A 72089-nucleotide genomic window follows, 5' to 3' on the forward strand; every position below is an offset into this window, starting at 1 on the left:
GATATCTGCTTGCTAGTCTTTATTGCAGGATATTCAATTTTTCACTGTAGGCTTCAATGGGCCCAAAATGTCCCTTAGTAGGTTCTTTTTTTTTTTTTTTTTTTTTTTTTTTTTTGAGATGGAGTCTCGCTCTGTCACCCAGGTTGGAGTGCAGAGTGCAGAGGCATGATCTAGGCTCACAGCATGCTCAGCCTCCCAGGTTCACACCATTCTCCTGCTTCATCCTCCCAAGTAGCTGGGACTGCAGACGCCCACCACCACACCTGGCTACTTTTGTTATTTTTGTATTTTTAGTAAAGATGGGTTTTCACCATGTTAGCCAGGATGGTCTCAAGCTCCTGACCTGGTTATCCACTCTTCTCTGCATCCCAAAGTGCTGGAACTATAGGTGAGAGCTACCATGCCTGGCTGTCCCTTAATAGATTCTAAAAAAAGAGGGTTTCCAACCTGCTGAATCAAAGAAAGGCTTACCTCTGTTAGATGAACTCACACATTGCCAAGTGGTTTCCCACATAAGTTGTTTCTAGTTTTTACCATGTGATATTCTGTTTTTCACTATAGTCCTTGATGAGCTCAGAAATGTCCTTTGTGCATTCCACAAGAGGAGTGTTTGCAGAATCAAAATAAGTTTTTAACTCTGTAACATAAATCCACACATAACAAAGAAGTTTTACAGATATCTTGTTTCTAGTTCTTGTCATGGGATATTCAGTTTTTCACTGTATGCCTTAATGGTCTCCAAAATATCCCATTGTAGATTATAGAAAGAGAGTGTTTCCAATATGTTGAATCAAAAGTAAGTTTTAACTCTGTGCAATACTAGCATACATCATAAAACAATTCAACAGAAAGCTTGTTTCTATTTTTTGTCACAGAATATTTGGTTTTTCACTATAGGCCTCATTGGGAATTGAAATGTCCCTTTGCAGATTCTACACAATGAGGGTTTCCAACCAGCTGAATCAAAGGAAAGGTTTAACTCTGTGAGCTGAATCCACACACCACAAAGTGGTTTCACAGATAGCTTCTTTCTATTTTTTATAGCGGGATATTCCGTTTTTCACTATACGCCTTATGGGCTCCAATATATTCTTTCACTGATTCTACAAAAAGAGTGTTTCCACTCAGTTGAATCAGAGGAAAGTTCAACTCTGTGAGCTAAATCCACACAAACAATGCAGTTTCACAAATAGCTTCTTTATAGTTTTTATCACAGGATATTTGGTATTTCACTATAGCCTCATAAAGCTCTTGAAATGTCCATTCATAAATTTTATACATAGACTGGTTTCAACCTGCTGAAACAAAATATGTTTATCGTGGTGAAATGAATCTTCACATCACAGTTGGATTCTTTCTAGTTTTTTTTTTGAAGGATATTCCATTTCTCTCTACAGGACTCAATGGGAAACAAAATGTCCCTTTGTAGTTTCTTCAAAAAGAGGGTTTCCAATATGCTGAATCAAAGGAAAGGTTTAGTTTTTTAAGATGAATTCACACATCACAAAGTGGAGAGCTTCTTCCTAGTTTTTATCGTGGGATATTCGGGATTTCAATACAGGCATCAGTGGGCTCTGAAATGTTCCTTTGAAGATTCTAGAATGAATGTTTTCAACATGCTGAATCAAAAGAAATGTTCAACTTTTTGAATCCACACTTTTCAAAGTGGTTTAACAGATAACAAAATTCTAGTTTTCATGGCAACATATTTCGTTTTTCTTAAATTAATTAATTAATTAATTCATTATTATTATACTTTAGGTTTTAGGGTACATGTGCGCAATGTGCAGGTTAGTTACATATGTATACATATGCCATGCTGGTGTGCTGCACCCACTAACTCGTCATCTAGCATTAGGTATATCTCCCAATGTTATCCCTCCCCCCTCCCCCCTCCGCACAACAGTCCCCGAAGTGTGATGTTCCCCTTCCTGTGTCCAAGTGTTCTCATTGTTCAATTCCCACCTATGAGTGAGAATATGCGGTGTTTGGTTTTTTGTTCTTGCGATAGTTTACTGAGAATGATGATTTCCAATTTCATCCATGTCCCTACAAAGTACATGAAGTCATCATTTTTTATGGCTGCATAGTATTCCATGGTGTATATGTGCCACATTTTCTTAATCCAGTCTATCATTGTTGGACATTTGGGTTGGTTCCAAGTATGTGCTATTGTGAATAATGCCACAATAAACATACATGTGCATGTGTCTTTATAGCAGCATGATTTATAATCCTTTGGGTATATATCCAGTAATGGGATGGCTGGATCGAACAGAATTTATAGTTCCAGATCCCTGAGGAATCGCCACACTGACTTCCACAAGGCTTGATCTAGTTTACAGTCCCAACAACAGTGGAAAAGTGTTCCTAATTCTCCACATCCTCTCCAGCACCTGTTGTTTCCTGACTTTTTAATGATTTCCATTCTAACTGTTGTGAGATGGTATCTCATTGTGGTTTTGATTTGCATTTCTCCAATGGCAACTGACGGTGAGCATTTTTTCATGTGTTTTTTGACTGCATAAATGTCTTCTTTTGAGAAGTGTCTGTTCATGTCCTTTGCCCACTTTTTGATGGGGTTGTTTGTTTTTTCTGGTAAATTTGTTGGAGTTCATTGTAGATTCTGGATATTAGCCTTTTGTCAGATGAGTAGGTTGTGAAAATATTCTCCCATTCTGTAGGTTGCCTGTTAACTCTGATGGTAATTTCTTTTACTGTGCAGAAGCTTTTTAGTTTAATTAGATCCCATTTGTCAATTTTGGCTTTTGCTGCCATTGCTTTTGATGTTTTAGACATGAAGTCCTTGCCAATGCCTATGTCCTGAATGGTAATGCCTAGGTTTTCTTCTAGGGTTTTGATGGTTTTAGGTCTAATGTTTAAGTCTTTAATCCATCTTGAATTGATTTTGGTATAAGGTGTAAGGAAGGGATCCAGTTTCAGCTTTCTACATATGGCTAGCCAGTTTTTCCAGCACCATTTATTAAATAGGGGATCCTTCCCCCATTGCTTTTTTTCCCTCAGGTTTGTCAAAGACCAGATAGCTGTAGTTATGTGGTGTTATTTCTGAGGACTCTGTTCTGTTCCATTGATCTATATCTCTGTTTTGGTACCAGTACCATGCTGTTTTGGTTACTGTAGCCTTGTAGTATAGTTTGAAGTCAGGTAGTGTGATGCCTCCAGCTTTGTTCTTTTGGCTTAGGATTGACTTGGCAATGCAGGCTGTTTTTTGGTTCCATATGAACTTTAAAGTATTTTTTCCTGTTCTGTGAAGAAAGTCATTGGTAGCTTGATGGGGATGGCATTGAATCTATAAATTAAATTGGGTAGTATGGCCATTTTCATGACATTGATTCTTCCTACCCATGAGCATGGAATGTTCTTCCATTTGTTTGCACCCTCTTTTATTTCCTTGAGCAGTGGTTTGTAGTTCTCCTTGAAGAGGTCCTTCACGTCTCTTTTTAATTGGATTCCTAAGTATTTTATTCTCTTTGAAGCAATTCTGAATGGGAGTTCACTCCTGATTTGGCTGTTTGTTTGTCTGTTGTTTGTGTATAAGAATGCTTGTGATTTTTGTACATTGATTTTGTATCCTGAGAATTTGCTGAACTTGCTTATCAGCTTAAGGAGATTTTGGGCTGAGACAATGGAATTTTCTAGATATACATCATGTCATCTGCAAAGAGGGACAATTTGACTTCCTCTTTCCCTAATTGAATACCCTTTATTTCCTTTTCCTGACTAATTGCCCTGGCCAGAACTTCCAACACTATGTTGAATAGGAGTGGTGAGAGAGGGCATCCCTGTCTTGTGCCAGTTTTCAAAGGGAATGCTTCCAGTTTTTGCCCATTCACTATGATTTTGATTGTGGGTTTGTCATAGAGGGCTCTTAATAGTTTGAGATACTTCCCATCTATACCTAATTTATTGAAAAATTTTGGCCTGAAGGGTTATTGAATTTTGTCAAAGGACTTTTCTGCATTTATTGAGATAATCATGTTGTTTTTGCCTTTGGTTCTGTTTATATGCTGGATTACATTTATTGATTTGCATATATTGAACCATCCTTGCATCCCAGGGATGAAGCCCATTTGATCATGATGGATAAGCTTTTTGATGTGCTGCTGGATTCAGTTTGCCAATATTTTATTGAGGATTTTTGTATCAGTGTTCGTCAAAGATATTGGTCTAAAATTCTATTTTTTTGTTGTGTTTCTGCCCGGCTTTGCTATCAGGATGATGCTGGCCTCATAAAATGAGTTAGGGAGGATTCCCTCTTTTTCTATTGATTGGAATATTTTCAGAAGGAATGGTACCTGTTCTCTTTGTACCTCTGGTAGAATTCGGCTGTGAATCCATCTGGTCCTGGACTCTTTTTGATTGGTATGTTATTGATGATTGCCACAATTTCAGCTGCTGTTATTGGTCTATTCAGCGATTCAACTTCTTCCCAGTTTAATCTTGGGAGAGTGTACATGTCAAGGAATTTTTCCATTTCTTCTATATTTTCTAGTTTATTTGCGTAGAGGTGTTTTTAGTATTCTCTGATGGTAGTTTGTATTTCTGTGGGATCGGTGGTGAAATCCCCTTTATTATATTTTATTGCATCTATTTGATTCTTCTCTCTTTTTTTCTTTATTAATCTTGTTAGCAGTCTATCAATTTTGTTGATCCTTTCAAAAAACCAGCTCCGGGATTCCTTAATTTTTTGAAGGATTTTTTTGTGTCTCATTTCCTTCAGTTCTGCTCTGATTTTAGTTATTTCTTGCCTTCTGCTAGCTTTTGAATGTGTTTGCTTTTGTTTTTCTAGTTCTTTTAATTGTGGTGTTAGGGTGTCAATGTTGGATCTTTCCTGCTTTCTCTTGTGGGCATTTAGTGCTATAAATTTCCCTCCACACACTGCTTTGAATGCATCTCAGAGATTCTGGTATGTTGTGTGTTGGTTCTCATTGGTTTCAAAGAACATCTTTATTTCTGCCTTCATTTCGTTATGTACCCAGTAGTCTTTCAGGAGCAGGTTGTTCAGTTTCCATGTAGTTGAGCGGTTTTGAGTGAGATTCTTAATCCTGAGTTCTAGCTTGATTTCACTAGAACTTGATCTGAGAGACAGTTTGTTACAATTTGTTATATCTTGATCTGAGAGATAGTTTGTTATAATTTCTGTTCTTTTACATTTACTAAGAAGAGCTTTACTTCAAACTATGTGGTCAATTTTGGAATAGGTGTGGTGTAGTGCTGAGAAAGATGTATATTCTCTTGATTTGTGTTGGAGAGTTCTGTCGATGTCTATTAGGTCCGCTTGGTGCAGAGCTGAGTTCAATTCCTGGGTATCCTTGTTAACTTTCTGTCTCGTTGATCTGTCTAATGTTGACAGTGGGGTGTTAAAGTCTCCCACTATTATTTTGTGGGAGTCTAAGTCTCTTTGCAGGTCACTCAGGACTTGCTTTATGAATCTGGTTGCTGCTGTATTGGGTGCATATATATTTAGGATAGTTAGCTCTTCCTGTTGAATTGACCCCTTTACCATTATGTAATGGCCTTTTTTGTCTCTTTTGATCTTTGTTGGTTTAAAGTCTGTTTTATCAGAGACTAGGTTTGCAACCCCTGTCTTTTTTTGTTTTCCATTTGCTTGGTAGGTCCTCCTCCATCCTTTTATTTTGAGCCTATGTGTGTCTCTGAATATGAGATGGGTTTCTTGAATACAGCACACTGATGGGTCTTGACTCTTTATCCAATTTGTCAGTCTGTGACTTTTAATTGGAGCATTTAGTCCATTTACATTTAAAGTTAATATAGTTATGTGTGAATTTGATCCTGACATTATGATGTTAGCTGGTTGTTTTGCTCATTAGTTGATGCAGTCTCTTCCTAGTCTCGATGGTCTTTACATTTTGGCATGATTTTTCAGTGATTGTTAAAGGTTGTGCCTTTCCATGTTTAGTGCTTCCTCCAGGAGCTCTTTTAGGTCAGTCCTGGTGGTGACAAAGTCTCTCAGCATTTGCTTGTCTGTAAAGTATTTTATTTCTCCTTCACTTATGAAGCTTAGTTTCGCTGGATATGAAATTCTGGGTTGAAAATTATTTTCTTTAAACTGTTGAATATTGGCCCACTCTCTCTTCTCGCTTGTAGAGTTTCTGCCAAGAGATCCTCTGTTAGTCTGATGGGCCTCATTTTGAGGGTAACCAGACCATTCTCTCTGGCTGCCCTTAACATTTTTTCCTTCATTTCATCTTTGGTGAGTCTGACAATTATGTGTCTTGGAATTGCTCTTCTCGAGGAGTATCTTTGTGGTATTCTCTGTATTTCCTGAATCTGAATGTTGGCCTGCCTTGCTAGATTGGGGAATTTCTCCTGGAGAATATCCTGCAGAGTGGTTTCCAACTGGGTTCCATTCTCCCTGTCACTTTCAGGTACACCAATCAGAAGTAGATTTCATCTTTTCACATAGTCCCATATTTCTTGGAGGCTTTGATCGTTTCTTTTTATTCTCTTTTCTCTAAACTTCCCTTCTCCCTTCATTTCATTCATTTCATCTGTCATCCCTGATACCCTTTCTTCCGTTTGATCACATCGGCTCCTAAGGCTTCTGCATTCTTCACATAGTTCTTGAGCCTTAGTTTTCAGCTCCATCAGCTCCTTTAAGAATTTCTCTGTATTGGTTATTCTAGTTATACATTCTTCTAAATTTTTTTTAAAACTTTCAACTTCTTTGCCTTTGGTTTGAATATCCTCCTGTAGCTCAGAGTAATTTGATCATCTGAAGCCTTCTTCTCTCATCTCGTCAAAGTCATTCTCCATCCAGCTTTGTTCCATTGCCGGTGAGGAACTGCATTCCTTTGGAGGGGGAGAGGCACTCTGCTTTTTAGAATTTCCAGTTTTTCTGCTCTGTTTTTACCCATCTTTTTGGTTGTATCTACTTTTGATCTTTGATGATGGTGATGTACAGATGGGTTTTTGGTTTGGATGTCCTTTCTGTTTGTTAGTTTTCCTTCTAACAGACAGGACCCTCAGTTGCAGGTCTGTTGGAGTACCTGGCTGTGTGAGGTGTCAGGCTGCCGCTACTGGGGGGTGCCTCCCAGTTAGGCTGCTCAGTGGTCTGGGGTCAGAAACCCACTTGAGGAGGCAGTCTGCCTGTTCTAAGATCTCCAGCTGCATGCTGGGAGAACCACTGCTTTCTTCAAAGCAGTCAGACAGACATTTAAGTCTGCAGAGGTTACTGCTGTCTTTTTGTTTGCCTGTGCCCTGCCCCCAGAGCTGGAACTTACGGAGGCATGCATCCTTGGGCTGTGGTGTGCTCCACCCAGTTCGAGCTTCCTGGCCTCTTTGTTTACCTAAGCAAACCTGGGCAATGGCTGGCGCCCCTCCCCCAGTGTTGCTGCCGCCTTTCAGTTTTATCTCAGACTGCTGTGCAGGCAATCAGTGAGACTCCATGGGTGTAGGACCCTCTTAGCCAGGTGCGGGATATAATCTCCTGGTGCACCGTTATTTAAGCCCATCAGAAAAGTGCAATATTCGGAGGGGAGTGACCCAATTTTCCAGGTGCCATCTGTCACCCCTTTCTTTGACTAGGAAAGGGAACTCCCTGTCCCCTTGGGCTTCCTGAGTCAGGCAATGCCTTGCCCTTCTTCAGCTCACACACAGTCCATGCACCCACTGACTTGCACCCACTGTCTGGCACTCCCTAGTGAGATGAACCCAGTACCTCAGATGGAAATGCAGAAATAACCCATCTTCTGCATAGCTCATGCTGGGAGCTGTAGACCAGAACTGTTCCTGTTCAGCCATCTTGGCTCCTCCCCCCTGGTTTTTTAATATAGGCCTCAGTGGGCTGCAAAATGGCTCTCATAGACTCTATAAAAAGAATATTATAGAGCTCCTGAACCAAAAGCAGGATTTCACTCTTGGAGATGAACTCACACATTGCATAGTAGTATCACAGATAGCTTCTTTCTAGTTTGTATCACAAGATAATCAATTTTTCATTATAGGCCTTACTGCACTTTGAAATATCTCTGCAAATACTATAAAAATAGTGTTTACAAACTGCTGATTCAAAAGAAAGGTTTAACTCCCTGAGCTGAAACCACACATTACAAAGCAGTTTCACAGATAGTTTTTTTCTAGATTTATTGCAAGATATTCGGTTTTTCACTATAAGTCTCAAGGCCCTCCGAAGTGTCCCTTTGCAGATTCTACAAAACAAGTGTTTCAAAACGGCTGAATGAAAAGTAAGGTGTAATTCAGTGAGCAGAATACACACTTCACAAAGCATTATCACAGATAACTTCTTTCTAGGTTTTATGGTGGGATATTCGAGTTTTTACTTTAGGCCTCAATGTGGTGTGAAATGCCACTTCACAGATTCTACAATAAAAGTATTTCTACCCTGCTGAATCAAAAGATAAGTTTTACTTTGTCAGCTGATTCCACATCTCCCAAAGTGGATTCACAGATCCTATCTTTCCCATCATTATGGCTGGACATTTGATGTTTTACTATAAGTCTCAGTGGGTTGAGAAATGTCCCTTCACAGATTCTACAAAAATGTTTCAACCTGGTGACTCAAAAGAAAGGTTTAATTATGTGAGCTGAATCCAGAAATCACAAAACAATTTCACAAATAATTCTTTCTACTTTTTGTGACTGAATATTGGGTTTTGCACTATAAGCCTCACTGTGCTCAAAATGTCCCTTCATATATTCTACAAAAAGAGTATTTGTGAACTGCTGATTCAAAAGTAAAGTTTAACTCTGTGAGCTGTTTGCACATATGACAAAGCGTTTTCACAGATAGCCTCTTTCTAGTTTTTATCTAGAAAATTTCAGTGTTTCACCACAGGCCTTACTGTACTGGGAAATGTCCCTTTGCCAATTCTACATAAACAGTGTTTCCAAACTGCTGAATCAAAAGAAACGTTCAAATCTGTGAGGTGAACCCACACATCACAAAGCAGTCTCACATATAGCTTCTTTCTAGTTTTTAACCAAGAAATATTCAGTTTTTCACTATAGGTCAAAATGACCTTTGAAATGCAGCTTTGTGGATCCTACAAAAGAGTGTTTTCAAACTCCTGAAGCAGAAGAAAGATTTAAGCCTGTGAGCTGAATGCCCACATCACAAGGCAATTTCACAGATCAGATGTTTCTTGCTAGTTTTTATCAAGGGATATTCTATTTTTCACCATGGGTCTTAATGACCTACAAAATGCCACTTCACAAATTCTACAAAAAGAGTATTTCCAATCCGCTTAATGAAAAGAAAGATTTCATCCTGTGAGATGAATCCGCACATCACAAAGCAGTTCTACAGATACATTTTTTCCAGTTTTTCATGTGAGATATTCAGATTTTCACTGTAGGCCTCAATGTGTTCCGAAATGTCCCTTTGTATATTTTTCAAACAGTCTGTTTCCAAACAGGGGAATCAAAAGTAAGGTTAGCACTGTGAGCTGAATACACACAGAGCAAAGAAGCTTCAAGATAGCTTCTTTCTAATTTTTACTATGTGATATTTAGTTTTTCCCTGTAGACCTCAGTTAGCTTTGTAATGTCCCTTTACAGATTCTATGAAAAGAGTTTCCAACCTGCAGAAGCAAAAGAAAGATGAATGGACCCATCACAAAGCAGTTTCATGATAGATTTTTCTAGTTTTTATCATGGGATATGCATTTTTTCACCATAGGCCTCACTGCACTGTGACATATCCCTTTGCTGATTGTACAAAAAGAGTGTTTCTAAACTGCTTAATCAAAAGAAAAATTTAAATCTGTGAGATGAATGTACACTTCATAAAGCAGTTTCCCAGATAGCTTTTTTCTATTTTTTATCACAGGATATTAGGTTATTCATTAAAGGCCTCAGGGCTTCTGAAATGTTTCTTCACAGATTCTACATAAAGAGTGCTTCAAAACTACTGAATCAAATAAAAAGTTTTACTGCGTGAGGTGAATCCACACATCACAAAGCTGTTTCACAGATAGCTTCTTTCTAAATTGTATTGCGAGATATTAGACATTTCACTATAGGTCTCAGTGAGGTGTGAAATATCCCTTGGTTGATTCCTGAAAAAATTGTTTCTAACCTGCTGAATCAAAGATAGGTTTAATTTTATCAGCTGAATTCACACCTCAGAAAGTGGATTCACAGACATCTTTCCCATTTTTATGGCTTGATATTCTGTGTTTTACTATAGGCCTCAGTGGTTTGAGAAAAGTTCCTTTGCAGATTCTACAAAAATAGTTGTTTACAACCTGCCTAATCAAAAGAAAGGTTTCACTCTGTGAGCTGAATCCACCCATCACAAAGCAGTTTCCTATATAGATTCTTTTTATTCTTTATCAAAGGATATTCTGTTTTTTACTATAGGCCTCAATGCCCTTTAAAGTGTTCTGATGCACAATCTACAAAAAGAATGTTTCCAAACTGCTGAATCAAAAGTAAGGTTTAGCTCTGTATGCTGAATGCACACATCACAAAACAGTTTCACAAGCAGTTTCTTTCTAGTTTTTATTTCAAGATATTCAGTTTTTCACTATAGGTCTCTGTGGGCTCAGAAATCTCCCTTTGTAGATTCTACAAAAAGAGAGTTTCCAAACTGTTAAATCCAAAGTAAGGTTTAACTGTGAAGTGCATGCACACATCACAAAATGGGTTCACAAATAGCTCCTTTCTTGTTTTTATTTCGGAATATTCTGTTTTTCACTTAATCCCTCAATGGGTTTTAAATTCTCCCTTTGGAGATTCTGCAAAAAGAGTGTTTTTAAACTGCTGAATCAAAAGAAAGGATTAACTCTGTAAGCTGAATGCAGACATCACAATGCAGCTTCACAGATAGCTTCTTTCTAGCATTTATCATGAGATATGTCCAAACTGATGAATCAAAAGAAAAGTTTCACTCTGTGAGCTGAATCCATACATTACAAAGCAGTTTCACATATAGCTTCTTTCTAGTTTTTATCATGAGATATTTGGTTTTTTACTATATGCCTCCATGCCCTCCAAATTTCCATTTTGCATATTCTACAAAAAGAGCCTTTCCAATATTCACTATATGTTTCAGTGGACTGAAATTTTCCCTGGCTGATTCCACAAAAAGGATGTTTCCAAATTGCTTAATCAAAAGAAAGGTTCAACCCTGAAAGCTGAATCCACACATGAGAAAGCAGTTTCACAGATAGACTCTCATTTTTATTTTAGGACATACATTTTTTCACTATAGGCCTCAGTGCACACACAAATGTTTCTTTGCAGATACTATAAGAGGAATATTTTCAAACTGTTGAATCAAATGTTACATTGAACAATGTGAGCTGAATGTGTATGTCACAAAGCAGTTTCACCAATAGCTTCTTTCTAGATTTTATTTCAGAATATTCAGTTTTTCACTGTAGGCCTCACTGGGGTCTGCAATGTCACTTTGCAGATTCTACAAAAAGAGTGTTTCCAAAATTCTGAATCAAAATAAGGTTGAAATCTTTGACATTAATGTACATATCACAAAGCAGTTTCACAAACAGCTTCTTGCTAGTTTTTCTTTTGTGATCTGTGTTTCACTGTAGGCCTTATGGTACCCCAAAATGTCCCTTTGTAGATTCTAGAAAAAGTGTTTCCAATCTGCTGAATCAAAAGAAAGGTTTCACTCTGTGAACTGAATGCACACTTCACAAAGCAGTTTGGCAGGTAGATTCTTTCTAGGATGTTTTATTTTGGGATGTTTGGTTTTTCACTTTTAGGTCTCAGAGGGCTCAGAAATGTCCCTTTGCATATTCTTCAAAAAGAGTGTTTTGAAACTGCTGAATCAAAAGTAAGATTTAACTCTGTGAAGTGCATGCACACATCACAAAATAGGTTCACAAATAGCTTCTTTCTTGTTTTTATTTCAGGATATTTGGTTTTTCACTACAGGGCTCTGTGGTCTCTAATCTCTTTGCAGACTCCATAAAGAAACCATTTAAAAACATCTGATTCAAAAGTAAGATTCAACTTTGTGAACTGAATGCACACATCAGGAGCAGTTTCACAAATATCTTCTTTCTAGGTTTTATCTAGAGATATTCAGATTTTCACTATATGCCTCAAAGAGCTCCGAAACGCCCTTTGCAGATTCTGCAAAAAGTGTGTTTCCAATCTGCTAAATCAAACAAAACCTTTCACTCTATGAGCTGAATGCATGCATCACAACGCAGTTTCAGAGATACTTTCTTCTAGGTTTTTATCGTGCTATATTCAGTTTTTCATGATAGGCCTCAATGCCCTCCAAAATGTCCCTCTGCAAATACTACGAAAAGAATGTTTCCAACTTGCTGAATCAAAGGACAGGTTTAGCTCTGTGAGCCCAATCACACATCACAAAGTAGTTTGATAGATAGCTTTTTTGTAGTTTTTTGTCTTGGGATATTCAGTTTTTCACTATACGCCTCAGTGCATTCCCAAATGTCCCCTTGCAGATTCTACATAATAAGGGTTTCCAAACTGCTGAATTAAAAGAAAGGTTTAACTCTGTGAGATGAATCCACACATCACAAAGCAGTTTCACAAATAGTTGCTTTCTACTTTTTATCAGAAGATTTTTCATTTTTCACTGTAGGCCTCAATACCCTCATAAATGTACCTTCTCAGATTCTACAAAAAGAGTGTTTCCAAACAGCTGAATTTAAAAAAAGAAAGGTTTAACTCTATGAATTTAATGCACACATCACAAAGAAGTTTCATTGAAAGCTTCTTTCCAGTTTTTATCATGGGATATAGTGTTTTTCAGTACAAGCCTTCTGGTTCTTATAATATCCTTTCGCAGATCCTACAAAAAATGTGTTTTCAAATTGTCGAACCAAATGTAATGCTGTACAACAAGAATTGAAAGCACACAACACAAAGCAGTTTCACAGATAGCTTCTTTCTAGTTTTTATTTCAGGATATTTGGTTTTTCACTATTTGCCTCAGTGGACTCCTAAATACTGCTTCACAGATTCTACCAAAAGAGTGTTTCCAAACTGCTGAATCAGAAGTAAGCTTTAACTCTCTGAGCTGAATGTATGCATCACAAGCAGTTTCACAAATTGCTTCTTACTAGCTATTTTGGGATATTCTGTTTTTCACTATAAGCCTCACTATTCCCCAAAATGTCACTTTATAGTTAGTGTAAACAGAGTTTTTCCAATCTGCTGAATCAAAATAAAGGTTTCACTCTGTGAGCTGAATGCACACATCACAAAGCAATTTCACAGATAGATTCTTTCTAGATTTTTTTTTTTGAGATGGAGTCTCACTCTGTCACCCATGCTGGGGTTTCAGAGGATTGATCTTGGCACACAGCAACCTCTGCCACCCTAGTTCATTGATTCTCTGACCTCAACCTACCAAGTAGCTGAGATTTAGGCTCCTGTCACTGTGCCTGCCTAATTTTTGTTTTTATACAAGCAACAGGGTTTCACCATCTTGGCCAGGCTAGTCCTGAACTCCTGACCTCATGATCCACCCACTCAGGCATCCCAGAATGCTAGGACTACAGGCAAAAGCCACCATGTCCAGCCGATTATTTTTCTAGTTTTAATAGTGGCATATTCATTTTTTCAGTATAGACCTCAATGCCTTTTGAAATATCCCTTCACAGATTCTAGAAAAAGAGTGTTCCCAAACTGTTGAATCAAAAGTTAAATTTAATTCTTTGAGCTGGATGCACACATCACAAAGCAGTTTCACAAAGAACTTCTTAGTAGTTTGTATTTTGAGATATTCTGTTTTTCACTGCAGGCCTTACTGTGCCCCAAAATATCACTTTGTAGATTCTACAAAAAAGAATGTTTCCAATGTGCTGAATCAAAACAAAGTCTTAACTCTGTGAGCTAAATGCACACATCACAAAGCAGTTTCACAGATAGCTTCTTACTAGTTTTTAACCTGGGCTTTTCAGTTTTCCACTGCAGACCTCAATACACTCCAAAATATCTCTTGGTAGAGTCTAAAAAAAAATGTTTCCCAACTGCTGAATGAAAACAATTGTTTTTTTTTTTTTTTCCTTTTTTTTTTAATTATACTTTAAGTTTTAGGGTACATGTGCACAACGTGCAGATTTGTTACATATGTATACATGTGCCATGCTGGTGTGCTGCACCCATTAACTCGTCACTTAACATTAGGTATATCTCCTAATGCTATCCCTCCCCCCTCCCACCACCCCATGACAGGCCCCAGTGTGTGATGTTCCCCTTCCTGTGTCCACGTGTTCTCATTGTTCACTTCCCACCTATGAGTGAGAACATGCAGTGTTTGGTTTTATGTCCTTGTGATAGTTTGCTGAGAATGATGGTTTCCAGCTTCACCCATGTCCCTACAAAGGACATGAACTCATCATTTCTTATGGCTGCATAGTATTCCATGGTGTATATGTGCCACATTTTCTTAATCCAGCCTATGGTTGTTGGACATTTGGGTTGGTTCCAAGTCTTTGTTGCTGTGAGTAGTGCTGCAATAAATATACGTGTGCATGTGCCTTTATAGCAGCATGATTTATTTTCCTTTGGGTATATACCCAGTAATGGGATGGCTGGGTCAAATGGTATTTCTAGTTCTAAATCCTTGAGTAATCGCCCCACTGACTTCCACAATGGTTGAACTAGTTTACAGTCCCACCAACAGTGTAAAAGTGTTCCTATTTCTCCACATCCTCTCCAGCACCTGTTGTTTCCTGACATTTTAATGATCGCCATTCTAACTGGTATGAGATGGTATCTCATTGTGCTTTTGATTTGCATTTCTCTGATGGCCAGTGATGATGAGCATTTTCTCATGTGTCTGTTGGCTGCATAAATGTCTTCTTTTGAGAAGTGTCTGTTCATATCCTTCGCCACTTGTTGATGGGGTTGTTTTTTTCTTGTAAATATTGGGAGATATACCTAATGCTAGATGATGAGTTGGTGGGTGCAGCGCACCAGCATGGCACATGTATACATATGTAACTTACCTGCACATTGCGCACATGTACCATAAAACCTAAAGTATAATAATAATAATAATAATAATAATAATAAAAGAAAAAAAAAGAATGAAAAAAAAAATAAAAATAAAATAAAAACAAATGGAAGAACATTCCATGCTCATGGGTAGGAAGAATCAATATCGTGAAAATGGCCATACTGCCCAAGGTAATTTATAGATTCAATGCCATCCCCATCAAGCTACCAATGACTTTCTTCACAGAATTGGAAAAAACTACTTTAAAGTTCATATGGAACCAAAAAAGAGCTCACATTGCCAAGTCAATCCTAAGCCAAAAGAACAAAGCTGGAGGCATCACGCTACCTGACTTCAAACTATGCTATAAGGCTACAGTAACCAAAACAGCATGGCACTGGTACCAAAACAGAGATATAGATCAATGGAACAGAACAGATCCCTCAGAAATAATGCCACATATATACAACTATCTGATCTTTGACAAACCTGACAAAAACAAGAAATGGGGAAAGGATTCCCTATTTAATAAATGGTGCTGGGAAAACTGGCTAGCCATATGTAGAAAGCTGAAACTGGATCCCTTCCTTACACCTTATACAAAAATCAATTCAAGATGGATTAAAGACTTAAACGTTAGACCTAAAACCATAAAAACCCTAGAAGAAAATCTAGGCATTACCATTCAGGACATAGGCATGGGCAAGGACTTCATGTCTAAAACACCAAAAGCAATGGCAACAAAAGCCAAAATTGACAAATGGGATCTCATTAAACTAAAGAGCTTCTGCACAGCAAAAGAAACTACCATCAGAGTGAACAGGCAACCTACAGAATGGGAGAAAATGTTTGCAATCTACCCATCTGACAAAGGGCTAATATCCAGAATCTACAAAGAACTCAAACAAATTTACAAGAAAACAATTGTTTAGCTCTGTGAGCTGAATGCACATATCACAAATCAGATTCAGAAATAACTTCTTTATACTTTTTATTGTGGGATAATCAGTTTTTCACTATAGGCTTTACTGCATTCTGAAATGTCTCCCACAGATTCTACAAAAAGAGTGTTTCCAAACTGCTGAGTGAAAACAAAAGTTTAAATCTGTAAACTGAATCCAAACCTCACAAAGCAGTTTTACAGAGAGTTTCTTTCAATTGTTTATCAAGGAATATTCAATGTTTCACTATAGGCTTCAATGCCCTCCCAAATATCCCTTTGCTAAATCCACAAAAGGAGTGTTTCCAAACTGCTGAATCAACAGTAAGGTTTAACTCTGTAAGCTAAATGCACACACCAGAAATAAGTTCTATGATAACTTCTTTCTACTTTTTTTTCAGGGATATTCGTTTTTTCACTATAGGCCTTAATGCACTTTGAAATGTACCTTTGCAGATTCTACAGAAAGAGTGTTTCCAAATAGCTGAATCAAAAGAAAGGTTTAACTCTGAGCTGAATGCATACATCAAAAAGCAGTTTCACAGAAAACTTCTTTTTAGTTTTCTATCTAGGGATATTTGGTTTTTCAATATGGGTCTTTCTGCTCTCTGAAATATCACTCAGATCCCACAAAAACAGTGTTTCCAACCTGCTGAATCAAAAGATAGATTTAACTCTGTGAGTTGAATGCACACATCACAAAACGATTACACAGATTTCTTCTTTCTAGCTTTTATCATGGAATAATTGGCTTTTCACTGTAGGCATTACTGTGCACTGAAATGTCCCTTCACTGATTCTACAAAAAGAGTGTTTCAAAACTGCTGAATCAGAAAAAACAGTTTAATTTTGTGAGCTGAATCCACACTTCATAATTCAGTTTTGCAGACAGCTACTTTCTAGATTTTATCACTAGATATTCATTTTTTTCCTATTGGCATGGTGGGCTCTGAAATGTCTCTTCTAGATCCTTCAAAAAGAGTGTTTCCCAACTGTGGAATAAAAAGAAAGGTTTAATTCTGTGAGCTGAATGTAGACACCACAAAGCAGTTTCCCAGTTAGCTTCTTTCTGTTTTTATTTTGGGATATTCAGTTTTTGACTATAGGCCTAATGGCCTCTGAAATGTGCCTTCACAGATTCTAGAAAAAGAGTACTTCCAAGTGTTCAGTCAAAAGAAAGGCTTACACCTGTGATCTGAATGCAGACATCACAAAGCAGTTTCACAGATAGATTCTTCCTAATTTTTATCATGGGATATTGGGTTTTTCATTATATGCCTTAATGTGCTCTGAAACGTCCCTTAGCAGATTCTACAAATAGAGTGTTTCCAGGCTGGTGAATTAAAAGACAGGTTTAACTCTGGAAGCAGAATCCACACATTTCAAGGAAGTTTCACAGATAGTTTCTTGTTAGTTTTTATCACAGGCTATTTCCTTTTTCACTATAGGACTCTGTGTCCTATGAAATATGCCTTTGTAGATTGTACAAGAGATGAATCCACACACCATGAAGCAGTTTCACAGATAGCTTCCTTCTAGAATTTATCATGGGACATTCGGTTTTTCACTATAAGCCTGATTGCCCTCCAAAATGTCCCTTCACAGATTCTATAAAAAGAGTGTTTCCAAATGGCTGCATCAAAAGTAAGTTTTAATTCTGTGAGCTGAATGCGCATATCACAAAGCAGTTTCACAGAGAGCTTCTTTCTAGTTTTTATCTAGGGATATTCGATTTTTCACTATAGGACTTACTGCACTCCAAAATGCCCTTTTGCAGATTTTACAAAAGAGTGTTTCCAAACTGCTGAATGAAAGGAACAATTTAACTTTGTAAGCTGAATCCACACATCACAAAGCAGTTTCTCAGCTAGCTTCTTTCAATATTTTATCACAAGATATTTGATTTTTCACTATAGGCTTAGTGGCCTCAGAAATGCCCCTCACAGATTCTACAAAAAGAGTATTTCCAAAATTCTGAATCAAAGGAAAGTTTTAACACTGACCTGAATGCACACAACAAAAAGTATTTTAACAGATTGCTTCTTTCTTGTTTTTATCACAGTATATTCAGTTTTACACTATAGGCCTTAGTGTGCTCAGAAAAGTCCCTTAGCTGATTCTACAAAAATCATACATAGCATCTTTTTAATTTTTCAAACGTAGCATCTTTTTAATTTTTATCTCAAGTTATTTGGTTTTGCACTATCAGCTATACTATGCTTTGAAATATCCATTTGTGTATTCTACAAAGAGTGTTTCTAAACTTTTGAATCAAAAGACAGGTTTAATTCTGGGAGCAGAATCCACACATCACAAAGCAGTTTCACAGATAGCTTGTTTCCAGGTTTTAATGGCAAGATATTCGGTTTTTCAATATAGGCCTTTGTGCACTCTGAAATGTCCCTTAGGCGATGCTACAAAAGGGGTTTTTCCAAACTCCTCTGTCAAAACAAAAATACAACTCTGTGATCTGATTCCACACATCACAAAGCAGTTTCACAGATAGCTTCTTTGTAGTTTTTTTGTGAGATATTATGTTTTTTCACTATATACCTCACCGTGCTCTGTAATATTTTCTTGCATATTCCACAAAAATAGTGTTTCCAATCTGCTAAACCAGAAGAAAGATTTAACTCTGTAAGCTGAGTCCTTTCATAACTAAGCAGTTTCACACAGTGCTTCTTTCTAGTTTCTAATCAAAAGATACTCAGTTTTTCACTACAAACCTCAATGTGCTCTAAAACATCTCTTCCACAAAAAAAAGTATCTCCAAAGGAAGGTGCAGTGGCTCATGCATGTAACTCCAGCTCTTTGGGAGGCTGAGGCAGGCAGATCACCTGAAGGCAGGAGTTCAAAACCAGCCTGACCAACATGGAGAAATGCCATCTCTACTAAAATTACAAAATTAGCCAGGCATGGTGGCATATGCTTGTAATCCCAGCTACTAGGGAGGCTGAGGCAGGAGAATCACTTGAGTCTGGGAGACAGAAGTTGCAGTGAGCCGAGATCACACCATGGCAGTCCAGCCTGGGTGACAGAGTGAAACTCCATCTAAAAAAAAAAAATGTGTTTCCAATCTGCTAAATCAAAATATTTACCTTTGTGAGGTAAATGCAGATGCCACATAGTAGTTTCACATAAATTCTTTCTGGTTTTTATCTAGGGATATTCAGTATTTTACCACAGGCCTTATTGCCCTCTGAAATGTCCTTTCACAATTTCTACAAATACAGTGTTTTCAACCTGCTGAATCAAAAGAAAAGTTTAACTCATCCAAATACACATATCATAAAGCAGTTTCACAGATAACGACTTTCTAGTTTTTATCACAGGATATTTGGATTTTCACTATAGACTTATTAGGCTCCAAAATGTCGCTTGTAGATTCTCCAAAAAAAAAAAAAAAAAAAATCCAATTCCAAACTACTGAATCAAAAGAAAACTTCAACTTTCTGACGTAAATGCAGACATTACAAAGAAGTTTCACAGAGAGCTTCTTTCTAGTTTTCAACACGAGATGATGGTTTTTTCACAATATGCCTCAATAAACTCTGAAATGTCTCTGCAGCTTCTACAAAAAGTGTGTTTCAAAACTGGTGAGTCAAAAGAAGGGGTTGGCTGTATAAGGTGAATGCAGACATCACAAAGCAGTTTCTCAGAAAACTTGTTTTTTTTTTTCAGTTTTTACAAGCAATATTCAGTTTTTCACAAAAGACCTTAATGTGTTCTGAAATGTCTCTTCTCAGATTCTCCAAAGAAGTGTTTCAAGCCTGCTGAATCAAAATAAAAATTTAACACTGTGAGCTGAATCCAACATCACAAAGCAGTTTCACAGATACTTTCTTTCTAGATATTAATGTAAGATGTTTGGTTTTCCACTATAGGCCAAGTTGTCTCTGAAATATCCCTTTGCAGATTTTAGAAAAAGAGTGTTCCCAAACTGCTGAATCAAAAGAAAGGTTTAATTTTGTGAGTTGAATGCAGATATCACAAAGCAGTTTCACAGATAATATCTTTTTAGATTCTGTCTTGGGATATTCTGCTGTTCACGATACATCTTACTGTACTCTGAAATATCTTTTAGCGTATTTCACAAAAGGGGTGCTTCCAATATCTGAATCAAAAGAAAGATTTAACTCTGTGAGCTGAATTGAGATATTCCAAAAGAAGTTTCACAGATGGTTTCTTTAAGATTTTATGATGAAATACTCTGTTTTACACTATCAGCCTGGTTGTCTCTGAAATATCCCTTTGCAGATTTTTCAAAAAGTGTGTTTCCAAACTGCTGAATCAACAGAAAGGTTTAACTCTGTCAGCTGAATGACATCACAAAGCAGTTGCACATATAGCTTCTTTTTGTTTTTATTGCAAGATCTTCTGTTTTTTACTATTGGCCTTCCTGTGCTCTGAAGTGTCCCTTCACATATTCTAGAAAAAGAGTGTTTCCACTGAACTGAATCAAATGAAAGGTTTAACATTGTGAGCTGAATACACACATCACAAAGCATTTTCACAGACAGCTTTTTACTAGTTTTCATTGTGGGCTACTAGGTTTTTTACTGTAGGCCTCAATGTCCACCAAAATGTCCCTTTGCAGCTTCTAAAAAAAGTGTTTCCAAACTGCTGAATGAAAAGAAAGGTTTACTTCTGAGAGCTGAATCCAGACATCATGAAGCAGTTTCACAGGTAACTTCTTTTAGTTTTTATCGTGGGATGTTCAATTTTTTACTACAGGCCTCAATACCTTCCAAATTATACAAAATCAAAACCAAAAGAAAAATTTCACTGTGTGAGCTGAAAGCACACATCAGAAAGCAATTTCACAGATAACTTTTTCCAGTTTTTGTCTAGAGATACTTGTTTTTTCATTGTAGGCCTTATTATGCTCCAAAATTTCCCTTCTCTGGTTCTACAAAAAGAGTGTTTAAAACTGCTAAATCAAAGGAGTGGTTTAACATTGTGTGATGAATCCACATTTCACAAAGCAGGTTAACAGATAGATTATTTCTGGATTTTATCATGGGATATTCTGTATTTCACTATAGGCCTACTGTATTCCAAAATGTCCCTTTACAGATTCTACAAAAAAAGTGTTTCCAAACACTGAATCAAATGAAAATTTTAACACTGTGAGCTGAATGGAGACTTCACAAAGCAGTTTCACAGATAGCTTCTTTCTAGTTTTTAAATAGGCTATTCAGTTTTTTTCTTACTGCACTCTGAAATGTCCCTTAGTGGATGCTACAAAAATAGTGTTTTGAAACCACCAAATCAAAGGTAATTTTAACTTTGAGAACTGAATCCACACATCACAAAGCAGTTTTGTAGATGGCTGCTTTTTAGTTTCTATCGTGGGACTTTCTGTTTTTCACTACAGGTTTTACTTTTCTCTGAAATATCTCTTTGTTTATTCTACAAGAAGAGAGTTACCAACCTACTGAATCAAAAGAGAGGCTAAACTCTATGAGCTGAATTGACACATGACAAAGAAGTTTCACAGATAGCTTCTTACTAATTTTTATCATGGGCTATTCACTTTTTCACTATAGGCCTCAATGTCCTCAGAAATATCCATTCACAGATTCTGCAAAAAGAGTTTTTCCAAACTGCTGAATGAAAAGAAAGGTTTAACTTTGTGAGCTGAGTGCACACATCACAAAGCAGACTGACAACTATTCTTCCTTCTAATTTTTATTGTGGGATAATTTGTTTTTCACTACAGTCTTTACTGTGCTCAGAAATGTCTCTACATATCCTACAAAAATGGTGTTTCCAAACTGCTGAATCAAAAGACCAGTTTAATTCTGTGAACTGAATGCACACTTCACAAAGCAGTTTCAAAGATTGCTTCTTTCTGGTTTTTAATCATGGAATATTCACTTTATCTTTATGGGGCTCACTGTGCTCCAAAATTTCTCTTTGCAGATTCTACAAAAAGAGTGTTTTCTAACTGATGAATCAAAATAAGGTTTAAATCTGTGAGCTGAATGCACAGGAAGCAGTTTCACAGACAATCTCCTTCTAGTTTTTATCTAGGAATATTCTGTTTCTCACTGTAGGCCAGATGGTACCCTGAAATGTCCCTTCACAGATTCTACAAAAAAAAGTGTTTCCAAATTGCAGAGCCAAAAAAAACAGTTTAACTTTTTGAACTGAATCCTCAAATAGCAAAATAGTTTCTCATGTAGCTTCTTTCTAGATTTCATCATGAGATGTTCACTTTTTCACTGTAGGCCTAGTGGTCTCAAAATGTGCCTTCACAGATCCTACACAAAGAGCTTTTGCAAACTGCTGAATAAAAAGAATGGTTTAACCTTGTGAGCTGAATGGAGACTTGGCAAACATTTTCACAGACAGTTTCTTTCTAGATTTTATCATGGGATTTTTGATTTTTCACTATAGGCCTTATTGTGCTCTGAAATATTCCTTCACAGATTCTGCAAAAAGACTTTCCAAACCACTGAATTAAAAAACGGTTTAACTTTGTGAGCTGAATCCACACATCACAGTTTTAGTTTTTATTGTGGGATATTCGGTTTTTCACTATGGGCCTTACTATGCTCTGAAATGTCCCTTTGCAGATTCTACAAAAGCACTTTTTCCAAACTTCTGAATCAGAACAAAGTTTAAATTCTGTTAGCTGTATCCACACATCACTAGGCAGTTTCACAGATACCTTCTTTCTAGATATTATTGTGGGATATTCTGCTTTTCTCTATAAGCAAAATGGGATTTGAAATGCTCTTTTGCAGATTCTCCAAACAAAAGTGTTTCCAAGCAGGTGAATGAAAATAAACGTTTAAGTGTATGAGCTGAGTCCACACGTAACAAAGCAGCTTCACAGATAGATTCTTTCTAGTTTTTTAGTGGGATATACAATTTTCAATTTAGGACTTACTGCACTCTGAAATGTCCCTTCACAGATTTTACATAAACAGTGTTTCTATCCTGCTGAAAAAAAGGAAAATTTTAACTCTAGGAGCCTAAGCCACACAGCATAAAGCCATTTCATGGATAGCTTCCTTCTGGTTTTTATCACAGGGCATTCAGATTTCCACTATAGGCCTCAATGTCCCTTCATAGATTCTACAAAAAGAGTTTCCAAACTGTTGATTCAAAAGTATGGTTTAACTCTTTGAGCTGAATTCACACATCATAGAGCAGTTTTCACAGATAACTTTCTAGTTTTTATCATGGCATATTCAGTTTTGTTAATATTGGCCTTACTCCACTCCAAAATGTACCTTCACAGAATCTATAAAGACAGTGTTTCCAAACTGCTGAATCAAAAGAGAAAAATTTAACCCTGTGAGCTGAATCCACACAAAACAAAGCAGTTTCACAGATAGATTCTTTCTAGTTTTTAATATAGGATGTTAGGTTTTTCACTGTAGGTCTTAGTGTGTTCCAAATTGTTCATTAGCAAATTCTACAAAAAGAGTATTTCCAAACTGCTGAATCCAAAGAAAGGTTTAACTCTGTGAGCTGAATCTGTATATCACAAAGCAGTTTCACAGATAGCTTCTTTCTAAATTTCATCATGGATGCTTCTGTTTTCGCTATATGCCTGGTAGGCTCTGAAATGTCCCTTCAGAGATTCTACAAAAAAGAGTTTCCAAACTACAGAATGAAAAAGAAAAGTTAAATCTGTGAGCTGAATGCAGACCTAAGAATAATGTTTCAGATATAGTTTCTTTTTAGTTATTCTCATGGAATATTGATTTTTCACTATAGGCCTTACTGTGCTCCAAAATCTTCCTTAGCAGATTGTACAAAAAGTGTGTCTCCAACATGCTGGAAGGAAAGAGATGTTTAATTCTGTGAGCTGAATCTACACATCATCAATCAGTTTCACAAATAACTTCTTTCTAATTTTTACAAAGGGCTATGTGATTTTCCACTATAGACCTTACTGTCCTCTGAACTGTCCCTTCACAGATTCTACAAAAGAGTGTTTCCAAACTACCAAATGAAAAGAATGGTTTAACTTGTGAGCTGAATCCACATATCACAAGACAGTTTCTCATACAGCTTCTTTCAAGATTTTATCATGGGATATTCAACTTTTCTCTATAGGTCTCACTATTCTCCAAAATGTTCCTCAGCAGATTGTACAAAAAGGGTGTTTCCAACATGCTGAATCAAAAGAAAAGTTTAACTCTGTGAGGTGAATCAACACATCACAGAGCAGTTTCAGAGTTTCTCTTTAGTTTTTATCATGAAATATTCAGTTTTTTACGTATGCATTACTGTGATCTGAAATGTCCCTTCACATATTCTACAAAAAGTGTTTCACACCTGCTGAATCAAAATAAAAATGTAAGTCTGTGAGCTGAAAGCATTAATTGCAAAGAAATTTCACAGATAGATTATTTTGAAATTTTATCATGAGATATTCTGTTTTTCTCTATAGGCATAATGGGCTCCAGGACGTCCCTTTGCAGATTCTACAAAAAGAGGGTCTCCAACCTGCTGAATTAAAACAATGGTTTAACTCTGTGAATTGTATCCACATATGACAAAGCAGTTCCACAGATAGCTTCTTTACACATTTTATCACAAGATATTCAGTTTTTCACTGTAGGTCTCAAGGTCCTTCTAAGTGTCCCTTTACAGAATCTACAATATGAGTTTTTCCAAACTGCTGAATCAAAAAAAAAGTTTAACTCTGTGAGCTGAATGGAGACAAAGCACTTTCACAGAAAACATGTTTCTTTGCTTCTAGGTATATTTGGTTTTTCACTATTGGCCTTACTGCACTCCAAAATGACTCTTTGTATATTCTAAATGACCCTTTGTAGATTCTAAAATAGGAGTTTCTGATCTGTGGAATCAAAACACAGGTTTACTCTGTGCTGAAATCAAACGTCACAAAGCAGTTTCACAGAAAGCTTCTTACAAATTTTTATTGCGGGATATTTGGTTTTTCATCATAGGCCTTAATGCGCTCCAAAATGTCCCTTCACAGATTCTACAAAAGAAGCATTTCCAAACTGCTGAATTAAAAGAATGGTATAACCCTGTGAACTGAATCCACACACCACAAAGCTGTTTCACAGATAACTTCTTTCTCGTTTTTATCTGAGGATACACTGTTTTGTACCATCAGCCTCAATGGGCTCCTAAATGCCAGTTTGTAGATTCTCCAAAAAGAGTGTTTCCAACATTCTAAATGAATAGAAAGGTTTAAATCTATAAGGTGAATTTTCACATTACAAAGCAGTTTCACCAATGGCTTCTTTCTAATTTTTATCTGGGAATGTTCAGTTTTTCCCCATAGGCCAGAAAGGGCTCAAAAATGTCCCATCGCAGATTCTCCAAAAAAAAGTATCCAACCTGCTGAATCAATAGAAAAGTTTAACTCTGTGAGGTGAATCCACACATCACAAAGCAATTTCACAAATAGTTTCTTTCTAGTTTTTATATGGGGATATTCTGGTTTTCTTCATAGGCCCTAATAGACACCCACATGTGAGATTTTCCAAAAAGTGTTTCCAACCTCCCCAATAAGAAGAAAGTTTTAACTCTATGGGATGAATCCACACATCACATAGCAGTTTCAAAGATAGCTTCTGTCTGGTTTTTGTCTTGGGGTATTCAGTTTTTCCCCATGGGCCACAGTGGGCTTCCAAATTCCCCATTGCACTTTCTTCAAAAACAGTGTTTCCAACCTGCTGAAACAAAAGAAACATTTACGACTGAGAGATAAATTCACACATCACAAAGCAGTTTCACAGAGAGATTCTTTCCAGTTTTTATCTCAGGATATTTGACTTCTCCCCGTAGGCCTGAATGGGATACTAAATGTCCCTTAGCGGATTCCTCAAAATGTGCATTTTCTAACTGCTGAATCAAAAGAAATTTTTATCCCTGTGAGATTAATTCAAACATCACACAGCAGTTTCACAGATAGCTACTTTCTACTTTTTCTGAGGATATTCTGATTTTCCCCTTAGGTCTCAATGGACTGCCAAATGTCCAATTGTAGATTCTCCACAAAGAGCGTTTCCAACCTGCTGAATCCACATAAAGTTTTAAATTTGTGAGTTGAATACACACATCACAAAGTTGTTACACAGGTAGCTTCTTTCTTGTTTTTATCTAGGGATATTCAGTTTTCCCAAAAGGCCTAAGTGGGCTTACAAAAGTCCCTTTGCAGATTCTCCAAGGAGATTGTTTCCAACTTGCTGAACCATGAGCATGAAATGTTCTTCCATTTGTTTGTGTCCTCTTTCATTTTGTTGAGCAGTACTTTGTTGTTCTCCTTGAAGAGGTCATTCACATCCCTTTTAAGTTGGATTCCTAGGTATTTTATCCTCTTTGAAGCAATTGTGAATGGGAGTTCACTCATGATTTGGCTCTCTGTTTGTCTGTTATTGGTGTATAGGTATGCTTGTGATTTTTGCCCATTGATCTTGTATTCTGAGACTTTGCTGAAGTTGTTTATCAGCTTAAGGAGATTTTGGGCTGAGACAATGGAGTTTTCTAAGTGTACAATCATGTGATCTGCAAACAGGGACAATTTGACTTCCTCATTTCCTAATTGAATAACCTTTATTTCTTTCTCCTGCCTGATTACACTGGACAGAACTTCCAACAATATGTTGAATAGGAGTGGTAAGAGGGCATCCCTGTGCCAGTTTTCAAAGTGAATGCTTCCAGGTTTTGCCATTCAATATGATATTAGCTGTGGGTTTGTCATAAGTAGCTCTTATTATTTTGAGATATATCCCATCCATACCTAGTTGATTGATAATTTTTAGCATGTAGGGCTGTTGAAATTTGTCAACGGTCTGTTCTGCATATGAGACAATCATGTGGATTTTGTCTTTGGTTCTGCTTATATGATGGATTACGTTTATTGATTTGCATATGTTGAACCAGGCTTGCATCCCAGGGATGAAGCCAACTGGATTGTGCAGGATAAGCTTTTTGATGTGCTGCTGGATTCGGTTTGCCCGTATTTTATTGAGGATTGTTGCTTCAAAGTTCATCAGGGATATTCGTCCAAAATTTTATTTTTTTGTTGTGTCTGTGCCAGGTTTTAGTATCAGGATGATGCTGGCCTCATAAAATGAGTTCGGGAGGATTCCCTCTTTTTCTGTTGATTGAAATAGTTTCAGAAGGAATGGTGTCAGCTCCTCTTTGTACCTTTGGTAGAATTCAGCTGTGAATCTGGTCTGGACCTGCATTTTCTTTGGTTTGTAGGCTACTAATTATTATCTCCATTTCTGAGCCTGTTAATCATCTATTCAGGGATTCAACATCTCCCTGGATTAGTCTTGTGAAGGTGTATTGCATCTATTCAATTCTTCTCTCTTTTCTCCTTTATTAGTCTTGCTAGTAGTCTATCAATTTTGCTGATCTTTCCAAAAAACCAGATCCTGGATTCATTTATTTTTTGAAGGGTTTTTTTTTTTTTTAATATCTCTATCTCCTTCAGTTCTGCTCTGGTCTTAGTTATTTCTTGCCTTCTGCTAGCTTTTGAATGTATTTGTTCTTGATTCTCTAGCTCTATTAATTGTGATGTTAGCCTGTCAATTTTACATCTTTCCTGCTTTCTCTTGTGGGCATTTGGTGCTATCCGTTTCCCTCTGCACACTGCTTTAAATGTGTCCCAGCGATTCTGGTATGTCTAGTCTTTGTTCTCCTTGGTGTCAAAGAACATCTTTATCTCTGCCTTCATTTCGTTATTTACCCAGTAGCCATTCAGGAGCAGGTTGTTCAATTTCTATGTAGTTGTGCGGTTTTGAGTGCATTTCTTAACCGTGAGTTCTAATTTGATTGCACTTTCATCACAAAGACAGTTTGTTATAATTTCTATTGTTTTAAATTTGCTGAGGAGTGCTTTAATTCCAAATCTGTGGTCAATTTTGGAATAAGTGTGATGTGGTGCTGAGAAGAATGTATATTCTGTTGATTTCTGGTGGAGAGTTCTGTAGATATCTGCTAGGTCCACTTGGTCCACAGCTGAGTTCAAGTCCTGGTTATCCTTGTTAACATTCTGTCTTGTTGCTCTGTCTGATGATGACAGTGGGGTGTTACAGTCTCCCATTATTATTGTGTGTGATTCTAAGTCTCTTTGTAGGTCTGTAAGAACTTGCCTCATGAATCTAGGTGCTTCTGTATTGGGTGCATATATATTTAGGATAGTTAGCTCTTCTTGTTGAATTGATCTCTTTACCATTATGTAATGGCCTTCTTTGTCTCTTTTGATCTTTCATGGTTTAAAGTCTGTTTTATCAGAGACTAGGATTGCAAAACCTGCTTTTCATTTCTTTGTTTGTCTGTTTTCCATTTGGTCTGTAGGTCTTCCTCCATCCCTTTATTTTGAGCCAATGTGTGTCTCTGCATATGAAATGGGTCTCCTGAATACAGCACAGTTGGGTCCTGACACTATCCAATTTGCCAGTCTGTCTTTTAATGGGGGCATTTAGCCCATTTACACTGAAAGTTAATATCATTATGTCTGATTTTGATCCTGTCATTAATATGTTAGCTGGTTATTTTCCTCGTTAGTTGATGCAGTTTCTTCCTAGCAGTTATGGTGTTTGCAGTTTGGCATGCTTTTGCAGTGGCTGGTACCAGTTGTTCCTTTCCATTTTTGGTGCTTCCTTCAGGAGCTCTTGTAGGGCAGGCCTGCTGGTGACAAAATCTTTGAGCATTTTCTTGTCTGTAAGGTATTTTATTTCTCCTTCACTTATGAAGCTTAGTTTGGCTGGATATGAAATTCTGGGTTGAAAATTCTTTTGTTTAAGAATGTTGAATATGGGCTTCCACTCTCTTTGGCTTGTAGAATTTCTGCCAAGAGATCATCTGTTAGTCTGCTGGACTTCCCTTTTTAGGATACCCAAGTTTTCTCTCTGGCTTCCCTTAACATTTTTTCCTTCATTTCAACCTTGGTGAATCTGACAATTATGTGTCTCGGGTTTGATTTTCTTGAGGAATATCTTTGAGGCATTCTCCATATTTCCTGAATTTGAATGTTGGCCTGCACTGCTAGGTTGGAGAAGTTTTCGTGGATAATTTCATGAAGGGTCTTTTCCAGCTTGGTTCCATTCTCCCTGTCACTTTAAGGTACACCAATCAGACGTAGATTTCTTTTTTTTTCATAGTCCCGTATTCCTTGTAGGCTTTGTTTGTTTGTTTTTACTCTATTTTTCTGTAAACTTCTCTTCCTGCACCATTTCATTCATTTTATCTTCTTTTACTGATATCTTTTCTTCCACTTGATTGAATCAGCTACTGAAGCTTGTGCATGCATCACATACTTCTCGTGCCATGGTTTTCAGCTCCATCAGGTCATTTAAGGTCTTCTCTATGCTGTTTATTCTAGTTAGCCAATTGGCTAATCTTTATTCAAGGTTTTTAACTTCTTTGCAATGGGTTCAAACATCCTTCTTTAGCTCGGAGAAATTTGTTATTACCAATTATCTGAAGCCCACTTCTGTCAACTCATCAAAGTCTTTCTCCCTCCAACTTTCTTCTGTTGCTGGGGAGGAGCTTGCATTCCTTTGGAGGAGGAAAGATGGTCTGAGTTTTAGAATTTTCAGCTTTTCTGCTCTAGTTTCTCCCCATCTTTGTGGTTTTATCTACTTTGGTTTTTGATAATGGTGACCTTCAGAAGGGGGTTTGGTATGGATGTTCTTTTTGTTGATGTCGATGCTATTCCTTTCTGTTTTTTAGTTTTCCTTCTAAAATCCAGGGCCCTCAGCTTCAGCTCTGTTGGCCTTTGCTGGAAGTCCACTTCAGGCCCTGTTTTCCTGGGTATCACCAGCGGCAGCTGTAGAAGAGCAAATACTGCACAACAGGAAACATTGCTGCCTGATCCTTCATCTGGAAGCTTTGTCTCAGAGGTGGACCCAGCTGTATGAGACTTCAGTCACTCCCTACTTGAAGGTGTCTCCCAGTTAGGCTACTCAGGGTTCAGGGACCCACTTGAGGAGATAGTCTGTCCATTCTCAGATCTCAAACTCCATGATGGGAGAATGACTACTCTTTTCAGAGCTGTCACACAGGGACTTTTATGTCTGCAGAAGTTTCTGCCTCCTGTTATTCAGCTATACCATGCCCCCAGAGGTGGAGTCTACAGTAGCAGGGAGGCCTCATTGAGCTGCAAAGGGCTCCACACAGTTTGAAGTTCCCAGCTGCTTTGTTTACCTACTTAAGCCTCAGCAATGGTGGACGCCCTTCTCCCAGCCTTGCAATTGCCTTGCAGCTTGATCTTGGACTGCTTCTCTAGCAGTGAGCAAGGCTCTGTGGGTGTTGGACCCCCTGAGCCAGGCACAGAATGTAATCTCCTGGTGTGCCATTTGCTAAGACTGTTGGAAAAGTGCAGTACTAGGATGAGAGTGTCCTGATTTTCCAGGTACCATCTGTCATGTCTTCCCTTGGCTAGGAAAGGGAATTTCCTGACCCCCTATGCTTCTCAGGTGAGGCAATGTCCCTCCCTACTTTGGCTCACACTCCATGGTCTGCAACCACTGTCCAACAAGTCCCAAAGAGATAAACCCAGTTCCTCAGGTGGAGATGCAAATATCACCTGTCTTCTGTGTCACTCTGGGAACTGTAGACTGAACCAGTTCTTATTCGGCCATCTTGGATCAGTCCCTCACTTCTTTCTAGTTTTTAAATGGAGATATTTGGTTTTTCACCATAGGCCTCAATGGGCTCCCAAAGGTTTTATTGCAGATTCTCCTAAAATAATGTTTTCAACCTGCTGAATCAACAGAAAGCTTTAACTCTGTGGAATAAATCTGCAACTCACAAAGCAGTTTCACAAATAGCTTCTTTCTATTTTTTATCTCTTGAAATTTTGGTTTTCTGCATAAAGCTCAAAGGGCTCCCAAATATGACTTCACAGATTCGCCAAAAAGAATGTTTCCAACCTGCTGAATAAAAAGAAAATTTTAATTCTGTGACATGAATCCACATATCACAAAGCAGTTTCACAGATAGCTTCTTTATGGTTTTCACCTGAGGATATTCAGTTTGTCTCCAAGGACTCAATGGGCTCGAAAATTCCCTTTGGAGATTCTTTAAAAAGAGTTTTCCCAACTTACTGAATTAAAAGAAAGGTTTAACTCTTTGAGGTGAATCCAAATATTACAAAAGAGTTTCACAGATAGCTTCTTTCTAGTTTCTATCTGGGGATAGTTTGTTTTTCAGCATATGTTTCAGTGAGCTCCAATATGTGACTTTGCAGATTCCACAAAAACAGTGTTTACAACCTGCTGAATGAAAAGAAAGGTTTAACTCTATTAGATGAATCTACACATCAAAAGTAATTTCACAGAGAGATTCTAATTTTTTCTGAAGATACTTGTTTTTTTCCCAGAGGCCTCAATGGCCTTCCAAATGACTTTATGTGGATTCTCCAAAAATACTGTTTGTAACTTCTGAATCAAAAGACAATTTTAACCCTGTGAGATGAACCCCCATATCACAAAGTAGTTTTTCAGATAGCTACTTTCTAGTTTTTATCTGAAGATATTCAGTTTTTCCTCGTACACCTCAATGCACACTCAAATGTTTCATGACAGATTCACCAAAAAGAGTGTTTCTAACCTGCTGAATCAAAAGAAAGTTTTATCTCTGTGAGATGAATCCACACATCAGCAAACAGTTCCACAGATAGCTTGTTCATAGTTTTTACCTGTGAATATAAGGTTTTTCCCCATAGATTTCAATGGGCTCCAAAATGTTCCTTCATGAATCACTTTCCTTGCATGATAATCCAAAATGGCTTTTGGAGCCGTGTCTTGCAAATGGGTGACAAAATCTGGATAAGGCTCCCTTGGAACCTGTGGAACTGAGTAAAAAGAAGGGTAAGTAGTACCAGGGTTATGAATTTTTTCCCAGGCTCTTAGGTATATAGTTCTTAGCTGATCAACAGGTTCAACACCCATTACCATCAGTTGATTTCCAGTACCTCATGCCTCTCCAAATCCAAGCAACAGATCAGATGTGATATTAATGGGAGGTTGTGCTTGAGCATTTCTGCATGCCTAATTTATTGTTTCATCCATCCACCAAGTTTCAAATTAGAGAAATTGAGAGGGAGACAGGGTGGATCAGGCTAATAACTGATAATAATCCATAGATATTAAATGTTGGTTATAAGCCACAGATTGTAATAAGGAATGAACATAAGGATAATTTGGCCCATATTGTCCAATTGCTTGCCTTAAGTCTTTTAATATTTTAAAATAAAATAGCTCCCACTGTGCTTGAGTATGTTCTCTGACCTTTTCAGCTGGCAAAATAATTAGTAAAAACTGCCAAGCATCCAAATCCCCCATTTCTTGTGTCGGGAGAAGGGTTGCCTGGATTACCCCTGAGTCATAATTAGTATCTGGGCTAGCTCACACAATTCCTTTACCATAATTAACAGGTGTACAAGCCTGGATCATTCCCTACTGTAATTGGCTGTTGGGCAAGCGTGCAGCTTCCTTTCACCATAGTCAATGGTGGGGCATGCAACATTGGGAGTGGCAAGATGCATCTCAGGCTTCCTTTCTAGAAATTCATAAGGCTGAGGAAGGGGTGACCATTCCAGGCCTTCCCCTAAAGGCACAGTAGGTGGTAATATTTCTGCAGTAGGTGGAACTGTTCCTTTCATAAGTTTTTGGAGATTAGTATGTATACCTTCCCATTTCTCCCCCTTTTTAAACCTAGACTGTGATGGTTCCCTTTGCTCATCATCAGACTTCTGATTATTAAAATTTTCTGTGTCATCCTGAAACTCCTGTTCCTTCCTCCTCAGTGGGGAAGCACTTCAGTGCTGTTTTAATTACCAACCACAATGACCAAGTTGAGAAAGGAATATTGTGGCTCTCTCATGCTAATTTTAAGTCTGATCCAACCTTATACCAATCTTTTACATGCCTGGTTCCATATTCCATGAACCAAGGAGAATACTCTTCTATGAGATGGAACAAAGATGTGAGATTTCAGATACTCACAATTGCCCCACTGTAGCACAATAACTGTGTCAACAGGCATAAGTAATTAGCCAACTTACTTTCAGCCTGACCCAGATTTTCCTGAGGTTACCATGGAATTCTCCACAGAGCCTGAAGTGAAAACCTACGTGGGTGTCCTTTGTCAGTCATGCTCCACTTTCCATGCTCTGGCATTTCTTCACCGTATTATTGTAGAGATTACAGGGAGACCTGTGTTGGGTGCCAGATGTTGGGGAAACAAGCCCCCTCCTACCCAGTGGGTACCCTGACTCTGGTGGAGAAAAAAAGAGTTAGGCAGAGTAAGTGTTTAAAAGGTGGGTCTAGGGGATTGGAGCATTGAAGGATTCCTCATAGCCTGGAGCCCTCAGGCTCCACCCAATTTATTGGTATACGGACAGTTTGTTCTTACAGCAGATGGGAGGGGGAGGAAGGAATGAGGAAAAGGATTAATCAGTGAAGGAGATCTTGTGAGTCATTCAATAAGATGTATAGCAGTGGTGATTTCTGTGAATTTCCTTGAGAGGCGTGTGTCTAAACTACTTAAGATCTTCAACTTATTGGGACTGAAACAGGTGCGAGCAGGTTTTAGGAGAAGCCAAGATGTTTGGCTATACTCCACTGCTTCAAGGGAGCATTATCTCCCTGAGAAAACTGTGGAATGCTGCTGAGTGGTTATGCTCTTGGGGCATAAAAACCTGAAGGCAATAAGGAGAATTTTCTCCTCAGAGACCAGCCATGGCTTTCCATGTGTGTCTCACACAGGGGAGACCAACACAACTGGCACCCCAGAAACCCTCCTTCTCACATTTCCAACCACATAAATCAAAAGAAAGGTTTAACTTTGTGAGATGAATCCACACATCACAAAGCATTTTCACATTTTCTTTCTAATTTTTTGCTGGGGATATTGGGTTTTTCCACATAAGCCTGAATGGACTCCTAAATATCCCTATGCAGATTCTCCAAAAAGAATGTTTTTAACCTGCTGAATCTAAAGAAAGGTTTAACTCTGTGAGATGAATCCACACATGACAAAAGCAGTTCACGGATAGCTTCTTACTAGTTTTTACCTGAGGATATTCATTTTTTTCCCAGTAGGTTTTAATGGGCTGCCAAAAATTCCTTCATAGATCCTCCAAAAGACTGTTTTTAACCTGCTGAATACAAAGAAATATTTAACTCCATGAGATGAATCCACACATCACAAAGCTGTTACACAGATTCTTTCTAGTTTTTACCTGTGGAAATTCAGTTTCTCCTCATGGGCCTTAATGTGCTCCCAAAAATCCCTTTGCAGATTCTCCAAAAAGAGTGTTTCCAACCTGTTAAATCAAAACAAACTTTTAATTCGGTAAGATGAATCCACACATCATAAAACAGTTTCATAGAAAGTTTTTTCTAGTTTTTACCTGGGGATATTGGGTTTTTCCCCATATGCCTCAATGGGCTCTCAAATGTCCCTTTGCAAATTTTCTAGAAAGATTGTTTCCAACCCATTGAATCAAAGAAAACGTCTAACTCTGTGAGAAGAATCAGTAAACCACAAAGTAGTTTTACAAATAGCTTCTTTCAAGTTTTTACGTGGTGATATTTTATTTTTCTCATTGGCCACAAAGGGCTTCAAAACGTCCCTTTGCAGATCCTCCATAAAGACTATTTCAATCTGCTGGGCCAAAAAAGAGGTTTTTCACTATGAGATGAATCCTCACATCACAAAGCAGTTTCACAGATACCTCTTCCTAGTTTTCACCTGGGAATATTTGGATTTTCCCCATAGGCTTCAATGGGCTGACAAATATCCCTTAGCAAAACCTCTAAAAAAGAGGGTTTCCAATCTGCTGAATCAAAAGAAACTTTTAACTCTATGAAATGAATCTACACATCACAAAGGAGTTTCACAGAGAGCTTTTTTCTTGTCTTTACCTGGAGATATTCAGTTTTTCCACATGGGCCTCAGTGGTCTCCCAAATATACCTTTGCATATACTCCAAAAAGAGATTTTCTTTTTCTTTCTTTCTTTTTTTTTTTTTTTGGAGATGGAGTCTTTCTCTGTCACCCAGGCTGGAGTGCAGTGTTGCAATTTCTCACTCACTGCAAGCTCCACCTCCCAGGTACATGCCATTCTCCTGCCTCAGCCTACCAAGTAGCTGGGACTAAGGCAGCCACCACCATGCCTGGCTAATTTTTTTTTTTTTGTATTTTTAATAGAATGGTGTTTCACCATGTTAGCCAGGACCGTCTTGAACTCCTGACCTTGTGATCCACCCAGCTTCACCTCCCAAAGTCCTGGGATTAGAAGCATGAGCCACCCCACCCAGCCGAGATTTTCTAACTTGCTGAATCAGAAGAAAGGTTTAATTCTGAGATGAATCCACAAATCACAAAGAAGTTTCACACATAGCATCTTTCTAGTTTTTACTTGAGAACATTCTGACTTTCCCCATGATCTTTTATGGGATCTAAAATGTCCCTTCACAGATTCTCCAAAAGAAAAAAAAAAAGTGTTTTCAACTTGTCCAATCAAAAGAAAGTATTAACTCTGTGAGATGAATCTGAAAATCACAAAGCAATTTCACAGATAGATTCTTTCTAGTTTTTAATCATGGGATATTCCATTTTACCCCATTGGCCTCAATGGACTTCCAAATATCCCTTCACAGATCCTCCAAAAAGTGTGTTTCCAACCTGCTGAATCAAAAGAAAGTTTTAACTCTGTAAGATGAATCCACACATCACCAGGCTGTTTGACAGACAGCTTGTTTTTAGTTTCTACCTGGGTACATTCTATTTTTCCACATGGTCTCCTAGGCTCCTAAATTTACCTCTACAGACTCCCCAAAAAGAGTGTTTCCATCCTACTGAATCAAAAGAAAGTTTTAACTCTGTTAGATGAATCCACACATCACAAAGCAGTTTCACAGACATCTTCCTTCGAGTTATTCCTTGGGATATTTGGTTTTTCCCCATGGGCCTCAATGAGCTCCCAAATATCCCGTCATAGATTCTCCAAAAAGATTCTTTCCAACCTGCTGAGTCAAAAGAAAAGTTTAACTCTCTGAGATGAATCCAGACATCATGAAGCCATTTCTCATACATTTTCTTTCTAATTTTTATCTGTGATATTCTGTTTTTCCTCTAGGCCTCAATGGGGTCCAAAATGTCCCTAGGCACATATTCCAAAAAGAGTGTTTCCAACCTGCTGAACAGAAAGGACGCTTTACTTCTGTTAGATGAATCCACACATCACAAAGTAGTTTTACACATAACTTCTCCCTAGTATTTACCTCGGGATATTCAGTTTTTCCCCATATGATTCAATGGGCTCCCAAATGTTCCATTGTAGATTCTCCAGAAAGTGATTTTTATCTGCTGAATCAAAAGAAAGGTTTATCTCTGTGAGATGAATCCACACATCACGAAGTGGGTTCTTTGATAGCTTTTTTCTATTTTTTACCTGGGGATATTGCACTTTTCCCCATAATCTTCAACAAGTTCCCAAGTGTGTCTTCTCAGATTCTGAAAAAGAGTATTTTGAACTTGCTGAATAAAAAGAAAAGTTTAACACTGTGAAATGAAGCACACTTCACAAATCAGTTATACCAATAGCTTCTGTATAGTTTTTACCTGGGTATATTTTGTTTTTCCCTATGGGCCTCAATGGGCTCCCAAATGTCTTTTTGCAGATTCTCCAGAAAGAGTGTTTCCAACCTGCTGAATCAAAAGAAATGCTTAACTCTGTGAAATGAATCCACACAAAACAAAGCAGTTTCACAGATACTTTATTTCTAGTTTTTACCTAAGGATACGTGGTTTTTTCTGCATGGGCCTCAAAGGTCTCTTAAATGTCCCTTATCAGAATCTCCAAAAAGAGCATTTCTAACCTGCTGCATCAAAAGAAATGTTTAAACTCTGTGAGATATAGCCACACATCACAAAGCAGTTTTACAGATAGCTTCTTTCTAGTTTCTAACTGAGGATATTCAATTTTTTCCCTTAAGCCTCAAAAGTGTCCCAAATGCCCCTTTGTAGATTCTCCAAAGAGAGTGTTTCCATACTGCTGTATCAAAAGAAATGTTTCACTCTGAGAGATGAATCCACATATCACAAAACAGTACCACAGAGAGCTTCTTTCTAGTTTTTACCTGGAGATATTCCATTTTTCCTCATAGGTCTCAATGGCCTCCAAAATGTCCCTTCACAGATTCTTCAAAAAGAGGGTATCCAATCTGCTGAATCAAAAGAAATGTTTCACTTTGTGAGATGAGCCCACATATCATAAAGCCATTTCACAGATAACCTCTTTCTAATTTTTACCTTGGATATTCAGTTTTTTCCTGATTGTCCTCAATGGGCTTTCAAATGTCCCTTTGGAAATTTTCCAAAAAGAGTGTGTCCAACCTGCTGAATCAAAAGAAATGTTTAACCCTGTGAGGTGAATCCAGACATCACAAAGCAGTTTCATGGATAGCTTCTTTCTAGTTTTTTCCTGGGGATATTCTGTTTTTCCCCACTGGCCTCAAAAAGCTCCAAAATGTTCCTTTGCAGATTCCCCAAAAAGAATGTTTCCCACCTATTGAATCAAAGCAAAATTTAACACTGTGAGATGAATCCACACATAACAAAGCAATTTCACAGGTAGATTCTTTCTAGTTTATACCGGTGGATTTTCAGTTATTTCCCTTAAGCTTCAAAGGGTTCCAAAATGTACCCTCACAGATCTCCTGAAGGAGTGTTTTCAACCTGCTGAATTAAAAGGAAGGCTTACCTCTGTGAGGTTAATGCATACATCACAACACAGTTTGATACATAGCTTCCTTCCAATTTTGATATGGGGATATTTTGTTTTTACTCTAGGCCTCAATGGGCTCCAAAATGTCCCATCACATGTTCTCCAAATACAGTGTTTTTTAACTGCTGAATCAAAAGAAAGGTTTAACTCTGTGAGATCATTCCACACATCAAAAAGCAGTTTCACATACAGTTTTTCCAATTTTTATCTGGGGATACACAGTTTTTCTCAATAGGCCTTGATGAGCTTCTCAATGTTCCGTCACAGATTTTCCAAAAAGAGTATTTCCTACATGCTGAATCAAAAGAAAGATATAACTTTGCAAGATGAATCCACACATCACAAAATTTCACAAATATCTTATTTCTAGTTTTTATCCAGCATGTTTTTTTTTTTCATAACCCACAATGGACCCCCAATGTCCCTTTACAGATTGTCTAACAAGAGTGTTTCCAACCTCCTGAAAAATAATAAAAAAAAAAGTCTGTAAGATGAATCTGCACATCACAAGGCAATTTCACAAAGAACTTCTTTATAGTTTTTATCTTGGGATATTCCATTTTCCCCCAAAGGCTGCAATGGGCTCCCAAATGTCCCTTTGCAGATTCTCCAGAAAGAGTGTTTCCAACCTGGTGAATCTAAAGAAAGATTTAACTCTGTGAGATGAATCTTCACATCACAAAGTAGTTTCACAGAAAGCTTCTATCTTTTATCTGGGGATAGTTGATTTTCCCCATAGGTTTAAAAGGACTCCCAATGGTCTCTTCACAGATTATCCAAAAAGAGTGTTTCCAAGCTGTTTAATAAAAAGAAAGGTTTAACTCTGTGAGATGAACCCACACATCACAAAACAGTTTCATAGATAGTTTCTTTCTAGTTTTAATCTTGGAATATCCAATTTTCCTCCATAGGTTTCAATGGAATCCCAAATGTCCCTTCACAGATTCTTCAAAAAGAGTGTTTTCAACTTGCTGAATCAAAGAAATGTTTAGCTCTGTGAGATGAATCCACACATCACAAAATAGTTTCACAGATACCTTCTTTCTAACTTTTATCTGGGAATATTCAGTTTTTCTTCATAGGCCTCAAAGGACTCCCAAATGTTGCTTCACAGATTCTACAAAAAGAGTATTTCCAACCCGCTAGATTGAAATAAAAGTTTAACTCTATGAGATTAATCCACACATCACCAAGTAGTTCCACAGATAGCTTCTTTCTAGTTTTCATCTGGGGATATTCTTTTCTTTTCAAAAGACCCCCAATGACCTCTGAAATGTCCCTTTGCAGATTCCCCAAAAAGAGGGTTTACAATCTGCTGAATCAACAGGAAGGTTTAGTTCTGTGAGATGAATTTACACATCCCAAATCAGTTTCACAGATAGCTTCTTTCCAGTTTTATCTGGGGATATGTAGTCTTTCATCATAGACTTCATGGGCTATAAAATGTCCCTTCACAGATACTGTTAAAAGAATGTTTCCCACCTGCTGAAAGAAAAGAAAGTTTTACCTCTGTGAGATGAATCCACACATCACAGACATTTCACAGATAGTTTCTTTCTAGTTTTTATTTGTGGATATTTGGTAGTTCACTATAGGCCTCAAAGGACTCCCACATGTCTCTTCATAGATTCTCCAAAAGTTTTCCTAACTGTTGGATCAAAGAAAAGGTTTAACTCCGTGAGATGAATTCACACATCACAAAGCAGTTTCAGAGATAGTTTCTTTCCAGTTTTTGTGTGGGGATAGTAGGTTTTTCCCCATAGGCTTTTATGGGCTCCCAAATGTCCCTTTGCAGATTCTACAATTAGAGGGTTTCCAACCTGCTGAATCAAAAGAAAGGTTGAACTCTATCAAATGAATCCACACATCAAAAGTCAGTTTCACAAAGAGCTTCTTTAGGTTTTTATTTTAGGATATTTTGTTTTTTTCCATAGGCCACAAAGGGCTCCCAAATATCCCTTTGCCACTGGGAATTGTTACTGCAAATAAAGGAACAAGTGGTAAGGAGACAGCTAATTCTTTCAGGCAAGGACCTGCCAGTCAAAACAGAAGATGAAAAAGAACTTTTAGAAGCATGGAAAAATTATAAGTAGACCTAAAAAAGAGCATCATAGTTGAAATGATAACCAGTGATGCTAATCTCAGTAAGTCAAAATTATTGCATCTCTAGTGAACAATACTGTGACCTACCCTTTTAGAAAAAGTTGTGGTGAGGAAAAAATAAAAATTAATGCCACAACACCAAGAATGTTCATTTTGACAATGAAAATAAGTGCTATATTTGTAAGTCCCAGTCAACATTGACTAATTCACATACATACGTGTATATATATACACACACATACATATATGTATTAAGTACTGTGTTACATCAGTGCTGGTTGTCTAAGACAGACAGACAGACAGGAAAATTAATGCGATAGACAAGAAGCACTATCCTGGAAGGAGTGATGTCTGTGTTGTAGTAGTCTTAAGTAGGCAAACTGGGGAGAGACTTTTGTCTCCAAGAAAATAATGGGACTCAAGTTACCAGATGGAAAAGGGCATGTCTGAAAGTGGAATGGTCTGAATGTCTCACTGTGGTGAAACAGAAGGACATAAAGCTGAAAGGAAAACAAATATCAGGTCTGGAAGGGATTTATTTAGCCATGCTGAGGATCGGGACTCAGAATCTAAAAGGTGTTAATCCTGACAAAAAGCAATTAAATCTGACTTTGTATGGAGCACGAAACCAATGTGATGAAATTCTGCAGTAGAGGTGGGGTATGGTGGCTCAAACTTGTAATCTCAGCAGTTTTGGGGGCCATGGTGGGTGGATCAAATGCAGCCACGAGTTCAAGACCATCCTGGCCAACATGGTGAAACCCTATTTCTACTAATAATATAAAAATTAGCCCAGTGTGGTGGGCATGTGTTTATGTGAGCCTCTATTCCCTTTGTGTCATGCAAATTTTTGCCCTCATTTGATTTATGCCAGACTACTTTAGAAGTCACTTATTACTTTTTCCTAGCTCCAGTTGTTTCCTTTCCTTTGCCTGCTGTCATTGTTTGATATGTCCCCTCCAAATTTCACATTGAAATTCTGTGTCCATTGAGATAGTGTTGGGAGGTAGGATGTTTGAGAGGTGATTAGCCATGTATGCTCAACCCCATGACTGAATTGATGGTGTTATCTGGAGAAGAAGTTAGTTATTCTGTGAGTGGTCTTTGATGAAGGATGAGTTTGGTCTCAATTTTCTGTTCATCTCATGCCCTTTGCCATATGAGGTCAACCTGCCATGTTGTAACATAGAAAGAAGATCTCATGAGATGCAGCCCCTCGGACTTCCCCACCTCCAGAACCATGAGCAAAATAAGTCTTTTTACAAATTAGTCAGGCAGTGGTGCTGTGTTGTTTCAGCAGCAAATGGACCCAAAGACTTTATTATTTTTTCCTCTTTAGAGAACTAAATTAGTTAACTTACATAGGAGCACATCAAATTTTCTTACAAATGATCAAAACGCCCATATATACTTTTACAAAAAGTAGTAAAATAGCCTGACACTGAAAGAAAACACCATTCTACTTTTAACTATACTTTGAGAAATAGAGAAAAAAGGAAACATAAAAGTCGACATGCAGTTTTATTGTTCAGTAAGATAATTGCAGAAATTTTTGGATTTTTTTGGTCAATGTAAATGTTAGTCTCTGTTGTCCCGCATAACCTGGTACACTTTTAATGGAAGATCATTTGTAATCAGGGTGATATTTGTCCAGTTGTGATGGTTGAAGATCTGGCCTGGAATGAGGGACCGCTGATGTATCAGGTATCATAGGCATTTGCAACCACGAGTTGCCTGCTGGTAGCAGGTTAAGACGTGTAGCCTCGTTGACTGATATCACAGGATATCTTGTTGGAAGAGCAGATTGTTCCACTATCAGCCCCAGATAATGGTTTTACTAGGGAGATGTGTTAGGGTATTGAGAAATTGTGGTTGTAATGAAATTCACAATGTGGCCACTTGCTTGGATGCAGGTGCTATGAGAGTGCACATGAATAGTGGTCAACTGATTCAAAATAGCATGTTGATCTTTTGTAATTTGTTGAGACAAGTGGCAATAACAAACATAACACTTAAAATATCAGATTTCTGCTTCATCACACAAACTTAATGTCATCAAATAATTCATGAACATGGTTTACTATCTTCAGAAATGTGCTTTTGGGAAAAAAGCACTCAAGTTGTTAAGCCCTCAAGTGAAAACATGTTATGTATTAATAGTAACATTGCATTAAGTGGCTTTGGTACATATATTTTGATAAATGAGCTTCAAAGTTGTTAGCAAAATTCCTTAAAACCCTGAAAGGTTAATGCTCAAGCTGAACTCAATAATTTCAAAAAAATGAATAATTTTTACATTAGTGTTTTACATAATTTTCAAAATGTGATCTTACTGCATGTATTAATATATTTACTGGTATACAAAGTAAAATTACATATATACTCTATGTAAAGTGTTAACTGAAATATGCTAAATACCTTGCTTAAGACAATGGATTCATTCTCTTCTGCCAGAAAGGTGGCTAGAAAGGCAGATCTTTGAAAATTCTGTAAATTTTACTAAATCCATAAAGGCTGAGCTGTCAAACAAAACTTTTGATACTGTCAGCTTGAAATATTCTGTAAGGAGCCTTTCTATGCAAAATTTCTTTCTTGAAGAGTTCTTCATTAGTCACTATGCAAGTTCCATTCTCATCCCACAGAATAGACTTGAATTGGTCATTCTCAAATATTTTCCAACGTTTCCTGGGAAAGGTCGGAGAAAAAAAATCATTATCTTTATCTGGCTCAGAGACACACACTCGGTAACATGGCCATTTTAACAAGGATTCTTGTGACAAAACCTGAACAGCATTTTCTTCAATGATTGACCTTAAGTCTGAGTCCGCAGGGAATGTGTGTTTACACAGTGGAGACCTAGTGGAGGCTTCTGAATCATTTAATTCATCTCTGGGAGAAACAACTTGAGTTTCTGAAGAAACACGTGCCATCTCAAATATTTCTTTAGATATTCTTCCAGCCTGTATGGTTTTCAAGAGTGCAAATTGAAACACTGCCTCAGAAGGCCTACGAAGGTAAAGCAATCTAAAGCATCACTCTAGTATATGTCAAGCTGAGTAGCAAACACATCACAAGAGGAATTTGGTCTCCTAGCAACCAACAAAAATCTGGCTAAAAGAATTTCCTTCCCAGTCTGAGAAATGTATCCAGTGAAAATAAAATATAGATTGCTCACTTACATACTGTAGGCTGCAAAATCTCATCCCTGTAGCAGCATTTAAATAAATAAGAAAATAATGTCCTCAGTCCCTGAAATAAATGTAATAATTCTCTCCCTGACACACACACTCTTACTAAATTGGTGAGAGGAGCACAGGGCCTGGTAATTGCAAAATGAAAAAAAAAAAAGGAAAAGGAAAAGAAAAATGAACAATTTTAAAACCTCTATGACTTTGGCATGTTGGATTGAAAACTGTTGCAGTGCAAAACCCATGTGGTAAAAAGGCATAGCCATAGAGATAAAAGGTAGGTTACTGGTTATCAGGGACTGAGAAATAAAAAGAAGTCTTTAGTAGATATGGAGTCTCCTGTTGGACAATATAAATATTTAGGAACTAAAGATAGATGATGATTGTACCACATTATAAGCATATTAAATTTCATTGAATTGCATAATCAAATGTAATTTCACATTATGTGAAACTTACCTTGATAAATTAAGGAGAAAACAAATGTGAATAAAACTAACTGATTACTTTTAAGAATAAAAAGTTATTTATATGCATGTCTCTTCAAAACATTTTTCAATCATATCAGAAAAATAAATAATGATTTTATTTGGTATGTCTGTAAATATCTGACAAATATTAATGATGAAAGATTTTAAAAGCTGGTGATTTACTTGTAAGGAATTCCCAAAGAGTAGGAGATGTAAATAAATAATAACAAGAAAATGTTTTAAGAAAAGAACATATGTATGTGTGTCTAAGCAGCAAAATTTTTATTTGGCTCCAAGAACATAATCTCTATTAAAAAAAGATTTGTAAGGAATGATCTTTGGGTCCTGCCAATAATGTTATCATTATTAAGCAGGACTTGAATTCATAAAGTAATATTGAATGAAAAAACAATGCTGCATTTACAGTAAGAATTTTTATATCTTCATGGTTGAAATTTGACATATTAAAATTTGAACTCTTTGGCATTGATAAGTGTTGAATATGTGTAGAAGAAAGAAATAAAATATTGATATTTCTCATATCATAGGAGGTAGTTCTCTCATACTGGAAAGAGGTGTCATTGTTAGAAGATTGTCCTGGTTTAATATCCTGTAGTTTTTTTTTGGAAAACGTAGACTTTAAATAACTGCTTTTATCAACAGGTTAAGCCATGCAGTTACAAAGTAGTGAGAAATTTCTGAAGGGTGTTATAGTTTAAAAAAAAAAAAAGAAGTTCATTCTTACACATATATTATCTACCACTTCATGGGGGCACTACTGTTCAAAAGGCCCTGGCCAAATAACTCCCAAATGAAACACTCAACCCAAGGTTGTTTTGAGCCCACTGTTAGTGAAGCTGGGTGCAGAATGCAAAGCCTCTAAAAGGAGAGGATAAAAATTCAGGTGAGTAGGGGCCATTGGCAATGCTCAGAGCCAGCCAGACTCCAAAGAGGGAGCCGAAGTGGTTTCTTTCTGGGACACTCTACTTGAATTATAGTTTAATTAGTCAACCACAGGTCTTAAAAAGAGAACAATTGGTTAACATGATAAAAAGTTTCCGGCATTCTTTGTACTATGTGTCATAATTATAGTAAGCAAATTCTGACAGTTTTAGTGAAAATAGCCTCCAACATTTTGCAGGTATGAAGAAAACTTAATTATCCACAGGTCTTTTAATATTTGCTGGACAACAATACATGAATGATAAGCTATAAATGATACTGTTTTATGATATAAAAATACTAGTTTTTTTCATTTATTATTTTTATAGGCATTCACTGTTTGAGTCAAGGTTAGGCTTGTTAAGTGATTAAAGACAGCATGTACTTATTCTATTCTAAAATAATAAAATTCATAAACAGAAACAGCTTTTATATTTGTCTGTAACCTGCAAAATTGAGTTATTTTGCTGATATAAAATACTAAGAACTCACTTGAGGACCATGCCACCTTCTGAAAAGGCCACACAACTACTTCTTAAATGTGTTAAAGTTATAGCATGTCCCAGACTCATCCAGAGCAAAATAAGTAAGCAACTGACTGCTCTTGACTATCCCTTCCCCAGCACTAGCACTAATTGTGTTGGGAAAAGCCACAGAGCAAGGCTGCACAGCCAGATGGAGGAGGATTTTTATTTAAAGGCAAAATACCAAAATGGCTCTCTGATGTAGGTGATTTCTACTTTCACACTCAGCTCGTACATGATCCTCTAACCTTAATTTATTACTCCTTAACAGGCTGATTTGGATTGACTTGTTGAAAAAAGTATCCATTATTAATGAGTCAGGAGAGAAAGGGATTTATGTGGTTACATGTAATATGTGATAGGTCTGCAGAAGTTACACGTGAAGAGGATAGTGAGGAAGTCAGCCATGATCCATCTATGTGAAGGTCACGCCAGCTTGATTGCACACTTTGAAGATTTTCTCAATGGTATTGACATAGGCAGCTGTTCTCAGGTCCAATCCCAGGTTATACTTCCTGGCTGTGCACGTGATTTTCCTGGCAGAACACTCCATTGTGTACACAAAGCCAGAGTGCCTGATGTCTTTCTCAGTTGCACCTGACATCCTGTCTTGGAACTCTGCCATGGGTACAATGGGAATAGTTTCACCGTGCTTTCCAAATTGTCTTTCTAAACTCTCTTGAACAGACATGAGCATGTGGTAGTTAGAATCCCTTTCATATTTGAAGGTCAAATGGCCATAGCTCACATGATTTAGATTCTTCAGCCACTCAAAATAAGATGCTGTCACTCCTCCAGCATTCAAGAAGAGATCTGGAATAACAATAATGTTTCTCTCCAGGAAGATCTTGTCAGCTTCTGGAGTTGTGGGCCCCTTGGCAACTTCAGCAATGATCTTGGTTTTGACTCTGGGTTCATTGGATTTGGTCAACTGCTTCTCACGGGCAGCTGGGATCAGTATGTCACAGTAGGCCTCCAAGATGCTTCCTTCATAGGGCTTTGCCTTGGGGAAACCCAGAATGGACCTATGTTGCAAAGTGAAGTCTTCCAGCTCCTTTGGGTCAATACCATCTGGATTCCATATACTCCCATCAGACTTATCAACAGCAATACATTTAGCAACAAAATGATGTAATTATCTCATAGAGTGTAGGCCCACATTACCAAATCCCTGAACGACAAATGTTTTATCTCCAAACCCTGGTGTCATTCTTAAAATGCTCATGTAAGAAGCTTCATTGATGAAGTTTTCAATCCCATGGAAGACACCACGGCCAGTAGCAAAGATGCGTCCATGGATTCCCCCTTGGCTGATGGGTTTACCAGTAACAGAGGAGAGCGCATTAATATCATCGTGACCTATGGTGCTGGCATAGGCATCCGCGATCCAGGACATCTCCCTCTCACCTGTGCTCATGTCTGGAGCAGGCACATCAATGCCAGGACCAATAAAGCCCTTCTTTGCTAGCTCCATGGTGAACCTCCTTGTGATCTCTTCCAATTCATTATTAGTATAGTTCTTTGGATTGACCTTAACACCAGTTTAACACCCCCGAATGGCACATCAACCACTGCACACTTGTATGTCATCAGAGAAGACAAAGCTTTTACTTCATCTACACTCACATCAGTGCTGTAACGGACACCTCCCTTGCAGGGCGTGCGGTGCTGGCTGTGCTGGGCTGGGTAGCCTTAGATGACCTCCAAGGAGCCGTCGTCCTTCCGGATGCAGAAGGAGAGACTCAGCACATGGTTGCAGGGCTTGATGATCGACAGGGTGCCCTGCAGCCGGTTCTGCTTCTGCTCCTCACTCTCCCGGGTCCTCAGGTCATCCACCAGCTTGTCCCCCACGATGCTGGCGCCGCGATTGAAGAAGCCCTCCACCGTCCTGAAGAAGTTAGGGTCGTCCTCGCGATCGGCCACCGCCTAGCTGTAGCGGCGCCAGGCGGCCAGTGAGAGCCCCGGCTGTGAGGCAGCGGAGGACTGTCTCCGGGCCCCGCCCAACAAGGCGGCCGAGTGGGAGGCCGCCGAGCCCATGGCAGAGGGCCCGGCCCGGGACAGCAGCAGGGCTTCACCTCAGGTTTTAGGGTTTTTTTTGTTCTTGTTTAATTCAGAATTTTTTCTGCTAATATTATGTAACAAAAATGTTCATATCAGTAAATTCTTTGTGAAGATAAAACTCGTCTCCTACCAGATGCATGTGGTTCCTCAATCTCGAACGTTTTTTAAAAATTAAAAAAGTGCAAAATTAAAGTATGTATTTTTTTAATTTTTGTTTTTTCTGGGGAATCTTCATGTTGCTGTATCTGAAGGGAGTACAGGCTTCTTTTGTGATGGGAGGGGATAAATGATTATTGACAGTAGCAAAAGATGGGACATGAGTGTGGAGAAAAGAGAGCGTTAATGGAAGGATCAGAAGACAAAAATCACATTAAATTTAGGACAATCTAAGTCAAATTCTGCCTGAGCGTTTTGGGGCACTAAGATGGGTGACTGTGTAGGAAGGAAGAATGCCTTGTGTTTTCAGGGGGAGATGGCTCAGCTAAAGCTGTCCTCTGACTGCAAACTACAACCCTACCTATAGTCATACAAAGTCAAGAAAATAAGCAATTTTACATGAAAAAGATAAATGTAAAGTAGGCTGTATCCACTTAGCTATGTGAAAGAATCAGGCATCTGTCTCATCTCCTTAGTGGCAGCCTGTGATACCCATGTTCTTGAAGCTTCAGCCTCCCAGTTAGCTGGTTCTCCAGGAAAAGGCCAGTAGGCTCAGATAATTATTCAATTTCTTTAATTATTTTAATATTTTTTATAGACAGAATCCTGCTATATTGTTCAGGCTGGCCTCAATTTATATGCTGAACTGATCCACCCACCACGGACTTATAGATTGCTAAGGTTACCGGTGTGAGCTACCATATCTTCTTGATTTGTAAACACTTTTGTAGAGATTGTGTTTCACTGTTTTGCCAAACCGGGTTCAAAATTCTTGGCCTCAAGCGATCTTTTGCCTTGGCCTTCCAAATTATTGGAATTATGAATATCACCAAGAAAACCTCATCTAAAATATGTTATATCTTTTTAATTATCACTTAATATTTTATTTAGTAAAGGTAAAACTTCATACTTAATGATAAAGTGGAAAAAGGTGCAATACGAAGGTATTGGAATAGGAACCAATTTTGAAATAATAAACACGCATTTAGATTAGACAATTTTAAGTTTATGAAGAATTCTCTCACAATTACTGCAAAAATGATTATTGTGTATTTAAAATTTGAAATAATGTTTTTATGGTTAGGAAAATGTAAAGCAGTATAATAGACAAACAAACCAATTATAAGTTCCCTATGAATAAAATCCAAAGCCGTATACCAGTCACTGGCAGGAACACAAATTACTTTTTAAAATGTAAAATACAATGATAATGAGGAATATAGCAGCAATCTGTATACAAATCACAGTAATTTAGTTTGATTCAGGCAGAAAAATAATTCTGCTCTTTAAATAAAAATTACCTATACAGTCAAAAACAGTTGTATTTTCAAGCTCTTTCTTAACATAATTTTTGTTAGTTAAGACTACTTTTGCTGATGATCTTACCACTTCACTAACCCACATTTTAAACAAATGCTTGAGTAAAAAATAATCACTGGTTTAATAAATAAATGCTTTTCACGTATCCATACATTAAGTTCCACTATTCTAAGGTACAGATATCTTAAATTTTTTTACTTTAGAATAACTAAACCAGAAAGGCAACATGTTCACATAAATTGAGGCTAATGATTCTATGAAAAAAGCAAAAAGAAGACTGAAGAAAAATATGAAAAACATGTTGATGTGTTGTAAAGAATCGTAGAAGCCAAGCACACATTATTTTTATTACGAAGAAGCTAATCTAAAAGCTTAGCATGAGCAGGGTTTAAATAAACACCATTACATGTAAGCAGTTCTTTCACAAACTGCAAATACTCTCATCTTTATTGCTTTCATTTAGGAGTAAATGTCATTTTTTTTTTTTTTTTTTTTACCATACACTTTTATTGAAGGCTGGTGACATGATGATGTGATGTGTTCTCGCAAGAGTTAGCCATAATATATGTCTTATCATCTCATCTCCTTCATCAATCATGTCCATTTGTTTATTGTTTCAAAACTATATAAGCATTTTATCACCTCTTCTGCTGTCTATATGACATGCACTTCAGCATATGATCAAATACATTCATGTACTCTCCATCAAAACACTAATTTTTAAAATTTCTTTTTTTATCGTTATACTTAAAGTTCTAGAGTACATGTGCACAATGTGCATGTTTGTTACATATGTATATAACTGCCATGCTGGTGTGCTGCCATTAACTCAGCATTTACATTAGGTATATCTCCTAATGCTATCCTTCCCTCCTCCCCACTCTCACCGTCCCACAACAGGCCCGAGTGTGTGATGTTCCCCATCCTGTGACCAAGTGTTCTCATTGTTCAATTCCCACCTATGAGTGAGAACATATGTTGTTTGGTTTTCTGTCCTTGGTGATAGTTTGCTCAGAATGATGGTATCCAGCTTCATCCATGTCCCTACAAAGGACATGAACTCATCATTTTTTATGGCTGCATAGTATTCCATGGTATATATGTGCCACATGTTCTTAATCCAGTCTCTCATTGATGAACATTTGGGTTGGTTCCAACTCTTCGCTATTGTGAATAGTACCACAATAAACATACGTGTGCATGTGTCTTTGTAGCAGCATGATTTATAATCCTTTGTGCATATATCCAGTAATGGGAGGGCTGGGTCAAATGATATTTCCAGTTCTAGACCCTTGAGGAGTCACCACACTTTGTTCCACAATGGTTGAACTAGTATACAGTCCCACCAACAGTGTAAAAGTTTTTCTATTTCTCCACATCCACTCCAACACCTGTTGTTTCCTGACTTTTTAATGATCGCCATTCTAACTGGTGTGAGATGGTCTCTCATTGTGGTTTTGATTTGCATTTCTCTGATGGCCAGTGATAATGAACCTTTTTCAATGTGGCTTTCTGCTGCATAAATTTCTGCTTTTGAGAAGTGCCTGTTTATATCCTTTGCCGACTTTTTGATGGGGTTGTATGATTTTTTCTTGTAAATTTGTTTAATTTCTTTGTATTTTCTGGATATTAGCCCTTTGTCAGATGGGTAGATTGCAAAAATTTTCTTCCATTTTGTAGGTTGCCTGTTCACTCTGATGGTAGTTTCTATGTCTGTGCAGAAGCTCTTTAGTTTAATCAGATCCCATTTGTCAATTTTGGCATTTGTTGCCTTGCCTTTGGTGTTTTAGACATGAAATTCTTGTCCATGCCTATGTCCTGTATTGCCCAGGTTTTCTTCTAGGATTTTTATGGTTTTAGGTCTTACATTTAAGAATTTTCAGAGAATACTATAAACACCTCTACACAAACAAACTAGAAAATCTAGAAGAAATGAACAAATTTCCTGGACACATAAACACTCCCAAAACTAAACCAGGAAGAAGTTGAATTCCTTAATAGACCAATAACAGGCTTTGAAATTGAGGCAGTAATTAATAGCCTATGAACCAAAAAAAGTCCAAGACCAGGTGGATTCATAGCTGAATTCTACCAGAGGTACAAACAGGAGCTAGTACCATTCCTTCTGAAACTATTCCAATCAAAAGAAAAAGAGAATCCTCCCTAACTCATTTTATGAAGCCAGCATCAACCTGATACCAAACCCTAGCAGAGATACACACACAAAAAAGAGAGTTTTAGGCCAATATCCCTGATGAATATTGATGCAAAAATCCTGAATAAAATACTGGCAAACTGAATCCAGTAGCACATCAAAAAGCTTATCCACCATGATCAAGTGGGCTTCATCCCTGGGATGCAAGGCTGGTTCAACATACACAAATAAATAAATGCAAACCATCATATAAACAGAAGCAAAGACAAAAAACCACATGATTATCTCAATAGATGCCGAAAAGGCCTTTGATAAAATTTCTTTATCATCATCCATTTAAGTCCTGTTAAATCTTCATAATCAAATTTATACCAGGAATCTCAGTCATCATCCTACCATTTTTTGAATAATATGAGAATAATAATGCCCACTGCTTTGCTTGACCACAGTATACAAGCACATCTAAAAGTCTGCATTTTGTGATCTTTGTAGTTTTATTTTCAGGTTACTCTTTCTGTAGAATCCATTGATTTTCTGATTTCACATTATTCTCTTCCAGCTTTGCAATGCCTGCTTCTGTGTAAGGTCCCATATCCAACTCCCAAGGAAATTCAAAATAATCACTGAATGTAAATGCACATTTTTTTAGTCATACCCAAATCATTTCTATTGGCCAAAAAAAAAAAAAAAACAAGATTATTTAAATAGCAAGTGCTTAATTGTGTTACACACCATAAACAGAGAACAGGTACAAATGTTCACATTCACTGAGCAAACATTAAAACAATTTAATGATAATTTTAAGGTTTATAATCTTTTTATAAAAAGATAAATAAATAAAAATTAACATCATTAGGGTGATTATGCCATAACTAACTTAAGCAATACTTTCTTACCAAAGCTTAAAATATTTCCATATAGTAATCGTTTGATATTTGTAGGGGTTTGGCTCAAGGATCCTCTTTAATACTATAATTTTTGTCTGCTCAAGCTTCTGATTTACAATGATGGAGTATGTAAATATAATTCACACTCCTCCTCCTGTGTAGTTTACTTTATCTCTACATAAATATTTAATAAAATGTAAATGATCTGTAGACAGATAATATACTCTAATGGCTTTAAATTTGTTACATTTTACTGTAGTATTGATTTGTTTTTGTTTTCAAACATCTTAATATATGTTTGGAGAAAGCTGTTTGCAGAACCTGTGTATGTAGAAGTCTCTTATTTGTTGCAAATCAGAAAACATTACCGACACGGACACTGATGGCTATGTGCCCTGTGATAAATAACTTACGAGGAATAAGATAGTTTGTTCTCCTAGAATTCAGAGTCCCCTTGTGAGTATAATGTATTTTTACAGATTTCTGGATATAATTTATGTGATGTATTTGGAATTATTACCACACAATAAATATGGCTGTTAAGAGTAGTTGTGGAAGGTAAGAGAACATACATAGGTGCTCCAAAGATCATAATTTCCTTGTAGCTACAGAGCAAAATACAGTTATTTTACACATATCATGTTTCTATATGTTTTTCTCTACACCTGAGGTTTTTGATACAAAAATAAACAATATCCAGTTTGTGCCCTGATGAAGTTCATCATGTAGAAAAATTAGCTAGGCAGATATGCATGCCACAGTGAATCCTAAGAAAACATAAAGCACAAGCAACCAAGAACACAGGTGGGGACTATATTTGAATTTTATATTCTGTCTGCCTCATTCACTTTTTGTCAGTATAATTAACCATCTCTATCTGTTATTTTTAATTTTATTATTATTATAATTTAAGTTTTAGGGTACATGTGCACAATGTGCAGGTTAGTTACATATTTATACGTGTGCCATGCTGGTGTGCTGCACCCATTAACTCATCATTTAGCATTAGGTATATCTCCTAAAGCTATCCCTTCCCCCTACCCCCCTCTATCTGTTTTAAATTCAAAACCCTAGGAGTAAAACCGACTACAATACCAGGACTTAAATTTTAGTTTTTTGTTGTTGTTTTCTGTTAGTGGCTGTTAATCAAGTGTTAGTGAACATCCCATGTGGAGATTCTAATAAAAAGAAATACTACCAAGGTTGTAATAACTGTATGGTGTGATCTATCAGATCTAGAAAGGCAGAGGCAAGTTTGTGTTTCAATCTCCATTGATGATAAGTGCTGAGATGCTATTTGAAAACCAAACTATTTCTGATCACAGAGGAAGATAAACAGAAATTTAAGAATTATTTACTAGAGTTAAAATATTCTAATTTCTTTATTTAGTTTCTGTCAATATCTATGCAAAAAAGTATAGGAATGATAAATTACTTGAGTACAAATGTTTCCAAAATTAAAGTTTTCTGGGTACACTACTTAATAGCTATATCTTAAATATGTAAACTGCCACTAAAACCTAACGTTTTTTCTGCTTTATTTTCAACCAGATACTTTGTATTTTCAATCAGATGTTTTTATACACTTAGCAGCCTGATTGTAATAATTATTTCATGTTGCTAACAGGTCCATGTAGCATTATCTCAAAAATAATTTTTTTCCTTAGCAGAAAAAACCCTAATTTGAGAAAAATATTCAGAAAATCCTAAAAATAAGCACAGATTATATGACACAGACAGAACAACAGTAAAAAAAAAAAAAATGCCTTCTTTAAAAGACAATATAATTATTAAAAATAAAAGGCCTGGCACGTTGGCTCATGCTTGTAATCCCAGCACTTTGGGAAGCTGAGATGGGCAGATCACGAGGTCAGGAGACCACCCTGGCTATCAGTGAAACCCCATCCCTACTAAAAATACAAAAACAATATAGCCGGAAGTGATGCTGGGCTCCTGTAGTCCCAGCTTCTTGGGAAGGTGAGGCAGTAGAATGGTGTGAACCCAGGAGGCAGAGCTTGCAGTGAGCTGAGATTGCATCACTGCACTCCAGCCTCGGTGACAGAATGAAACTCCATCTCAAAAAAAAAAAAAAAAAAAAAAAACTCATTATTCAAAGGCTGAATTTCATTTACCAGGTCATACAAATGTGATTATATCTACCACGGTTTCAAAACAAACAAACAAAAAGTGATACATATTATTAACCAAAATTTAAAGTTACTAGATAGTGAGCACAATAAATATGTCAGTCACAGTATCTCACATTTTCTAGCCTTATCATCAAAACGCAGTCTGGATAAAAATCTCACGAAAGTACACTAATCTCAGGAAGAACAACAGTATCTACTATCAGAATATTTAAAAATATATAATTAAAACTTACCTCACAATTTTGTTTCTCATCTTTGAACAATCGTCATCTTTATCACTAACTGTTTTTTCAATTGTAGAAAAACTATTTCTGATGACTAGGATTATGTATAGTTGATGGATCACATAATTTAGGTGAAAAGTAGCAGCAGTTTCTCTGAGTCCCACCAATCTTTTTGGTGGGCAGGATCCAACAGGGGACAGTTATTCCTATTCACTGAGTGCTTCACAAGCTAAGAAAATATAATGATTTTGCAACAAATATAATGATTTTACCCATTGTTCTCTTAATTGGGCTGTGAAATTTATTCTATCAGGCTAACACAACCATTTTGAAAGAGTACTTTAAACTTTTACATCAGCAATGTGAGCCACTATAAAGACTATTAAATACAGAATTTTTAAGTGCACATTTTTAATGTCATTGCTTTTGTAACAATTCTCTTAGAACGAGTCATACACGACGATATAATATTAAATTCTCATGTGTTAAACAGAGACTTAGCATTAATCATTATGACTTTACATATTAAAAAACTTTTGCACTTAAAATAATTATATCCAATACACTTTCATCAGAACTGTATATAAATAGAACATTAGGGTTTTCTCAGTTTTAATTGATCATTTCATTTAAATTATTGTTCCAACTCATAAAAACTATAACCTCCACATAAATATCACTTTCTTCCTCAGCTAACAGTGATAATTGCTTTATATATGTTCATAGTTTTATTGTAAGAAGAAGTCAATTAGATGGTGTCTTTAAAATAGCTGTGAAAATTGTAAATGCTACTTTTTGTAAAACTGAATACAACTTACACATCACTTCAACTTAGGGGTGGACTGCATAAATTAGAGCACATTGAAATGCAATTTAAGTAGCTACAAAAGAGAATTAAACAGATCTTCATGTATTGACAGGTATGTGACTAAGTACAAAACAAAGTTAACCATATTGTATATTGCATATTTCTGATTAAAAAAAAATAGGTAAGTGTTTGAAGATGTGCATATACCTTAAAGAAAATCTCTGCCCAAGAAATATATATTGGTGACAAGTTCATAGTTTTTACTGCATGTCCTCTTATATATTTGAAAATATATATTAATCACAAGAAAACATTGGCTAAATAGTTTAACAAAAACAGGGTTGGTTAAAAAAATCTCTTTTGAAAATATATATTTACTATTCCAATACAATAGCTAAACAAATAAACAAAAAAAAGTTTTCAAAAACGAAATTCTTCTCTCTATGTAGATCCTACAGAACACATAAAGATCTGAACTTTTAAATACTGAGTTTAGCTAGAAACTCCTACAATGTACTAAAAAATATACTCAAACCAAGAAAAAACATAAACAAATATAATTTCAAATTTCCAATTAAATATCTGTACAGAATGCTGTTGTTAATTATATTCTTAACCCTCAGATTTCTCTTGAAATCAACTAAATTTCAAGTTATTACTTGTTAACTTACTTACATTGGCTCCCACTCTGAGTTTCAGTTTTGTGTAAAATTTCAACATTGCTATTCATTTTGCTTAACTAATATGGACATTTAAAATTAATAAAATGCACTCAAATGTTCTCTTCTCACATTATGATTTTTTTAAAAAAGTACCTCTCAGAATATAATTAAAATACATTGAGCAACTTTAACATTTGGGTTATGAAAATCTTTTTAATGAATCCATTTTAAATATAAATTTTTGTAGCATTAAATTAGGTTTCTTGTTACTGTAATGGGTTGTCTTTTTTTTTTTCACATATGACTAAATAAAACCCACTGTGGTAAAGTACTAAAACCAACAATAGGAGAGAAGTTAAGAAATACATGCTTATTAAAAAATTGATGTTCTCTTAGTTAAATGGTTTTAATTATATACCTGTTGACTACAAAATGGTAAACTAGCTGACCAAAAACACAGAAAACCATGAGTTAATTTTTCTAAATGAAATAATAGAATTTCAAACAAAAGTATGATTAATGAACAAAACTGTTTTATAATTTAAAATACTCACAGTTTTTACTTTGTCTATGTAATATGTTTCTGTCAGACAGTCTAGCATCACTGTGAGATTTTTTACACAGACAATAGCTGGTGTTGCAAGTAGCTCAAAACCAGGGTTGATGGTAATAGGTGACTTACAGACTACAACAGCCTTCTCTGATAGCAGTTCTTTGCTTGTCATATATTACAAGGGAACTTTAGGTGCAGGGAAGATGAAAAAAATTAATTTCTAACATGTTAGAAAAAATAATCACATATTATTAGTAGAAAAGGTAGGGTATAAAAACTTTCTTTTCAAAGAAAATACCTTTAAGTTTATTTCACATAATTGAACATCTCAATGTATCTTGAAGCAATTTTGAATTTTCTTACAAAAGAAAATCCTGAGGAAAATAACCCAAGTACAATCAACTAATGTAATTAATTATCCAAATTAGTTTTTTAAAGAAATTTCTAAAACCTCATAACTTTACACACAGCAAAAAAATTCTTAATATACTTACTGTTTTAATTACATATTAATACAAATAAACTCATTTTCAATTACAAAAAAATACATTAAAATTATACCATTTTCTTTAATTATGAGACATATAAAGAAACACATCAAAAATATAATATAGAAAATAAGGTTTTGTAAGATGGATTTTTTTTGAATTAGAAATTCAGTCAGGGGCCAGGCATGGTGATTCACACATGTAATTCCAGTACTTTTGGAGGCCAAGACAGGCAGAGTACTTGAGGTCTGGAGCTTGAGACAAGTGTGGCCAATATGGTAAAAACCCATCAGAGGTGGTGATGCACACATGTATTCTCAGCTATTCAAGAAGCTGAGGAAGAATAAACACTTGAAATTGGGAGGCAGGGGGTTGCAGTCTGCTAAGATTGCACCACTGCACTCCAGCCAAAGAGAGTGTGAGATTTCATTCTAAAAATAAAAGAAAAGAAATTCAATCAACTAAAAATTGAGATATGCTTCTTATTTGCTTTTCAATGAAGTTTGTGACAACGCTGATTTGTAATTACAAAATGTTTTAAAGTGTGGCACATTTTTCAAAGCTACTATAACCTCACATCCAGAAAAAACTTTTTATTTGTGTTAATTAATATTGTTTTATATTAAGTTCCATGGTACATGCAGGACACCCTGGTATATTTCACCAATGACAGAATGTTATAATAGCAGCAAGTTAGAGAAAATATCAGGATGTTAGAATAGCCAAAAATTAGAGAAAAATGAGATCTCATATAAAATTACTGCAAATTTTTTTTAAGACAGAGGTTTTCTTTTGTCATACAGGCTGGAGTGCAATGGTGTGATCTCAGCTCACTGAAACCTCCACCTCCCAGATTTAAGAGATTTTCCTGCCTCAGCCTCCCAAATAGCTGGGATTACAGTTGTCCACCACCCTGACAAGCTGATTTTACTTCATGCCTGTGTGTGTAATTTTAGTGAAGATGAGGTTTCACCCTATTGACCAGGCTGGTCTACAACTCCTAAACTCAGGTGATCCTCCTGCCTCAGTCTCCAAAGTTGCTTGGATTACAGGTGTGAACCACTCCTCCTGGCCTCTGCAAAATTTTAAAAAGTGGTTTTTAATTTCTTCTTCAGAACTCTCTAGAATAGTAAATGTCAACGATTCAGACTTCTTGAGACACAAACATATTAGGGTATTTCAACCACAGAAAATGTATGTCACCATTGCATTTAGCAGAAAATGCCAGAAATGCTGCTCATCATATTAGAACCCTGAGCAAAAGTGTCTCTCAAACAGAAATTACATGAGTACAAAACATCAAAGTCCAGGAATTAGAAATACTCTTTCATAAGTAAGCTTCATAATCTACTAGGAGAAAGCTAATCTGAACTCCAATGCCATGCTGCACACCATGGTGGGTGCCTGTAATTCCAGCTCCATGGGAGGCAGAGGCAGGAGGTACACTGAGCTGAGAAAATGCCACTGCACTCCAGCTTGGATGACAAAACTGAAACTCTGTCTTAAAAAAATGCAGTGTACATAAGATGGATCAGGTGGTTCAACGCAAATAATAATCTTTCAAATTTGATTTTGTAAAAATTTTGAAATATAATAATTTGCAAATGAGGTTAAAAAATACCAAAATGTAGGACACTGAATAGTCATTATTTCAAGAACCAAAAGAAGTAAGTCATTTAAACATAACCAGCTACGCTTCTACTGCTATGGGAGTTTAGGCGTGTCACTTTGCAGATGAAAACCTCTGTGGCCTGTGGTTCCTTTCCCTAAGCTTTAATCAGGGCTGCTAAGTTGTTCTACCCACACTACTTGACATGCTGCACTCATCTGGTGTTAACAGCCGGGATTTATCACCTGCCAAGGGCAAGCATGGATGAGTGGTGAGTGGTGTATGATCAAGTGTGGGCTTCAGCAGCTAAACAAGGTCAGTCATGCCAGCTGTATCAGGCCAGGAAGATTTAGTTGCCAACAGAACTGCCAGATCATTGAAAAGCTGCAGCTGGACCAGGCCTACCGCAAGCAGCTTCCACAGCTGATACTGGGGAATGTAGTGATACCCAGAAGCTTGGAGATGCCGGAAAATGCAAAGCCGCAAAGGGTGTGACAGCCCTCCCTGGCTTTGATAGCTCCTAGGTCTGTGCACACTGAAGGGCCACAGCTCTTGTTTTATTTTTGTCTTACCACAATGTGGTAAGCCAGGGGAAACTTTTATCCCTGTTTGTGTTCCAGGTCATTCAGCCCTGTCATTCAGATAATCTCAAATTATGTTTCTGCATCCAGGAATAATGAGATTCATGCTGCCATCAGCCCTTTCACCTGTTTCTGTAGAGATAATCCCCACGCTGGTTATGGCAAGAGTGATGGACTCTCCTAGAAGATGCTTGAGTTTTCATTGTACTTAACAGCCAGAATTCTCTAACCCTGGCTGTAATCCTTGAAATCTTGGTTTCCATTTGTCTTAGTTATTGTAAAATCTTAGCAAATTTTATGTCATAAGAAACATTTAATATTTGTCTTATGACAATCACTATGCCCAGTCTGTATGCATAATGTATTGCACTAATGCACATATATGCATCTGTATTCTGTATGACTTCCAGTTGTATTCAAGATTAGTTATATCCCAAAAGCCTTGGAGTGTTCTCCATGTTATCCCAAAAATAGAATGTGCCTAGGGTTTTATTTTGCTATATTAGTGCTTTACAGAGATATTTTAAAGTAATGGAAAAGAAAGGGGGAGAAAAAAGGAAATAGTTTCTTTTCTTTTTTTTTTTTTTTGGAGATGGAGTCTTGCTCTGTCACCCAGGCTGGACAGTGCAGTGGCACCACCTCGGCTTACGACAAACTCCACCTCATGGGTTCACACCATTCTTCTGCCTCAGCCTCGTGAGTAGCTTGTACTACTGGTGCCCGCCACCATGCCCAGCTAATTTTTTTTTTTTTGGTAGAGACAAGGTCTCACCATGTTAGTCAGGATGGTCTTGATCTCCTGACCTTGTGATTGGCCCACCTTGGCCTCCCAAAGTACTGGGATTATAGCCACCACACCTGGCCTACAGTTTACTTTCTAATTATTGATTAACTGAACTGACTTCACTTTACTAACACTTACCCTAACTTCAATCAACTGAACTTTAAAAGAGCTTCTTAAAATCCTTCTGATTTACAGAAACCAAAGATTGAGTTAAGTAACCTTGAAAATATAAAATCAATGTTTTCTAAAAGTGTGCTTCTTTTTTTCTTTTTACAATTTTCTGGAGAGATGGTTCAATACTGTTAATTGCTCAAAGTTGCCTGAGACTAGATTTTAAGATATTCAGCAGCATTTCTAGCCTCTTGGCTTTAGATGCTAGCAACAACCTTACCAATTCCACTTCCAGTCATGAACTTGGCTTAAAGTGAAACTAAAGTAAAATCTACTGACCTATGGAAACCCTAGACAATCACATCAACTGTGTGTTACACCTATAATCTCATTGTCTACAATCATTTTCCTTCCACAGTCTGCTCCATCCACAGTGACCTGGTTGTTTTTCAAACAATTTATGCAAGCTTCTGCCAGAGATCATCACACTTGTAGATCTTGCTGCATGCCTACATAATTATTCCCTTATTATTTTATTTTGGTATGTACTTGAAAGTCACTTTGGAAACAAAAAATTGTATACATGTTTTACATAAAACCAAGACGTGATTCATAATAGAGAATATTGCCCTTGTCTTTTATATGAAATTGATAACATCAATTAATAAAAAGCAAACAACAAACTTCATACCATAACCACTAAAACAAAAACCTAACAATTAGAAACACAAATTAAACATGTAAAATTCAATTTTAGTATTTTAAACCATATTTTCAAGGGACAAATCATAGATCCCCTAAATAAAATTAATCTCTGAGATTCTAAAACAATCAGTGCTTCCCAAATAAAAATGAGGGCAAAACTGCAGGGCTGGCAGCTTCAAACCATTCAAAGAAACATCAAACCAATCAAAAACTGTCTGATTACTGTAAATCAGTAGTTTGTATAAACCAAGCAAACCATCAAAAGAGACAGTTTTAAAGTAGTAAATATTGTTTTGGATTGTCATACTGCCTCCCAGGCACAGATGAAGCCTTCAAAATTGAAATCCGCATTTTCCATTTCAGGCCCTGACTCCTAATTCTGGGAGGAGTGAAGAAGCACTTGGTGTTAATTTATTGTGTTTGTTGCAGTCTTTCTAGAAGATAAATAAAGAATCGATGAAACATATTTATTTCTGTTTTGCAAACTCAGAACTCATTCTTGGTTGAAAATGCCAGGAATTGGTCACAAACAAAGTTTTCAATTGTTGAAAGCAAGAATACAGTTATTTCATACAATAGACAATACAAAAGATTTGTTAATACAGATCCAGTTTTTTAAAAAAATAATAGTTTTATAATGCTCATATTCATAGTGTTAATGGAATGCATTCTAAGGTATCAATAACTGAGAAAAACACGTTGGAGAAATGAAGAAAATCAATATCTTATGAAAACGATACTCAAGCAAAAAATGTCTACATATAGAAAAGCTAAAATAATGTGTGATTAACATTTGCCTAAAAAAAATTCTATTACTATTGCAATCCTGGCAAAGTTAGCTATTACTATTACAGATCTCATAGGCAGCTATTACATAAAAAGTTACAAATTTACTTTAATGGACACTCAGTGTGTACAGATATAATCTGAGACAATTTATATTGAGATAGAGAAAAGTACAAGAGCAGCATATATTTATATTATTGAAATTAAAATTTTGAATATTCAAACAAGTTAATATTATTCAAAGAAGCTGTATTATGTTTAAAATATAATTAAAGTCCCAAATATAACTAATAATTACATGAAAATACAGAAAAAATTTTCAAAATGTTAACTTTTTTTAATGGACAAAGGAGTAATTGAGGATCAAATAAGACAAAGAACATATAAAAAATGTAAGTAAATGTCACAGTAAGTAATTTTTTTTACTTGTAGTAACTAAATGTGAGCTCTTATATAAAAACACACAGACTGGTACAAATGCATCTTTGAAAAAAAATTCACAAATGTGATGTCTATGCATGTCTTACTTTAGGTTCAAGAAACAGAGATTGAAAGTAAAATAATACAGGATCTTAGGAAAGCATGGAAACTTATTTTCAAACTTAGAAAAAAACTCTGGGCCAGGTTCAGTGGCTCTCAGTAAAAAAAAAAGTCTGGAGATGAAAGTAAAACAACTGACATTAAAATTCTTGGCTGGGCATGGTGGCTTACACCTCTAATCACAGCACATTGGGAGACTGAGTCGGGTGAATCAAGGGGTCAGGAGATCAAAACCATCCTGGCTAACATGGTGAAACCCCATCTCTACTAAAAATACATATTAAAAAAAAAATTCACTAGAGGACTGCAATCCCTGCACTTCGGGAGACCTAGGTGGCAGATCATAAGGTCAAGAAGTTTTGACTTTGCTGGGGAACATGATGAAACCCCAACTGTACTAAAAATACACAAATTAGCTGGATGTGGTGACAAATATCTGTAGTCCCAGCTACTCAAGAGGCTGAAGCAGGAGAATCAATTGAACCCAGTATGCAGAGGTTGGAGTGAGCCAAGATTGTGCCACTGCACTCCAGCCTGGTGACAGAGCAAGATTACATCTCAAATAAAAAAATAAATAATTACTACAGACATTTAAAAGGAGACTTGCACATATAGAACATGTCAGCAAATTGAATAAAAGAGGCAATTGAAATTATTAAGTTAAGAAGAGAAAAAAATAAAGAAATATGAAAACAGTCTAGAAACCAGTGTGACACCATCAAGCAGACCTACTTAGGCATTTTGGAAATTCAAGAGGAGATAAAGAAATAGGGAGACTAAAAAAAAGTGGTTAAACATGTCACAAATTTGAGATAATAAATACCTAAGAAACTCAAAAACTCCAAGTAAAATAAACTCAAAGAAACACACCCAAACATACATGATAGTTAAACTGTCTAAAACAAAGACAAAGAGAATCTTGAAAGCAGAAAGAGAAATTTTGACTAGTAATGCACAACATACCCTCACAAATAACAGGGGAAATTCTTATCTGAAAACTCAGAGGACTCATATATTCCAAGTGCAGTAAGAAAAAACTTTCAAAGAGAAAAGTTATGTTTTAACAAAGTGTCCATCAAAAGAGAGGAGAAGTTATGAAATTCCCAAATAAAAGCCACATTCTTTTGCCAGTAGACAACCGTTTAACAAATACTTTATGGATTATTCCAGGGTAAAATGAAAGGACATTGAACAGCAGTATTAATAAACAAAGAATAAAGTAAAGATAAGTACACAAAAAATTCCAAAAGATAAAAAAATTAAAAATGTGCACCTTCACTATCTGTTCTCCACATAATTTAATACACTATTATATTAAAAAAAACTCACTAGCTTGTGTTTTGGAGATAGAATGCATATTGTTATAATTTCGAGAACTCAATAACTGAAATAAAGCCGGCCATGCTATAAAGGAGTAAGGGTTTTTTATATTAAGTGAGAATAAACTAATGTGATTTTAGAAGTGTTTTACTTTTAGAATATTCAATATAAACACTGGAGCAACTACAAAGCAAAGAGTTATAGCCAGGAAGAAAGATCTCTTTACCACACCAGAAAGTAGGAATACCTGAGGCTACCCAACCAGACACCTTGGCATGATAAACAGAAGCCTGAGCTGTCCCACCATGGACTAAGTTAGGTGATACAAAGGTACATAGCATAGCTGCTTCTTCACACAACTTTTACTACACCAGTGGCCACAAAGTGGAACAGGCTCATCCATACCCAGGGCTGGTGCAGCAATGAGGCTGAAAGCAGTGACAATGTGGAGACTCATCAGAAAGAAAAATGACAAGCCAGGTGCAGTGGCTTATGCCTGTAATCCCAGGACTTTGGGAGGCCGAGGCAGGCGGATCACGAGGTCAGGAGATTGAGACCGTCCTGGCTAACACGGTGAAACCCTGTCTCTACTAAAAGTACAAAAAATTAGCTGGGCATGGTGGCACGTGCCTGTAGTCCCAGCTACTCGGGACGCTGAGGCAGGAGAATGGCGTGATCCAGGGAGGTGGAGGTTGCAGTGAGCTGAGACTGCGCCAATGCACTGGAGCCTGGGTGACAGAGTGAGAGTCTGTCTCAAAAAAAAAAAAAAAAAGAAAAGAAAAGAAAAATAAACATGACACAGTAATTGCTCCAATCCTATCTCTTCCTTCATGGCATCCTGGGATTTTGAGGTTGAAACTGTTGTTGACAAAAGATAATACAAAAATAGGAAGGCAGAGTATTTCATTCAGTGGAAAAACTATGACAAACAGAATGACACTAGGGAAGCAGAGCAGCAATTCATAAACTGTGAAAAATGTATTTATGACTTTAACAGATGACAGATTAAAAAACAGAAAAAGAAGTACATGGACAGGAAACAATTAGAATATTTTGAACATTTTCAAGCAAGGCCAGAAAAGGAACTTCTGCATCTACCAACTCCCAACATTTTTTTTTTTATATACTTTAAATTTTAGGGTAAATGTGCGCAATGTGCACGTTTTTTACATATGTATACATATGCTATGTTTGTTTGCTGCACCCATTAACTCGTCATTTAGCATTAGGTATATCTCCTAATGCTATCCCTCCCCACTCCCCCCACCCCACAACAGTCCCCAGAGTGTGATGTTCCCCTTCCTGTGTCCATGTGTTCTCATTGTTCAATTCCCACCTATGAGTGAGAACATGCGATATTTGGTTTTTTGTCCTTGCGATAGTTTACTGAGAATGATGATTTCCAATTTCATCCGTGTCCCTACAAAGGACATGAACTCATCATCTTGTATGGCTGCATAGTATTCCATGGTGTATATGTGCCACATTTTCTTAATCCAGTCTAACATTGTTGGACTTTTGGGTTGGTTCCAAGTCTTTGCTATTGTGAATAGTGCCACAATAAACATACGTGTGCTTGTGTTTTTATAGCAGCATGATTTATAGTCCTTTGAGTGTATACCCAGTAATAGGATGGTTGGGTCAAATGCTATTTCTAATTGTAGATCCCTGAGGAATCACCACAATGACTTCCACAATGGTTGAACTAGTTTCCAGTCCCACCAACAGTGTCAAAGTGTTCCTATTTCTCCACATCCTCTCCAGCACCTGTTGTTTCCTGACTTTTTAATGATTGCCATTCTAACTGGTGTGACATAGTATCTCATTGTGGTTTTGATTTGTATTTCTCTGATGGCTAGTGATGGTGAGCGTTTTTTCGTGTGTTGTTTGGTTGCATAAATGTCTTCTTTTGAGAAGTGTCTGTTCATGTCCTTCACCCACTTTTTGATGGGATTGTTTTTTTTTTTCTTGTAAATTTGTTTGAGTTCATTGTAGATTCTGGATATTAGCCCTTTGTCAGATGAGTAGGTTGTGAACATTTTCTCCCATTTTGTAGATTGCCTGTTCACTCTGATGGTAATTTCTTTTGCTGTGCATAAGCTCTTTAGTTTAATTAGATCCCATTTGTCAATTTTGGCTTTTGTTGCCATTGCTTTTGGTGTTTTAGACATGAAGTTCTTGCCCATGCCTATGTCCTGAATGATAATGCCTAGGTTTTCTTCTAAGGTTTCTATGGTTTTAGGTTTAACATTTAAGTCTTTAGTCCATCTTGAATTAATTTTTGTATAAGGTGTAAGGAAGGGATCCAGTTTCAGCTTTCTACATATGGCTAGCCAGTTTTCAAGATTGGTTTTTATCTAACCCTAACATAAACGTTTTATTAATGTTTATAATCTCAGCACTTTTTGAGGCCAAGGCAGGCAGATCACTCGAGTCCAGACATTTGAGACATGTCCAGGCAACATGGCAAACCTTTGTCTCTACCAAAAAATACAAAAAGTTAGCCAGAGATGATAGCTGAGTCTAAGGTGTAGGATCAGTTGATCTTGGCAGCTAGAGGCTGCAGTGAGCCATGATGGCAATTCTGCCCTCCAGGCTGGGAAAAAGAATGAGACCATGTCTCAAAAAAAAAAAAAAAAAAAAGAAGAAGAAAAGGAATAAGAGTTGAAAATTTTATGTCCTGTGATAAACCTTAGTATTGTTTAACATTATCTTTTCATTTTGTTTACTGCTACAATTTAAGAAATTTACTTAAAAACAATTGTGGAAGGTTACTAGGTACAGTATTTGAAGAAGCAAAAGAACTATACCCGGATGGTCAACAAGTCAACTATATGACTTACAAGCAAAGCATCCCTGACAACTTTAAAAACAGAAACAATAAAAAATCTGGCAAGTTGTGGTGGCTTAGGTTTTTTAGTGTTTTTTTTTTTTTCTTTAAGAAATCCCTTTTTTCTCTTAGACTAATTATAATGTATAGCAATTTAATAGGTTATACTTTTGTAAATAGAAGTGAAACATTATAGAAAAAATTAACTCTCAAGTCCCCCCACCCACCACAGTCATCTGAATGGACCCCTCATTTTGACCAAGGGCATTCCAAAAGTGGTCCAGTTCCCAACAGGAAAGAGGGACACACATGATTCATTACACACTCCTCCCTTTTTCACTTTAGAAAAAGTTGACCATCATTAACAGCAACACATACCTTAAGTCTGATAAGGAATATTTACCTTCTATTCTCTCAAGCCTACTACATAGAGTCTTCATCATCATGATAAAACTTTGGTCTCTACAGCCCTTACTATTTATTGTAACCCAGTCATTCCTATCTGTTGATTTTAGGTTTTTAGGTAATAACTTAATTCTTTCAGACAACTGCCAATGAAAACATATTTAAATCTACCTGTAACTTGAAAGTCCAGCCCCGCACCATCGCTATTTCCAAGTTGCCCATCCTTTCTCGACCAAACCAATGTACTTACATATGTTTGATTGACGACTCCTGTCTCCCTAAAATGCATAAATATAGGCAGTGTACACATCACCTGGGGCACATGTTCTCAGGATCTCCTGAGTAGGGCTGTGTCATGGACCATTTGTCACTCATATTTGGCTCAGAATTCTTCAATTGACTTTATGGTATAATATTAAAATTTGATACTGTTAGTACATCTCAGCTAATGTAGGATGTCAGTGTTCATAAAGTGGACATTTTCTTCAACATTAGAAATCCACTCTCAATTACACTGTGACTGTCACAGGAAAAGAAAAAATGTTGCTAACCAGTCACATATCATATACTTAAACTTAAATAATAATTCAAGTTCTCATATACCTACTTAAAAATTTTTCTATGTTGTTTGAACTACTTTAGTTCTCTAAGAAAAATGAGTCATTAAAGCATGAAAAAAGTGTTGTTGGAGGTTGTGATTTCTCCCCTGGCCTCAGCCAGTCATAGTGGTTCCACTCAGTGCCTCTCCTTTCTCTGTACCAGAATCTCCCCCAGAAACAAACTCAGATCATCTGCAAACCACACTTTGGTAGCTGTGACAATGCGTGGTCACTGACTCACTCAAAGGACACTTTCGTATAGTCAGAATTGGAGGCTAGGGCTGGGAATTAAGGCTCAGGGCAGTGCCCCTCCTCAGTTCTGGGTGCTGCAGACAGGGTGTATTTTCCTTACCTGGCCACCAGATGCCTGAATGCCATGTCTTTCCTGGGAGGGTCCTGAGGAGACGTTTTTATTCTCACCCGGTCGTAGCACCAGATCTCTTGTAGCAACGGCCACTCCTGGACATGTCCGGAAGAGAAAGAGGCTTCATCTTCATTGTGGACGCGATCCCGGGTATGCCAAAGCCGCGACCACTCTTGGGCGGGTCCTGAGATGAAGGAGGCTTAGTCTTCACCATGAACGTGCCACTGGTGTCCCCAGGTACCCTGAAACAACGGCCTTTCTCCGGTGTGTCCTGAGGAGAAGGAAGCGCTGTCCAAGGCTCTGTGAGGACACCCTGCTCCTCAGAGAGTTAGTTTGCGGGCTCTGCGGGCTCATTGCATAGGCTCCGTGCACCCTCTGGTGGTAGCCCGGGAAAATCTCTGAAATTAAGGGTGGGTTCATCCAGGCGGTAATCTCTGGAAGTGGAAGTTAAATAGAGCCAACATTCCCATACCTGAATGGAGATAAAAAGAAGCAAAGAAGACTGGCAATAGATAAAACATAATTGAGTTTTTGTATATCAGCAATAGTGAATAGAAATCATTGGAATTTGAATATTAAAACACCACTTACAACACTACCCACAAAATTGAATCCATTAAGTATAAATGTAACAAAATATGCAAGATTCATTCAGTAAACAACAAGTCACCTTTGAGAGAAATCAAAAGAAATGTTAGTAAATGCAGAGAGGCCTGGCATGTTGGCAGATGCCTGTAATCCCAGCACTTTGGGAGGCTGCCACAGGCAGATCACTTGAGCCTAAGAGTTGGAGACCAGCCTGGGGAACAGGGTGAAATCCATCTCTACCAAAAATACAATGCCTGTAGTCCCAGCTACTTGAGTCATTGAAGTGGGAGAATCTCAGTGAGTTGAGATAGCAGCACTGCACTCCAACATGGGTGACACAACTCTTTTTCAATCAATCAATCAATAAATAAACAGATGTTTCTCGTTCTGGAGAAGTACATTTTTGATTATTTCAGCCATATCCCAATCAAACTCCAGGTAAATATATCAACAAACTCTTCCTAAACCTAGAATAGATGAAATAAGACTGAAGAAGAACAAAGCTAAGGGACTTGCACATCTGGATATGAATACTTACACTAAAGCTAACGTAATAAAGAAGAGTGTGGCATTCATAATTTAATACACAAGCAGATAAGTGGAAGAGAATAGATAGCCCCAAAACCATCCCAAGTCAACTGATTTTGTCAAAAATGCAAAGCATATTCTTTGGAAGAGATAAAGCTATTTCACAAGTGGCAAGAAAACTGCTGGAAACTATATGGAAATAAATGAACATAGACAAAAACTTTACAGTTAAAAAATTTGTCAAAAATACCCATACATTAAATTTATTCAATGCAAAGTTGTAATTAGAAAATATCTGCCTGGGCCTGGGTTTCGTAATGAGTTATTAGCAAGTCCATGAAAGAAAAAGAATGGATAATATGAACTTTATTGGAAGTTGAAATCTCTACTCTGTAGAACACCCTGTTACCAGTGGACATGGCAGTTCAAGCCTGTAATCTCAGCACTTTCGAAGGTGAAAGCAGACAGATCACCTGAGGACAGGAGTTCCAGATCAGCATCGTATACATGGTGAAATCACGTCTGTACTAAAAATGCAAAAATTTAACTGGGATTTCTGGTGTGCGCCGGTAATCCTAGCTGCTCGGGAGTCTGAGCAAGGAGAATCCTTTGAACTTGGGAGTTGGGGATTGCAGTGAGGCTAGATCTGGTCATTGCACTCCAGCCTGGGTAACAAAATGAGACTCCACCTCTAAAAAGAAAAAATCTGGTAAACAGAACCAAAAAGCCAGCCACAGATAGAAAAATTTAGCAAACTCATCGGAAAAGTGACTCGTATGGACAATATATGAGGAAACTCTCAAACTCAAAAAGATAAGCAATGCAATTCCAAGGTCAGAACCTGAGTAGATACATCACTAAGGAAGATACAGAGATGGAAATCAGGCAGGCACACCAAACACTGCTTGCGGAAAGCCTGCTGATTCTGCTGAAGGCTGAGACTCCAAGTTATCCATGGGGAGCAGCAGTGGTTGCCAGAGTGGCAGTGGCTCCAAAGGCTGCCCCCACCTACCCTATTTCCACCCTTTCTCCAGGGTCCAAGAGTCCCCAAGGCACTGAGCATCCTCTCCCAGAAAGAGCCTGAAGTTGGATATTTTGTTTCTCTGCTTTCCTTAAAGTTCTGGAGTCTGCCAAGTATCCTTAAGTTGGAAGTTTTATTATTATTCTAAGTACCTTGCAGCACTGGCAAGCATTAGGAGAGTTGGTTTTTAATCCACACTTGTCTTCATAAAGAGATAAAAGAATTGGCTCCAACTGCTTTTTAGTAAATTCTTCTAAAATGTTCGGTATAATATATTTTTATTTTGTTTTCCTGGAGACACAAAGCACAGACAAATTATAAAGTAAAACCCAAACAGGGAGTAATCATGAAATCATAGACACTATTTAGTCTTCATTTAACCTGACTTATTTTCATTATAATTTAACTTCTAGGATACATTTGCAGATCAAGCAGATCTGTTACATTGGTGTACATGTGACACGGTGGTTTGCTGCACCCATCAACCCATCATCTAAGTTTTAAGTCCTGCATGCATTCAGTATTTTTCCTAATGATCTCCTTCCACTTACCCCCTACTCCCTGAGAGGCCCCATTGTGTCCTCATTGTTCCATTCCCACTTATGAGAGAGAACAGGTAGTGTTTGCTTTTCTGTTCCTATGTTAGCTTGCTGAGAATGATTGTTTCCAGCTTTATTCATGTCCCTGGAAAGGACATGAACTTATTCTTTTTCATGGCTGCATAGTATCCCATTGGATATATGTTCCACATTTTCTTTATCCAGTCCATAATTGATGAGCATTTGGGTTTGTTCCATGTATTTTTTGTTCCTGAGTAGTGCTGCAATAAACATATGTGTGCATGTTTCCTTATATAAAATGATTTATAATCCTCTGGCGGTATACGACATAATGGGATTGCTGGGTCAAATGGTATTTCTGGTTATAGATCATTGAAAAATCACCACACTGTCTTCCCCAATGATTGAACTAATTTACACTCCCACCAGCAGTATAGAGCATTCCTTTTTCTCCACATCTACACCAGCATCTGTTGTTTCCTGACTTTTTGATGGTCACCATTCTGACTGGTGTGAGATGGTATCTCATTGTGCTTTTGATGTGCATTTCTCTAATGACCAGTGATGCTGAGTTTTTTTATACACATTTGTTGGCTGATTAAATGTCTTCTTTTGAGAATTGTCTGTTCATATCCTTTGCCCACTTTTTGATGGGGATTTTAATTTTGTTGTATATTTTTAAAAATTTCTTGTAGGTTTTGAATCGTAGACCTTTTTCAGATAGATAGGTTGAAAAAATGTTCTCACATTTTGTATGTCACCTGTTCACTCTGATGATATTTTCTTTTGCTGTGGAGAAGCTCTTTAGATTAGTTAGGTCCCATTTGTCAATTTTGGATTGTGTTGCCATTGTTTTTTGGTCTTTTGGTCATGAAGGCTTTGCCCATGCGTATATCCTGAATGATATTGTCTTGATTTTCTTCTAGGGCATTTAGGGTTTTAGGTTTTATGTTTAAGTCTGTTAATTCATCTTGAGTTAATTATGTGGTGTGAGAAAGGGATCTAACTTCAGGTTTCTGCATATGGTGAGCCAGTTTTCCCATATCAGGGAATTCTTCCCCAGTTGCTTGTTTTTGTCAGGCTTGTCAAAGATCAGATCACTGTAGATGTGTGAGTTACTTTAAGCAGTATGGTCATTTTCATGATATTTATTCTTCTTATCCGTGAACATGAATTTTTTTTTTTTCCAAATTTTGCTGTCCTCTCTTATTTCTTTGAATGGTGGTTTGTAGTTCTCCATAAAGAAGTCCTTCATGTTCTTTGTAATTTTTATTCTTAGATATTTTATTTTCTTTGGAGCAATTGTGAATTTGAGTTCATTCATGATTTGGCTCTCTGTCTATTATTGGTGTATAGAAATGCTTGTGATTTTTGCACATTGATTTGGTAGACTGAGATTGCTGGAGTTGCTTATAAGCTTAAGCTAACTCATATAAAAGACAAGTTTCTTGTCTATTGTTAAGGAGTTTTAGAGGTGAGATAATGGGGTATTCTAAATATACAACTATGTCCTCTAAAAACAGGCAAAACTTGATTTCCTTTATTTTTATCTGAATATCCTTTATTTGTTTCTCTTGCCCAATTGCCCTGGGCAGAACTTTCAATCTGATGTTGAATAGGAGTGGCGAGAGAAGCCATCCTTGTCTTGTGCCCTGTGTTTTGTGTTTTCAAAGGAAATGTTTCCAGCTGTTGCCCATTCAGTATAATATTGCCTATGGGTTTGTCAAAAATACTTCTCTTTAGTTTCTGATACATTCCATCAATACTTGGTATATTGAGTGTTTTCAGTAGGAAGGGATATTGAATTTTATCAAAGGCCTTTTCTGCATTGATAGAGAAAATTATGTGGTTTTTGTCATTGGTTCTCTTCACATGATGAATTACGTTTGTTTATTTGTTTATGCTGAAACCAGCCTTGCTGGTTGGAGCTGATCTGATCGTGTTGGATAAGATTTTGATGTATTGCCGGATTTAGTTTGCGAGTATTTTATTGTGAATATTCACAATGATGTTCATTGGGGATATTGGCCTATTTTTTTTTTTTTGTCTCTGACAGGTTTTGGTATTAAGATGATGCTGGCCTCATAAAATAAGTTCAGAAGGAGTGCCTCTTTTTCTATTGTTTGGAATAGTTTCAGAAGGACATGGCACCAGCTTTTCTTTGTACTTCTGTAGAAGTCAGCTGTCAATCTGTCTGGTCTGGGCATTTTATGGTTGGTAGGCTATTAATTACTGCCTCAACTTTAGAATCTGTTGGTCTCTTCAGGGATTCTACTTTTTCCTGGTTTAGTCTTGTATAAGTGTATGTGTCCAGGAGTTTATTTATTTCTTCTAGATTTTTTGCTTTATTTACATAGAGGTGTTTACAGTATTCTCTGATGGTAGCTTTATTTATGTGGGATCACTGGTTTCATCCCCATTATC

At 37.0% G+C, this 72089-nt stretch overlaps 2 pseudogenes; both read right to left on the reverse strand.

Annotated features, from left to right (window-relative positions):
- Positions 1–12734: 12734 nt before the first annotated feature.
- LOC129053247 (heat shock transcription factor, Y-linked-like) lies at positions 12735–42676 on the reverse strand (annotated as a pseudogene).
- Positions 42677–45242: 2566 nt separating this feature from the next.
- LOC129053248 (glutamate dehydrogenase 1, mitochondrial-like) lies at positions 45243–67182 on the reverse strand (annotated as a pseudogene).
- Between the last annotated feature and the right edge of the window lie 4907 nt (positions 67183–72089).

This window comes from Pongo abelii, chromosome Y, assembly GCF_028885655.2.
Source record: "Pongo abelii isolate AG06213 chromosome Y, NHGRI_mPonAbe1-v2.0_pri, whole genome shotgun sequence".
In the NCBI taxonomy this organism is placed as follows: Eukaryota; Metazoa; Chordata; class Mammalia; order Primates; family Hominidae; genus Pongo; species Pongo abelii.